This window comes from Helianthus annuus, chromosome 1, assembly GCF_002127325.2.
Source record: "Helianthus annuus cultivar XRQ/B chromosome 1, HanXRQr2.0-SUNRISE, whole genome shotgun sequence".
Taxonomy (NCBI): domain Eukaryota; kingdom Viridiplantae; phylum Streptophyta; class Magnoliopsida; order Asterales; family Asteraceae; genus Helianthus; species Helianthus annuus.
In genome coordinates, this window is record NC_035433.2 from 81,000,272 (window position 1) to 81,072,360 (window position 72,089).

Below are 72,089 nucleotides of genomic sequence, written 5' to 3' on the forward strand. Positions count from 1 at the left end.
CTTTCCCCCTTCCTTTTTCTTGTTGTAATGGATGCTTTCTCTCGTATTGTGTCCACAACTTGTGATTCGGGGAGATTAAAAGGGATTAAACTCCCTAACGGGGGACCGGTGATCTCACACCTTCTTTACGCCGACGATGCCTTAATTATTGGACAGTGGGAGGAAGAAAACATCCTTACGGTCGCCAGAATTCTGCGGGTGTTTTACGCGTGCTCGGGGTTGAAAATTTATATTCACAAGTCTAGCTTAATGGGAGTAGGAGTGGCAGAAGAGGACATCAATCGTATGGCGGCTAGAGTGGGTTGTTTCAAAGGGAGTTTCCCTCTTAAATATTTGGGTATCCCTCTAGGTGCTAATATGAATCGAGTTGCTAATTGGGATCCTATTGTGTTGATCTTTAAGAATCGTCTTGCCTCTTGGTAAGCGAACTCCCTGTCGATCGGTGGTCGGTTAGTTCTTATTAAAGCAGTCTTAGAAAGTCTTCCGATTTATTATTTTTCTATCTTTAAAGTGCCGGGTAAAGTTATTGACAAATTGGAAGCTCTTATGAGGAATTTCCTTTGGGGAGGCTCGGAAGGTGTTAGAAAAACGCATTGGGTTGCGTGGGATAAAGTTACGACGCCAAAAAAGCTTGGCGGGTTCGGTATATGTAAGCTTAAAACGGTGAACGAGGCTCTCTTGGCGAAATGGGTATGGAGATATAGGGTGGAAGTTGATAGGCTATGGAGAAGGGTAGTTTTGGCTTGTCATGGTAATAGTAGGAAGTGGAAGTTTTTTCCCTCTAAACCGGGGATGACGGGTGTATGAAAAAACATCACGAGATTGGAGTCTAAAGTGCTTTTTAAAGGCAAGCGTATTCATAACTACATTAAAGGGGTCGTGGGGAACAGACAAAGTATTCGGTTTTGGATCGACTGGTGGTATGGAGACACTCCTCTGATGGTTAAATGGCCACTTTTATTCGCCTTAGAAAAAACCAAAAGTTGTTGGGTTTCTGATCGGTTACCAGGTGACGGGGAGGGTAGATCGTTGTTGTGGGAATGGCTAAGGCCTTCGGGTTCTGCGGCTGAGTTGGTTGAGCTGGATAACTGCATGTCGGAACTATCGGCCAACAAGTTCACTATGGAGAAGGACTCTTGGCGCTGGAGTCCGGAAGGTTCAGGTACGTTCTCAACGGGTTCATTTAAAGAGCTCGGTTTAGCGGAGTATATTTTGGAGTCGTCTTGGTCGGTGGTGGGCTGTAAGTGGCTCCCGGCTAAATGTAATATTTTTATTTGGACGGCGGGTCTCGACCGTATCCCGACTAAACAAGCTCTGAACAGAAGAAACATTTTAGTTGGTTCGTTGGATTGTAGCTTTTGCGGGGAGGGTCTGGAGTCAGTTAACCATTTATTCACGGGTTGTGTTACTTCGACTCGGGTTTGGAATAGTATAAGTTTGTGGTCTAAACTCCCCACGTTTTATGCTTTTTCCTTCTCGGACCTATTGGACTATCACAAAAACTATGGCGGAAACTCGAAGGCCAAGGATTTGGTTCAAGGAATTGTCTTGGTGACTTGTTGGTGCCTTTGGAAAGCTAGGAACACGAAGATATTCTCTAACGGTAGAGGTGATTGTAGCGAGATTGTGGGGGAAGTAAAGTCTCTCAGTTTCTTTTGGTTAAAAAATAGGTCTAAGTTTTATAATTTAGTATGGAGAGATTGACGTAAGTATCCGCTGTATATGATGTAATCGGGTTTTGGGTGCGGTCCTGCGCTTTTTTTGTCAGGCCGGCCGTTTTTTAATGAAGTTTACCTTTAAAAAAAGATAATTTATGCGTTGACACGTATCCGACCCGTTTCCTGCCTCGTAACCCGACTTGACCCATCAAGATTATCCAACATTCACCCCATAATCTTGAGGTTGCATGTTAAGTTATTTTAAAAGTAATAAAGCAAAATATTTTACTTAAATTTAGATCTATTCATCAACTTTATGTTGACTCAAAAACTGTTTTTACACATCATACAGGCAACCGGGTGTGATTGAGTTGAAGCGAAGACATGTATGCCATGCCTTAGTTTAATAAATCAGATTTTATTTTATAATTTATGACTTTGGAATTTGTATAATTTTTTGAGATTTATATGATATGTGTTTTAAATTATTAATAGTTTAATAATAGGGTCAGGATGTGATAGAATTTTTTGTTCACTTTTATTTTATTTTGTTCTTTATTAGCTGTGTTGAAAAAATTGATAAGGTTGGGGCATTCGTGTGACTGACATGTTATATATAATTGTGTTAAAGAAATCTTGTTGTGTGACATGGTTGTCAAACATGTTTATGTTCGTGTCAAGTAAATGGGTTTTGTCTTGGCGTAATGATCCGGACGGTTCATTCTCGGTGATACTGAGACAACCGTAAAAAATGGAGGTATCCGTACAATTTAATTAACCATGATTAGTGCTTAATGACTGTGCTGAATTACAAATGACTGCTTCCTGATTTCTGCATCATACTTACATGTGCATCACATTTCATAATGTCACATCATTTTTTTTACATACAAACTTTATTGACATAAACGATGCACAAAGCACAGCTAGCACAGTTAGCGGATAACTCAGAAAAATGCTGACGATGTTCAGTACGTAGACAAACAGTGTTTTGAGACCCAGTATAGGCCAGAGACAAGGTACTACACTAGTATGGTGTGTAGGAAAGTGAGGATCACAAAACTGCATTCCTAAGTGATAATTTGAGTGCTGGAAAGTGTCTAAAACCCACTTAAAGTGCTGAATTCAGCATATTTAAGCAAAAATCAGCAATTTAACAAGCTAGTAACATGCAAAAGTATGACTAAATGGTCCTGAATGCTTTCCTAAGTGTCGGGAATTAAAAGTGTCACAAAAGGGTACATAAAGATCACTAAATGGTATAGTTTAGCACTTTAACGAACCGGTATCTAACCGAACAACCGGACACTACCCGAAACACCAAAATTACACTAGAAGCATTGTTTTATTATTTCTGAGTTAGTTATGATCCCCGAACATCATAACACCCCATACAAAATATCTAGTAACTAACACTTACAACTATACTTGGATTTGAACTTTAAAACTAACTAGATGGTTTGAAGCTACACCTATACCCCTCTCCACTTAGTCTACGGCCCAAGAGACCCCCATCATTGTGATTTTGTTGCAATTAAATAATAGATCTTGTCTAAACCATATGTAACACCCCGTGTTTCCGAAAGTCAAAGTCAAGATTGAAGTCAAAGGGAGAAAAGATCGCTAATTGCGATCTGTCTCTCCTTGCTCAATCCCTGCTTGACCTCTTTGACTGTAGTTAGCCTAATTTATGTTTAGGTTAGTTGTATTATGTGGAGTAATTAGTTACAATTGAATTAATCGAAGTTTATTTATCGATGCGAACCGCTTTACGACTGTGAATAATAGGAAGTAACAATGCGATAAAGTCAATTAATCAGTAATTAAACTAATCTAATCATCATCGAACTCGAGACTCGAATTACGCGAATTTTGGTTGTTATTATACGTGTGGGCGTGCCTTATGTGTTACTTGTGTGTGTTTACTTTATGTTATGTGTGGTGATCAATCGAATCGAAACTCGAAACTCAATTAAACTCAATCGAAATCGAACTATGATAATTGGTGGAGAAGAGACAGTGCAAGATATAAATGATTGTATGTTAGATATAGTGGTTAGGATTAAAAGTAATTTGAATAGAAAACTCTATCGTACTCGCATCGTCCTCGATCAAGATCGGAATATAAAAAATCGTCGCACCGAACACTCGAATCGTGCAGCTGAACAATCAGGCTACCAACCGATCGAACAGTCAGCCGATCGGACTGCTGTCCGATCGGACAAGCTGTCCGATCGAGCTGCCTGGCCGATCGGCCAGCACTTTCCTCATTTGGCATCCTATAAATACCCCTTATCACTCGTAAACTTTCTACTTTTGGAAACCTCTTTCCGACCAGCTCGTGCTCCCCTCTTTTTCTCAGATTTCTCTCGATTCTGGTAAGATTTCATCCTAAATCGTGTACTTTCTTGATCTACACGCACTCCTACACCTTTCTATCTTTCAAATCTTAACTTTGGACCGTGAAATCATCAAGATTCAAGTGTTCTAGGATGATGTCATCATGGTGTTCTTGAAGAACTTCATGTTTTGGCTTCAATCCACCAAGAATCACTTGGATCTAGCCGATTTCCACATAAACAAACAAGATCTTTCATCGATCTAAACATATACACGGTGAAAAGGATTGAAAGATGGATTTTCCAACTTTCTTTCAACTCTTTTACACTCAATGCCTTCAAAAACCGATAGAAATGGAGCTTGTGCCGAATTACAAATCACTCCGGTGGTTGCGTGACTCAAGATTCGGATTCTATCCATGAGGTTAACCGATTTCGGGTTAAACGTTAAACTCTGTTCCGAACGGTTCACCGGCCGGATTTGGGTGATTCCTGTGTGATCAGAAGAAACTAGTAAGAACGAGGGTTCTATGGTTCGACTCGTTGTCAAAACACCTCGGTATAACGACAAAACAATCAGAACAGCCAAGTGTTAGATGAACAAGCTGATCAGGTCAGGATGCTGTTCGAACGGACAGCTAGCCGATCGGACAGTCAGCCGATCGACTGGCCAGCCGATCGGCTAGCACATGGTTCCACACTTAATCAATTTATTCTTTTGAAGTAGAGTGTTGAACGAACTGCTATTCGATCGGACTACCGTCCGATTGGATTACTGTTTGGATCATGAGATACTATACTTCAACACCTAGTCGATTTTCAACATGTTCAATGCACTAGGAGTGCCACCTGATCGAACAGCCGTCCGATCAGGTGACACCCTGTTGAGAACTTGTCTTGCTAGAAGTACCTAACCGATCGGGCTGCCGGCCGATCGAACAACCGTTCGATCGACCGACCTGAAAGGTAAAGATGCTTCAATGTTTTCAAATGCTACAACGAAAACTTCAAAAGTCAAACCATCATACACAAACACATCCTTCTCTAAGGAAGAAACAATCCACTCGAACAGCCATCCGATCGGCCTATCGACCGACCGGACAGCTGTCCGAACGGACTGTTAACCGAACGGTCAGACGTCCGATCGGACTACCGTCCGATCGACCAGTTGTCCGATCCTCCAACACTTACTTTCCATTTTACGCGTTGCTTATCGTTATACTATCAAACTATTCAGGCTAACCCTACTCCCAAGCGCTCCCTTCAATCCATCAATCGCTGTGAGTATACTCGAACCCTTTTTGCTTTAGCACTTTTGGGTGTTACATACGTTACTTATTCTAAATCACAATCGAACACACTACTCAATTACTTTAAACGCTAACCGTTACCGCATGTATTACGCGACTAAATGAATGCTTGTTGTTATGTTTACACGTGGAATACTGTCTACCTACCTTAACGACGATAGTACTATAGTTTGGACTCAGCACCCGTTCACACGGGGGTTGTTAAGGACAATTACTTGCATGGATTACGGTGGTAATCATGTATTGCGAACTGCCTCGGGCAGTCAACCCGCAGTCATTGGTATCGATAGATCCATGTCGATAATTAACATGCTTCGTTTTCCTCTGTGTACGTGCTGGTTATGCGTAAACTATTTCGAACTCTATATGCTATTATCAAACTTGTATGCTCACCTTTACATTTTATGTATTGACTTTATTTTAACATATGTGACAGGTGTTTAAGATGCTTATCTGCTAGGAAGGCGAAGCTAGAATAAAAGTCTAGAGCATAGTTGTCTGTAGATCTTGCAGCTTGAGTCTCTAGGCATAGATAAACCTTATTTATATTTAAATCTGAGTTGTCGGAACAGAATATTTGCATGGATCTTATCTGTAATAATTTGTTTGCTATTTGAGGTACGGTATGGGACGTATTATATAAATTGAATAGTAATGATAATTGTCATGGAAACTTCTGGACAATCTGTTTCGCTCAGTGCCATGCCCCGATGATTCCGCCATCGGTTGGGGTGTGACAGATTGGTATCAGGGCCATAACTATAGGGAATTAGGCAAAGACTCGACCTAGTCCGGGTCGATGTCTTAGAGACCTAGACTATAGTTAGGAACCAACAGACCGAGTTTATGTGCTATATCCTGCTATTTCTCGCCTACACTACACTATCACTACACTCAGGTTTTCAATAAAAATCGGTGATTTAGCCAAGATTAGGTGTGAAAGCCGCAAACTCTCGCCTAAATTGCTTGATCAATGCTATTTTTATCAATGATTTCTTCATTCTTTTCAATAATGAACGCTTGTTCAACGGGAGAATTATACCAAATTAGGAGTGAAATCCATATTTTGATGAATAATCTCCTCTATTTTACTAAAATCAAGGGGAAGTTGTCAAGCCAGGGGTGAAACCCTAACCTTGTCGGCTTGCCCGTGATTTTACCAAAACTCTCACCAAGGCCTCGACGGACTCCAACGACCTGAACTCACAAGTATGGCTCAAGGGATGCGCGCCGAATGCCCAAGAATCGAGGAAGAGGCCGATTCCGAAAGTCGGAATGTGATGACAAGTTTTTGAGAATAGTCGAAACGTTGTGGATAGTCAATGTCTAATAGCCGCAGACAATCTATTTCTCGATTTTTACATGTTTCGATTCTGAGCCCGCAACTGCTGACTCTGATGACCCGTTTATGTGTTTATATGGGTTTGACTGTTTATGTGTTTAATTTTGATATTTACTCGATTTTTGCTCTCACTACGATCGACACACACACAACCCGCATTTCTCTCCTATCTCAATACACTAACAAGTCGCTGCAACATGGTCGACCTTACGTTACGATATACGCTCTTGCTCTTGCTATACTATTTGATATATTATACGCGATCACTATACTCGAACGACTCGCGAGCTTTGAATGATAGGTTTCTGTATTCTGACTGCCTCTGTGATTGAATGCGTATGTGCTTCTATGTTTCTGTGCCCTACGTGCTTACGTGCTTATGTGCTTCTGTGACTATGTGAATCTGTGGTTATGTGCTTATGTGGTTATGTGATACATGCTTCAACGTGTTCCTGAGCTTTAGTAAGTAGTAAACGTGTGAGGTGAGATTCGATTTTGATGTGTCTGAGACCTACGACGATGTCTGTTGCAGACCATGTCGTCATCCGGACACCGAACCCCACTTACTCGCCAAGAAAAGAGAGATAGACGTCTTGCTTCTATCATCGCCAAACAAGTAGCAAAAGCTGTGAGTGATGTCTATGAAAATGTCAGCAAATCATCTGAGGAGTCGAGAACTGAAGCTCCCAAAGATGCTGCCAAGACTGTTTTCAGCTTCAAACAGTTCAAGGCATGCGGACCAAAGGAATTCACCGGAGAAGATGGCCTAACAGCTATGTTTCAATGGTTTGATTCCATCAAAGTCACTCTGCTCCGAAGCGGCTGTCCAGAAAATCTCCGTACCCTAAACGCAAGTGGCGTCTTTCAGTCCCGAGCTCTAGACTGGTGGACGATCGAGCGAAACAAACGCGGAAATGATGCAGCTTATGAGCTGACATGGAAAGAGCTGAAAGCCATTATGATGGACGAATTCTGCCCTCCCCATGAACGCCAAAAGCTGGAGGACGAGTTTTGGAACATTAAGCAGAAGGATGGAGACAACGCTGCCCTGACTGCTCACTTTAAACAGCTTAGCATCATCTGTCCCGATCAAGTCAAGACGTCAGACATGGCCATCAAGAAGTACATTCGAGCTCTACCCGATTGTGTTGCCGATTTTGTTCACGTCGCGAAGACCTCATCAATTGAAGAGACTTACTTGCTTGCCGCCGAGATCAACGACAAGCGAGTAAAAGCTGGTTTCTGGGATAAGCCCTCCAAGTCCTTGCACCAAGCCACCACTGCACCGACCGTCGAAACTGCCTCTGCTCAACCATCCAAGTCATCACGCCGCAAGAAGAAGTACAACAACAACAGCAGCTCCAGCAACAAGAACTGTGCTGTCACTACCACTGCTGCTCCTCTGCAAGTCGTACCGGCTCAGCAGCATTCTCATAACCGACCAACACCAGTTACTCAAGCGCCGCCAGCAAAACGTGCTTACACAGGTCCCCACTCGCTCTGCCCGACATGCTCATATCATCATCCGGTGGGTCTTGCCTGTCGTTTGTGCGCTCATTGCAATTTGTACGGTCATTTCACTGCCAACTGTCGCTATGGTCCCCGTAACACCGCAGCTCCTGCCATTGCTCATCAAGCTCTACTCCCAGCCCTGCAAGGCCAACAAGCAGCTCAGGCACCCGCGATCAATGCTCGAGTCTGCTTTGGATGCGGTGATCCTAACCACTTTGCAAACATGTGCCCGAATAGGGTTGTGAAGCAAGAGCCCAGCAGCAGCAGCAGCCTCAGCAGCATCAACAAGCAGCACGCGCCAGAACCTTCAACATCAATGCTCATCAAGCCCAGGCTGACAACAACGTGGTTAATGGTACGTTCCTTGTGAATGGTATTTATGCATCGTGTTTGTTTGATACTATAGTCGATAACTGCTTTGTGTCGTTTGAATTCGAGAAGCTCCTTTGTCGTAAACGCTCTTATCTCCCCTCGTCATTCGAAGTTGAAGTCGCTACTCGAAGAACTGTCGCCGTTAATTCTGTTCTTCGTGATTGTACCCTCGAGCTCAACAATCACATCTTCCCAATCGACCTTATTCCAATGCAACTCGGAAGTTTTGACGTCATAGTAGGCATGGACTTTCTTCGTGAAAACCATGCTGAAGTTGTGTGCTTCAACAAGATGATTCGATTCTCGCTCGCGGATGGTGATCTATTATGTGTCTATGGTGAAACCGCCTCGAAAGGTCTCAAGCTCATGTCATGTGTCCAAGCTAGCAAGTATCTCCGCAACGAATACAGAGCTTTCTTGGCCAACATTGTAGTAGCGGAGAAGGAAAAGAAAAAGAAGACAGAAGTTAAAGACGTACCCATGGTCCGTGAATTTCCTCAGGTGTTCCCTGATGATCTTCCTGGACTACCGCCAAGTCATGATATCGACTTCCGTATCGACCTCATTCCTGGAGCTAATCCCGTAGCCAAAGCCCCTTATCGACTCGCGCCATCCGAAATGCGGGAACTCTCAAGCCAACTCCAGGAATTACTTGAAAAAGGCTTTATTCGCCCGAGCACCTCTCCTTGGGGCGCGCCAGTCCTCTTCGTTAAAAAGAAGGATGGGTCGTTCAGGATGTGCATCGACTATCGGGAGCTGAATAAGTTAACCATCAAGAACCGTTATCCCCTACCTCGCATCGACGATTTGTTTGACCAACTGCAAGGTGCTACGTGTTTCTCGAAGATCGATCTACGCTCAGGCTATCATCAGCTACGCATTCAAGAAGAGGATATACCCAAAACCGCTTTTCGCACTCGTTACGGCCATTACGAGTTCGTTGTTATGCCTTTTGTTTAACCAACGCACCCGCGGTCTTCATGGATCTAATGAATCGCGTGTGTAAACCGTATCTTGACCGTTTCGTCATCGTGTTCATCGACGATGTCCTAATCTATTCCAAGTCGAAGCCCAAACACACGCAACATCTACGTTTGGTTCTCGAGCTACTCCAGGGGAACCAACTTTATGCCAAGTTCTCCAAGTGTGAATTCTGGCTAGAAGAGGTTCAGTTTCTGGGTCACATCATGAATAGTCATGGTATCCATGTCGATCCTGCGAATATTGAAGCAGTTAAGAGCTGGGTTACGCCTAAGAACCCACCTGAAGTCTGTTCTTTTCTCGGATTAGCAAGCTATTATCGACGATTTATCGAAGGATTCTCCAAGATCGATGTGCCGCTTACCGCCCTTACGCATAAAGACAGATCTTTTGTTTGGGGAACTGAACAAGAGTCTGCTTTCCAAACCCTCAAGCATAAGCTTTGAAATGCTCATGTTCTCACATTGCCCGATGGGAACGACGGTTTCATTGTCTATTGTGATGCTTCCAACCTTGGTCTTGGTTGTGTTCTCATGCAACCGGACAAGGTCATAGCTTACGCGTCTCGTCAGCTCAAAATCCACGAGAAGAACTATACAACCCATGATCTCGAGCTAGGCGCGGTTGTTTTTGCATTAAAGATCTGGCGACACTACCTGTATGGTACTAAGTGTACGATCTTCACCGATCACAGGAGTTTACAACACATCTTTGATCAGAAAGAACTCAATATGCGTCAACGCCGATGGGTAGAACTCCTCAACGATTACGACTGTGAGATTCGTTATCACCCAGGCAAGGCAAATGTCGTTGCCGACGCGCTCAGCAGACGGAGTTATTTGCTCAGCATTCGTAATACCCAAGCCCAACACGATCTCGAAGCCCTTATCCGCGAAGCCCAACATGCTTGCTTTAATGAACGCACCTTGAAGAAGGAGAGAATCTATCACGAAGGAGCTCAGCTTGTCAGCAAATCGAATGGGATCTTCTATTTTCTGGACCGAATTTGGATCCATAAGCGGACCGAATTGCGAAAGATTTTAATGGACGAAGCCCACAAATCCCGGTATTCTATTCATCCCGGTGCCGATAAAATGTACCAGGATCTTCGCTACAAGTACTGGTGACCGGGCATGAAAAGGGATATCGCTCTCTACGTCGGAAGATGCCTGACTTGTGCAAGGGTCAAGGCTGAACATCAAAGACCCTCTGGCTTACTCGAACAACCGCCAATCCCTATATGGAAGTGGGAAAGTATAGCTTTGGATTTCATAACCAAACTTCCGCCCACGTCATCAGGTCACGACAGCATCTGGGTTGTCGTTGATCGTTTGACCAAATCAGCCCACTTCTTGCCAATACGGGAAGACTACAAGGTAGAATGATTAGCCCGAATCTACACCGATGAGATCATTTGTAATCATGGTACGCCTCGTGACATCATCTCTAACCGTGATGCCCGGTTTACTTCGCGATTGTGGGAAACATTTCAAGCAGCTCTTGGTACTACGCTTAACGTAAGTACCGCATTCCATCCTCAAACCGACGAACAGACTGAGAGAACGAACCGTACTCTTGAAGACATGCTCCGTGCGTGTGTCATAGACTTCGGCGGTAATTGGAACAAATATCTGCCGTTAGTCGAATTCTCGTATAATAACAGTTATCATACCAGCATCCAGATGGCACCATTCGAGGCTCTATACGGAAGGAGATGTCGATCGCCTATTGTGTGGCACGAGATCGGTCACTCGCAATTAACCAGTCCTAAGCTATTGCAAGAAACGACTGACAAAGTCCTCCAAATTCGAGACAACTTGTTGAAAGCTCGAAGTAGACAGAAAAGTTACGCCAATAGAAGACGCAAGCCCCTGGAATTTGACGTTGGCGACTACGTACTCCTAAAGGTATCACCTTGGAAGGGTGTGGTCAGATTCGGCAAGAAAGGGAAACTAGCGCCTCGTTATGTTGGACCTTTTAAGATTCTGGAAAGGATCAGAAAAGTCGCCTACAGACTCGAACTACCGGAGGAACTTAGTAACGTTCACCTGACTTTCCATGTGTCAAACCTCCGAAAGTGCCTGGCTGAGCATGATCTGATTGTACCTCTCGACGACCTTCAAATAAACGAAACGCTACACTTCGTGGAGAAACCTGTCGAAATCATGGATCGCCTAACCAAGCAACTCAGACGCTCGCGCATTCCTATTCTGAAAGTCCGATGGGAAGGCAAACGAGGCGCAGAGTTCACTTGGGAACTCGAGAGCGACATGAAGGTGAAGTACCCGCAGTTGTTTAAGTGAAAGTCTAGAGAGAGAAAGTAGCAAAAGGTGATTCACGGTGTTGTGCAGCTTTCAGCCTAATTTCGGGACGAAATTCCCTAAACAAGGGGAGGCTGTAACACCCCGTGTTTCCGAAAGTCAAAGTCTATGTCAAGATTGAAGTCAAAGGAAGAAAAGATCGCTAATTGCGATCTGTCTCTCCTTGCTCAATCCCTGCTTGACTTCTTTGACTGTAGTTAGCCTAATTTATGTTTACGTTAGTTGTATTATGTGGAGTAACTAGTTACAATTCAATTAATCAAAGTTTATTTATCGATGCGAACCGCTTTACGACTGTGAATAATAGGAAGTAACAATGCGATAAAGTCAATTAATCAGTAATCAAACTACTAATCATCATCGAACTCGAGACTCGAATTACGCGAATTTTGATTGTTATTATACGTGTGGGTGTGCCTTATGTGTTACTTGTGTGTGTTTACTTTATGTTATGTGTGGTGATCAATCGAATCGAAACTCGAAACTCAATCAAACTCAATCGAAATCGAACTATGATAATTGGTGGAGAAGAGACAGTGCAAGATATAGATGATTGTATTTTAGATATAGTGGTTGGGACTAAAAGTAATTTGAATAGAAAACTCTATCGTACCCGCATCGTCCTCGATCAAGATTGAAATATAAAAAATTGTCGCACCGAACACTCGAATCGTGAAGCTGAACGATCAGGCTACCAGTCGATCGAACAGCCAGTCCAATCGGATAGGCTGTCCGATCGAGCTGCCTGGCCGATCGGCCAGCACTTTCCTCATTTGGCATCATATAAATACCCCTTGTCACTCTCAAACTTTCTACTTTTGGAAACCTCTGTCCGACTAGCTCGTGCTCCCCTCTTTTTCTCAGATTTCTCTCGATTCCGGTAAGATTTCATCCTAAATCTTGTACTTTCTTGATCTACATGCACTCCTACACCTTTCTATCTTTCAAATCTTAACTTTTGACCGTGAAATCATCAAGATTCAAGTGTTCTAGGATGATGTCATCATGGTGTTCTTGAAGAACTTCATGTTTTGGCTTCAATCCACCAAGAATCACTTGGATCTAGCCAATTTCCACATAAACAAACAAGATCTTTCATCGATCTAAACATATACACGGTGAAAAGGATTGAAAGACAGATTTTCCAACTTTCTTTCAACTCTTTTACACTCAATGCCTTCAAAAACCGATAGAAATGGAGCTTGTGCCGACATACAAATCACTCCGGTGGCTGCGTGACTCAGGATCCGGATTCTATCCACGAGGTTAACCGATTTCAGGTTAAACGTTAAACTCTGTTCTGCACGGTTCACCGACCGGATTTGGGTGGTTCCTGTCTGATCAGAAGTATCAAGTAAGAACGAGGGTTCTATGGTTCGACTCGTTGTCAAAACACCTCGATATAACGACAAAACAATCAGAACAGCCAAGTGTTAGATGAACAGGCTGACCAGGTCAGGATGCTGACCGATTGGACTGTTGATCGGCTAGCCAGCCGATCAACTAGCACATGGTTCCACACTTAATTAATTTATTCTTTTGAAGTAGAGTGTTGAACGAACTGCTATTCTATCGGACTACCGTCCGATCGGATTACTCTTCGGATCATGAGATACTATACTTCAACACTTAGTCTATTTTCAACATGTTCAATGCACAAGGAGTGCCACCCGATCGAACAGCCGTCCGATCAGGTGACACCCTGTTGAGAACTTGTCTTGCTAGAAGTACCTAACCGATCGGGCTGCTGGCCGATCGAACAACCGTTCGATCGACCGACCTGAAAGGTAAAGATGCTTCATTGTTTTCAAACGCTACAACGAAAACTTCAAAAGTCAAACCATCATACACAAACACATCCTTCTCTAAGGAAGAAACAATCCACTCGAACAGCCATCCGATCGGCCTATCGACCGACCGGACAGCTGTCCGACAGACTGTTACCCGAACGGTCAGACGTCCGATCGGACTACCGTCCGATCGACCAGCTGTCCGACCCTCCAACACTTACTTTCCGTTTTATGCGTTTCTTATCGTTATACTATCAAACTATTCAGGCTAACCCTACTCTCAAGCGCTCCCTTCAATCCATCAATCACTGTGAGTATACTCGAACCCTTTTTGTATGAGCACTTCTGGGTATTACATACATTACTTATTCTAAATCACAATCGAATACACTACTCAATTACTTTAAACGCTAACCGTTACCTGATACGTGGTCGAAAACCGGTGTTCGTATTGGTGTAACTTGATGTTTTTACATGGGTTTTAATTCCGAATAGCCTACTTTTAATTAAAATTGTGTTTTGCAGGTTTGATGAAGTTTAAGGAGCTATTCGGGAGCTTTACGGACTATCGGGACGAAAAATGGACCACCGGAACGCGAAACGGGTCAATCGGAAGCGAGAAACACAAAAACAGAAAAATGGGTTTTCTGTGAGGCATAGCCTACGCCACCAGGGGCGTAGGCGACGCCCTCTCCTGATGCTAAACGAGATTTTTGGGGTTTTCTTGGTTGGTGATGAGTTTTAATGCTTGTTTTGACCCATTTCGGGAGTTACACTTGGAATAGAGTTTGAAATCACTTCTTGGAGCCATAACCTATCATCCCTTCCACTCTCAATCCATCTCTATCACAAACCTTCATCCGAATCAAGAATCATCATCAACCAATTCATCTTCATCTCTATTCACCAAACCCTAGTTCATTCCATCACCCTAACTACCATCAATCCTTCAATCCATTCATCACCATCATTCAAACCAAAACCCTAATCATCATCATTCACTATTTCCAACATCCAAGATGTTCAATTTCAAGTTCCATTTATCCGGTGATAGCGTTCGTCCTTCCATGAGCGGCTAAATTCTTGGAGGTTTCACCCCGGTGTAGGTTTTTGTAAGTCTAGGGTTTTAACATTGTTCTTGGTTTGATTTTGTGACAAATTGCTATTTGATTTTGAAGCTTATGACAATTGTCTTGCATTTGTATTGAATTCATAAATTGTCGAGTGAAGATTAAATTTGACTTTATGAAATGTTTATGTGCAATTATGCCTTGTCTAGGTTAGAGTTTACATGTTCTTGGTAATGAAGTGCATTTTTGTCCGTTCTTTGTAACGTTGATAGCTATTGGCACCTAAGCCTTGTAACACTAAATTCGTTAGTCACTTTTGCAATTGAATCAAATCTAAAACGTGTAGAAATCCTAGGATTGCAATTACCGAACCGGGTGTGAACCTTGTTTAATTATCTTGTTTAAAACTATCAATTACAATTTCGTGCATTTGTTTAAGTTCTCGTTAGTTAGTAATTAAAAACCAAATTGTCGGTTCATTCCGACCCATTTCCTAAACAACCAAAAATTCATAAAAATAATCTAGTAAGCTTCATAATAGTGACAAACCGTTAAAATTAATCAAGTCCATTCACAAACCACATACTCTTCGTGGTTCGACCCCTTGCTACCACTAGCTATTTGTTAAGGGTAATTAGGGCTATAAATTTTATCTTTGACCGGAGCGCGACACTCCGATCAAATTTTGGCGCCGTTGCCGGGGAGTGTGTGCGCTTTGTGTTTGGATATTGTTTGAATTTGTGTGATTAACTGTTTAAATTGTTTAGCTTTCTTTTTGCACTTTGTCTTTTTCCTTGTTACGCGAGTGTGTTACTTGTGCAGGTTACAGGTAGTGCATGCATACGCGGAACTCCGGGAGGACTTCACCGTTAGTCTACGAACCGGAAATCGAAAGAGTCGCAAGAAGAAACCTAGCAAGCCGGTTAGAAGCAACTCTTGCTTCTAATCAAACCAACCAAACACTACCACTTACACCGACCATTGAAACCGACTCAATGGCGAACCACAACTCCAATCAAAACTTCAACTCCAACCAAAACCTCAATCCAAATCAATTTCAATCCCGAGGAACCTTTTTCCCCGCCCAAAACGTCCAACCTATACCTCAAGAGTAACCGGGTGGTAACGTCAATGCTAGACCACCCACTCCACCTTTCCGAAACCAAAATCCCAATAACACCCAACGAACACCCCAACAACAAACCCTTCATCGACAAGCGTCGTTACCTATCAACCTTGATGATCGGAATGTCAATTTCGACCGTAGAGGTAATCGAGATCGCGACAATCCCGCGAATGAAGACCCATTTTTCAACATCGATGATTTGAGAAATGCAATCCCCGATGATGAACCTTATAGTGTTCCTGGTTATCAATCGCCGGAACATGTAAGCATTCATACAGAAAACTCGGATGATGGGGGTTATTATGACAATCGGGTGGACGATGATGAAGATTTGGGATACATCAATCGGGGTAATGACTACAATGCACGAGGATACGAAGATGAAGAAGTTGGTTATCAAAATGCCAATTATTTTGGGGATGAAGACTACGGGTATGGGAATAGAAGGAATGACGGTTACGAAAATAACCGCCAACCACGGAATAACAACCAAAGGAACCGAAATGACGGGTTTTACAACAACAACAACAATGGCAACCCTAATCGGATTCCTCGTTTCGTGGGAAGGGGTAATCAAAGGGGTAACCAAGGTGGAAATCGAAGAGACGATAGAAGAGATGATAGGGGTGGTGATCGAAGGGACAACCGAAGGCCGGTCGATCAAGAGGTTAACGGTCCACAACGTCGTCAACAACCTCCACGGGGAGTGAATGACCGCTTTCGACCAATAGTCACCGAAAATGACTCTCCGATAGTATGTGAACGGAGAATGTTTGATTGTAAACCGCACTACATCAATATACTTCCCCATTTCAATGGGAGGTCTAATGATGAGCCGTATACGCATTTGGGGGAATTTTCTTCGGTTTGCAACACTATCGGGGGACACAACTTTGCATTAGAGGAGGTCAAACTTCGATTATTTCAATTTTCATTGAAGGATAAGGCAAAGCAATGGTTTCTCACACTTCCCGCAAATAGTATTCGAACTTGGGGACAAATGCAACAAGCTTTCCTCGATGAATACTACTCAATGGCGAAGACCGATGACGCTCGTGATGAAATTAGGTCTTTTCGCCAATTATCGGGCGAACCGTTGCATGAAGCCTTTACAAGATTTAGAGAAATGATGCGAAGATGCCCTCATCATCAAATCGAGAAGTGGGAGTTGGTTAAGTGCTTTGTACGGGGTCTAGACGACAACACATGGAACCGACTTGAATCAACGAGAAATGGAACCCTTCTAAGCAACCATGAAGATGATGATTGGGAGTTCTTGGAGCGGATGAGTAAACGGTCGAAAGAGAAAGAATCGGCCGATCGAGCTAAGAAACATCCCATTTCCCGGTCACTTCCCGATCTTGACTCTAAAGATCGGATTTCTACCTTAGAGCGGGAAATGGCTCGAATGAAGAAGAAGGAAGTTAGTGCGGTTCAATTTGAGGTGTGTGAAGAGTGGTGATATTGGACATAGAGCGGAGCAATGTCCAACGGGGTCGAGTGACTACACCGAGGAAGTCAACCAAGTTTATGGGGACCGAAAGCAATATGACATCAACTCCAACACTTACCATCCGGGCTTGAGAAATCACCCTAATTTCCGGTATGGTAATTCTTCGAATCAAATGAACCTGAATTTTCAATCGGGTAATCAAGGTGGGTCCTCATATAACAATCGTCAAGATGGTAACCAAGGGGGTTACCAAAGAAATTACAATCAAGGGGGTAACCAAGGACATCAAAGTCGCGAAAGCAACTATCAACGGGGTTACAACCAAAGTGGAAATGGGGGTGGTGCATCAAATTCCCAAGGTGATGACTCGATAAGTTCAAAATTTGATGCCATCATGAATGCTGTGAGTAATCTTACTAACTCACAACAAGCTCTTACCAATTCACAACAAGCTCTTACTAATTCATACCAAGAGTTCAAAGCCGAAGTGAAGAAAGAGTTCGAAGTGAAGGATAAATCTCAAAAGGCATTAGAGAAGCAAGTGGGGCAACTTGCACAAGAGATGGCTCAGATTCGTGGAAGCGGAGGAGGACTTCCAAGTGACACTACAGTTAACCCGAAGCATCAAAGCTCAAGCACGGGGAATGTGAGAAATGTACACATTAGCGCGGTAAGTCTTCTTGTGAATGATGAAATTTGTAGTGTTCAAAGCATTCCACCACCACAATTCGTTGATGGTGTAGTGGAAGATGTAAGTGATGAGCCGGAAAGTGAAAATGAACAAGAAATGATTTCACAAACTAAAACTGAAAATATAACTAAAAATTCTTTTTGTAAAAATTGTTTAAATCAACTTAACCCGATTAATGCATCGAAAGTGGAGGAACGGTACCCACCGAAGGACGAGAGGTGGGAAAATTTTAAACAAGCAAAAATTAATTTACCGTTACTAGATGACATTAAAAAGGTTCCGGCTCATGTGGAATGCTTAAAGGAGTTAAGCATCGAAAAACAGCACAATAAATTACCCGAACTGGTTGATTTGATATCTCATGTTAGTGCCGTTTTATCGAGTGCCCTTCCTCAAAAAGCTCAAGATCCGGGAGATCCTCTTATTCCAATTCAAATTGGAACATTCAAAATTGAGAGAGCGCTCCTAGATCTTGGAGCTTGTGTGAGCATCTTGCCCGGGAGTTTGTATGACCAATACGATTTTGGTCCATTGAAAAAGTTTGATACTCCCGTGGTATTGGCCGATCAGACTCCCACACATCCAAGGGGGATGGTGGAGGATGTGATTGTTAAGGTGGATGATTGCTACTACCCAGTTGACTTTTTGGTAGTAGATTATGTTGGGTGTGTTGAGGACACCCAACCGATAGTCATACTTGGTAGACCGTTCCTGGCAACTGCTAATGCCATAATAAATTGTGCAACGGGAATGGTAAGCATGAAGTTTGGGGATCGGGAATTAAATTTAAATGTTTTCCCAAAATTTACTAACCCACTCGATGAGGATACGTGTCCCAAGAAGGACATGAATCCAAACAAAAAGGTATGTGTTATGGTTGGTAGGTTTGGAGAAACAAAGAAAAAGACAGTCAAGAAGAAGAAGGCAAAGAAGTCACCTCAAGAAAAGAAGAAGCAAGAGGAGGTGAGGAAGTTTGGACCGTTTGGCAACAAATAGTATGAAACACCGATGGATGATTTTGAGGAGTTCGTGGGCGGCAAGCACGCCATTCGACCACCATGAGGTGGTAAGTTAATTGTTGTTGTATAGTTCCTTTCACAATTCGTAACGTGTTTCGATATTTAGTCTAGTTTAGTGTTAGTTTAGTATTAATTTAAAAAAAATTGTTTTTGATAATTTAATAATAATAATAGTAATAATCCATTTTGATAAGTAATTGTTAATAAGATAATTGTATATACTTGGTTTTCTTATGAATAAGTTTCAAACAAAAGTGATTTTAAAAACGTAAAAAAAAACAAGAAATTGAAAAATAACAAAAACAACAATAACGTTGAAAAAAATATATATATATGTTTACTATGACATCAGCATGATGTCACCCATGACATCATCATCTTCTTCAACCAAATAGCAGACATACGACGTACATCAACGTAAACGTTATATTTGGCCGGAATAAGCGTCGGTGACGTGAATTCCGGCGTCATCTACGACGGGTTGAAGCTGGTTCACACTGAAGTGCCGTAGGCCGCAAAGAACAACGAAGGTGGCCTTGAATTTTTCCGATTAGCGTCGGCGACGCAACTCCAGCATCGTCGACGGCGGTTTTGATGTGGCGTCGAACAGAGGTAGCGTAGGCAGACACATTGGACGTTTGGAGGAGCTTGTTGACGGAGCCGGCGTCGACGACGCACATACCAGCGTCGACGACGGTCATTCAAAAGCCGGCGTCGATCAGGAACTCACGTAGGCAGGAGCACTTGGCGTCGGTTAGGACTTTGTAGCCGTGGCGGCGTCGACGACGCAAGACACGGCGTCGCCGACGGCCGTTTGAAGGTTCACGTCGAGCAAAGATTAAAAAGCAGCCGGCCATTTTTGAGGTGACCATATGATGCAAATTGATGGTGATCACTTTGGAATTACTGTTGAAGGATGCCGTTCCAACTGCTCGACGTTTTGCTTCAATCAAACCAAATATTTATGAATGATATCCGCCAGTCGAGGGGAGAGGGGCCCTGAGATGATTTCCGGGAAATGATGGAAACTCTCACCGGCTACCCCTACAACCCGTACCCACCTGTGGATCTAAATGAGCAATACCAGTGGTGATGGTGAGGTACGTTTTATGTTGTTGTATATTATTAGTTTGTCATTTTTGCTCGTTATTTCATCTTTTGTCTAGTATTTTCGTTTAGTAGGTAAATGAACTTTGTGGGTGTGTTCCCTATATAACCCTCACGAGACCTACTCGTCCTCCCGAGCTATCGGGAGGTTTAAAGGGCTTGTTGCATATGCTAAATGCAACCGTGATTCCTACGAAAGTGAGTTAGGTTTGTTGTTGTTGTAAATTATCTTTTCCACATAAATCAAAGTAAATTAAGTTATGACTTGGTAATATTTTCATAAAAGTGGTAGAACTAGGTAACTAACAAGTTTTAATGGTTGTGAGAAGCATGCTTCTACACAAGGGTTGAGATTTGCAGGTACATTATGTTCGTGAGACGACCGCTTTGTTGAAAAGATGAAGAGCACACGAGGCACTAGCCAGAAAACCAGGTGCATACGTTTCTTTTTATCTTTGATTTTGTTTTTTTTAGTTAGCAAATAAGTGGAATGTAATTTGTATTTTATTTCCGGGATGAAATTTTGGGGAAGTTAGCCGTGTCACATCCATTGTGCGTTTTAAAAACTCTAGTTCTTACACATTGAGGACAATGTTTACCTCAAGTGTGGGGATGGGGGAGTAAAAGTTTTTCGATTTTTGACCCGTTCATTTAAACACTACACATTGAGGACAATGTTTACCTCAAGTGTGGGGATGGGGGAAAAAATTTCAAAAATTTTTCAAAAATGTCTTTGTTTGAAGCGATCTAAAAAGCACAAGTAACTAAGTTATCGAGGGATGACACAACCCATTTGGTCTTTTGTCATGGTCAAGTTCAAGTTAATAGCATGACGGGTATTTAGCGGGTGGCTATTTGGGAGTAATTCGCCTAAGAAACTTGCAATTCATGTATATCATATTCCATACCCTTATACGTGAGATTTTGAGCCACTTGTATACATTATATATACACATATTTCTTTGTTTGAGTGGATCATTAGTCATGTATTGTAGAACTTGCATCTTTTGATACGTTTGAGACCATAGACTGAATACAAGCACGAGAATGATTAAGGCATTAGGTAAACCTTTTCCTTTTACACCATTTATATATCCTTACCCGAAATCTATCCCCTAGTCGCCAACTTTAAGCCTAAACCTTTCGTTTGACAACCCACTTAGCCCATAACCATAAGCCTTTTTTTTTAAACCCGTGTGATGAAAATTCGATTATAGGAGTATATGTTTGTATAGTTGTGAGTTGTTTTTATATATATATATATATATATATATATATATATATATAAAGCAAAAATGCAGAAAATGTTGCGAAAAAAAAGAGAGATTGATAAAGCATTGAGAAAAGCAAAAAAAAAAAATAAATAAATAAAAAGGAAAAAAAATAAAAAAAAAAGATGTGTAGCAGTTATTGAATAAAAGGCGAAAATTGTTGCCTATTAGATTGATGTTTATAGTTAGTTTTGTTTAGTATAGCTGTTTGTAATAAAAGAATCGAATTTTCGTCACCTTAACCACTTTAAAATATCTTATTTCATACCCTTAGCCTAGCCCCGTTACAACCCTTTAAAAACCTTTTGACTTGTGCTTAGTATTCGTGATCAGTGGTGGAGAATGATTGAGTTGCAAGCTTATGCGGGTACATGTTCTATTCGGTTTTTGAGTGATTACTTCTAAAAGTGCTAATACATCATAAAATTAGCCGACTGGTAACCGAGTGGAGTGAACATTGTGAGGGATATGCATTAAGTTTCAAGGGCGGGTTAATCTTGGATAACCACTTTTACATGATTAATCATTTGTTGCTAAATATGTCGAAAATTGTAAAAAGTTTGAACTGAACATGACATTAGACCTTAACCTTTGTCTCGGGAATGGGGGGGTGTGTTTCTCGTGCGACCCACGTGAAAGTGAAAGACAGATTTGCTTGAGGGCAAGCAAATGAAAAGTGTGGGGATGTGATACGTGGTCGAAAACCGGTGTTCGTATTGGTGTAACTTGATGTTTTTACATGGGTTTTAATTCCGAATAGCCTACTTTTAATTAAAATTGTGTTTTGCAGGTTTGATGAAGTTTAAGGAGCTATTCGGGAGCTTTAGGACTATCAGGACGAAAAATGGACCACCGGAACGCGAAACGGGTCAATCGGAAGCGAGAAACACAAAAACAGAAAAATGGGTTTTCTGTGAGGCATAGCCTACGCCACCAGGGGCGTAGGCGACGCCCTCTCCTGATGCTAAACGAGATTTTTGGGGTTTTCTTGGTTGGTGATGAGTTTTAATGCTTGTTTTGACCTATTTCGGGAGTTACACTTGGAATAGAGTTTGAAATCACTTCTTGGAGCCATAACCTATCATCCCTTCCACTCTCAATCCATCTCTATCACAAACCTTCATCCGAATCAAGAATCATCATCAACCAATTCATCTTCATCTCTATTCACCAAACCCTAGTTCATTCCATCACCCTAACTACCATCAATCCTTCAATCCATTCATCACCATCATTCAAACCAAAACCCTAATCATCATCATTCACTATTTCCAACATCCAAGATGTTCAATCTCAAGTTCCATTTATCCGGTGATAGCGTTCGTCCTTCCATGAGCGGCTAAATTCTTGGAGGTTTCACTCCGGTGTAGGTTTTTGTAAGTCTAGGGTTTTAACATTGTTCTTGGTTTGATTTTGTGACAAATTGCTATTTGATTTTGAAGCTTATGGCAATTGTCTTGCATTTGTATTGAATTCATAAATTGTCGAGTGAAGATTAAATTTGACTTTATGAAATGTTTATGTGCAATTATGCCTTGTCTAGGTTAGAGTTTACATGTTCTTGGTAATGAAGTGCATTTTTGTCCGTTCTTTGTAACGTTGATAGCTATTGGCACCTAAGCCTTGTAACACTAAATTCGTTAGTCACTTTTGCAATTGAATCAAATCTAAAACGTGTAGAAATCATAGGATTGCAATTACCGAACCGGGTGTGAACCTTGTTTAATTATCTTGTTTAAAACTATCAATTACAATTTCGTGCATTTGTTTAAGTTCTCGTTAGTTAGTAATTAAAACCAAATTGTCGGTTCATTCCGACCCATTTCCTAAACAACCAAAAATTCATAAAAATAATCTAGTAAGCTTCATAATAGTGACAAACCGTTAAAATCAATCAAGTCCATTCACAAACAACATACTCTTCGTGGTTCGACCCCTTGCTACCACTAGCTATTTGTTAAGGGTAATTAGGGCTATAAATTTTATCTTTGACCGGAGCGCGACACTCCGATCATTACCCCATCTATTACGTGACTAAATGAATGCTTGTTGTTATGTTTACACGTGGAATGCTGTCTACCTGCCTTAACGACGATAGTACTATAGTTTGGACTCAGCACCCGTTCACACGGGGGTTGTTAAGGACAATTACTTGCATGGATTATGGTGGTAATCATGTATTGCGAACTGCCTCGGGCAGTCAACCCGCAGTCAAAGGTATCGATAGATCCATGTCGATAATTAACATGCTTCATTTTCCTCTGTGTACGTGCTAGTTATGCGTAAACTATTTCGAACTCTATATGCTATTATCAAACTTGTATGCTCACCTTTACATTTTATGTATTGATTTTGTTTTAACGTATGTGACAGGTGTTTAAGATGCTTATCTGCTAGGAAGGCGAAGCTAGAATAAAAGTCTAGAGCATAGTTGTCTGTAGATCTTGCAGCTTAAGTCTCTAGGCATAGATAAACAATATTTATATTTAAATCTGAGTTTTCGGAACAGAATATTTGCCTGGATCTTATCTGTAATAATTTGTTTGCTATTTGAGGTACGGTATGGGACGTATTATATAAATTGAATAGTAATGATAATTGTTATGGAAACTTCTGGACAATCTGTTTCGCTCAATGCCATGCCCCGATGATTCCGCCAGCGGTTGGGGTGTGACACCATATGAAGCACATTACCCATTAGTTTAAGAGTTGTTGGAAGTTATAATTATAAACCACTAGATCACCATCCTCATTTCACAACTCATATTTCACTCAACACTTTCTCTCTTCCTCCCTTGGAGCTTTCGGCCGAGATCAAGGCCACACCCATCACCACCTTCACTTCATCTTCATCCATTTTCAAACATACTCAAAGGAGTTAGAAGCTAAGATAAGAAGCTTGGTGGCTTTGGAACTTCAAGGACCTTCATCATTTGCTATTACCCAACATTTGTCATCTATAACTTCTTGTGTTCATCCCTAGCCATAGAGCTAGTAGTAAGGCCCTTATAACCCTTTGTTACTTCTAATTTTGTTGGTTAAAAGATGTTATACATTGATAATCATGAAGAACACTAAAGAACCTAATCAAGAAGCATGAACATAAGCTTAACATATGATTAAATCTTGATGAAACTATGTTGCTTAGTGTATGTATGATATTTGATTGTTATTTTCTTGAGATTATGATGTTGATCATCATAAGGAGCTTGCTAGATTGTGATTAAACACATGATCTAGCAAGTAAGAGGATGATTATGTGATAAAACAAGATGATCATCCTCATGTGTAAGCATGAACTTGAAGAATAAAGTGATTTCTTGAAAAATAATAATCAAAGTGAGTTAATAATCTTATGGATCTAAGATTCATGAGTGGTTTTCCAAAAGAACCAAGTTCAAAATATGATTTTTAGAAGATCTTGGTTCTTACTTAAACATACACTATTTTTGGTGGTAAAACAAGTGTATAAACACTTGTGAAACAAGAAGATGTCATAAGGAAATGTTTTTGTAAAACATGTTTACAAGTTGTAAACACCTAAATCTTCCAAGAATGAGATTTTTAAAGAAGTAAACACACTTTAAAGGGTAACTAAACCTACTAAACACACTACCAAGTTACTACAAGTGTTTATGAAAGATCAAGTTCATGATTGTTATGTAAATAGCATTAATGTGGCACTTGGTAAGTGTAGGTTGATTGTTGGTTGTTTGTGATGATTTTGAAAAGAAAACGATATGTTTTGATAGCATGGACACCTCCATTTTTAGGGGAAACTATGGCAAAATTTTCTAAAAATATAAACACTTAGAAAAATATTTTCTAAACAAATATTTACAAGTGTGTTTTAACTATTGTTTTCAATATAACCTTTGCCATAGATTTTGTTACAAAAATACAAGTATTGGAGGTTGGTTTTTATAAATAAAAATGGATAAATATGTATTTAGAATATATATTTACATTAATGACACATTGTGTGTGAATATTTGTATACTTTGTGTATTAGTTATATTATTTTAGGATTTAAAGTAATATAACTTAACAAAATACCAAGGATTTACAATCCAAAATAATACCAAAAATCACAAGGGATAAATATATAAGTTACACACTTAATATTGGCAAACCGAGCAAGAACGTAACTTACAAAATATTCCGGAAAAATACCGTTATAAATATATTTTTGGTAAATATTATTTTGGATACAAGAAATGAAAATATGATTTTTATTATTATTACAAAGTGTATCATATTTTCGACAAGGAGAAAATATATTATGTTTGGGAAGTAAAAATATATTTTCTTGGAATTTTAGAAGATATATGATTTTTGAGAAAAATATATATTTTCTTGAAATACATTAATTTGGATATTTATTCCGGAATAATCAATTAAAAATTAAGTATGAGTATACCTAACAAATACAAGAATGCGAATATACATGTATGAGATACCCCCATCATTGGGAAGGAAATACGAAAATAAATACTTGAGAAGTATTATTACAAGAATATTGGTTAACAATTATTCCAAAATTAAATATAATTTAAAGTTAAAATAATCATTATTTTAACAAGAAATTATAACTTGGGATTATGTTAAAAGAAACGTAACTCAAAACATAAATACTAAGGCAAGGCACGGCCCGTTCGTCTAATAGACCCTAGTACATTGTAGGGAGTTGTGTTTGCTGAGGAGATTTGAGTTACAAGTACCGAAGACGCAAAGCTGTGAGTTCATGTCCCCCTTTTCTTTAAACTGTTTTGTTTATTAACTTTGGGGGTGAAATACATGTTACAAAAGGATTTCATACAAATACAATTGGTATGGTTAGCCTAGGAAAGTACCATAGATCATGTGAATGGGTAGGCGGATACTTGAGACCATTAATTCTCGTATAAGGACCGAGGGGCATGAGTGATAGATCTATTTTGGTGTAACGAGCCCACACCCATGAGGACCAGGGTGGCCCATAGGGTGACTATGTCTTCCAGCCGGAAGCCCGGTACAAATTTGCTAGGTTTGAGTCTTCCTACACCGTCACACATATCAGTGGCCTTGCAATCCATTGGTGATCTTTTCCTTGTTTGCTTTCATACTGGGATTTACATACACTGTTTACAAAGGTTTATACACACATATACGAAACACATGAACTCGCTCAACTTTTGTTGATGTTTTCAAATTACATGTATTTCATGGAACTAAGTGGATCTGGCAGGTGTTGCATATTTTCAAGCTGCGTCATGAATAAAAGATGCCATCCAAGGTCGTTAGGGTTTAGAGGATGTATCTTAATCCTGGACAAGATACATGGTTCTAAACTCAGTTTTAATTAAGGTCTTTTGTCAAGTCTTCGTGAACTCATTAAAACATGTGGTGGTTGTAACTTGAATTTGGTGTCAACGTTTCAGACAAGTATGTTGTGTTATTTTCAAACTTAATTAATGGATGAACATCTTATGGTTTTATCATATATCGTCGTTATGATTGAATGCTATGGTATTAAGAAAGCCACACCAATAATCACGCTTCCGCAAAAGTCAGGGTGTGACAGCTTGGTATCAGAGCTTTGATCGTAGCGAACTAGGATTCTTTCTCGAGTCTAGACTACGATCTTTAGGGCTCTCACGAAAATGTTTTCAAACATGTTTACATTGCATACACAAAACGTCCAGATCCAGGGAAACAAACATTTTTACAAACAAAGGGCACAAAACACATTTCAAGGTTATGTGTATGGTTCAGTCTAAGAGACTGGGGAAATTCAGTCTAAGAGACTGGGGAAGTTTAGTCTAAGAGACTGGGGAAGTTTAGTCTGAGAGACTGGGAAGTCGTTTTGAGAAACTGGGGAGGTTTTAGTCTGAGAGGCTAGGTAGTTCAGTCTGAGAGGCTGGGTGGGATAGTCTGGGAAGACTAGGATGAATACATGCTTATATTGTTACTACTTACATGCTTATTTGATGATTGTTGATATATGTGCATATGTTGTGATTGTTTGTTACAAACACCATATCCTCATTTGAGAGTGAGCTGTCAGATACTATAGACCCTATGGCCATAGTTTCGGATGATGAGCTCGTCCCGGACCCTGAGGTTTATACATCCAACACTGATTGTAGCGATGATGATGACTTTCAGCCTTTTGCTTTGCCAGATTTTGGCGATGATATACCGCTAGCTGATGGTTTTCCTGGCGAGGATCTATTTCTTGTTCCGATCCCCGCTCCTCTTCCTCTTGCTGCATTTCCTCTCGAGGATCTGCCTCTTGATGCCATGTCTGACGATGACATCGATCTTTTTATTGACGGTCCCCCTGAGGAGGCCCAGGGTGATGGAGTTCCAGTCGACGATGTCGTTGTTGTTCCTCTTATTGAGATTCCGATCATTGAGATTTCATTTGATCATTCTGGTCCTGATTGATTCGAGTCTGTGTCATCTACTACTTTGCACGCACTAGGATTGCAGCGTTATCCCACCGATTCTGACACAGCTATGTCTGTCGCACCTGTTCCTCCACAGGACTTTGAGTTTGATGATGAGTTTGATCCTGAGCATGAGATTGACTTCGTTCCTGACGATCAGCTTTTTGATGTACCCGCTGATCTTGAGCTGGCACCAGCTGACCCTGAGCCTATGCTTGCACCCGAGCCTATACCTGCACATGATCCTCTGCCTAAGCATGACCATGTACCTGTTGACATACTTGTTGTTGCACCACCCTTACCTGACCCGATCTCTGCACCTGTTGACCATGCTCATTTTGCTGCTCAGATAGATCTCCGTTACGCATTCACCCGCAATGGGTGGATAGAGGACGATGATGACTTGCCTCCTTTTGTTAGGACTGTTACTCCCCCACCTGCACCCACTCATGCACCTGTCGACATTGCCCCGTTTCACCCACATGTGTCAGATATACACCACACAGACTTGCCGATCACATTCTTACAGGATATCCCTCCACCCCGTCCAGGGGAAGGTCCATCGAGTCAGCAGCCCAGTCATATTCCTCCTGTGTCAGCAGCTTTTCCCTTTGTGCCTCAGCTTTCACATACTGCTCCTTCTGCTTCTGCACCATCGGGCGAGCCACTGATTTGGTTTCCGCCCAACACGATGCCTGTTTCTGATCCATACCATCCTTCACATTACACTGGTTACACGAGGGATGATCTGCTTTTGTCGTTATAGCTCCACCAGGAGTTGTTGTGCCTTAGAGTCATGGAGTTAGAGAGGATTCCACGTCCTCCACCTTGCACTTGTCCGTCACCATTCGCGACTCCACCCGCTCCTCTTCTGCCATACCCAGATTTTGACGTTCGTTTTCTTAGTATGGAGCAGCAGATAAGTTACCTGCTGCGTATCGTTCATGCTCTTGAGGAGGAGTTAGCGCATGTGCGCAGTCTGCTTTTCGTTCCTCCACCACCTCCTCCTCCACCAGCAGCATAGTAGTTTTTGGTTTTATGCAGGTAGCATGCTTTTGGTGAGAGTGTAGCTATTGAGCCCATATTGCACAACCTTTTTGAAGACCACTTTTTGACTTTTGACTATTGTAGTTCGATAGACGATTTGGACAAGGGTGATGTGACCCTGTAGTCCCTTTTGATGTATGGTACATTGTGGAACTTGTAAAACTGTATTTGTGGTCATTGATATATGAAAGCTCAATCGCAACATTCTCATTGCATACATTGTTGAATTACTTGTTTACGTTATGATTGGGATGTTATGTGTTTACTTGCGTTGGAAAATGTTACTACATACACGTACTACATACTTATATGCATAAGACCTGACCTATACTATCTTCTTATAGAAGATGCCTCCGCGAAGAGAAACTCGATTGCCCACTACAGAGGCTGAGTTACAAGAACGGATTTCACAAGCGATAGCATAGCACGAGGCCCTGTGCACTGAACATAGCGGGGGTACCTCTGGAAACAACCCACCTCATGGTAATGTTTAAGTCACTAAAAACACATTACGTTACATTTAGATATTCCATGTGCGTTCGCTAATCTGTGAATGATGTTGCTTGTACAGGCTGTACCTATAAGCAGTTCTTAGACTGTAAGCCTCTGAAGTTCGACGGCACCGGGGGTGCTGTAGCTTTTGTAAGATGGACGGAGAAGACTGATTCTGTGCTAAGAATGAGCAAGTGTGCACCAGAGCACCAGGTCACCTACATCTTTGGATCGTTCTTAGACGGAGCGTTATCATGGTGGAATCTCCAAGTTCAAACCTTGGGAGAAGAGGCTGCTTATGCCATGACATGGGATGAAATGAAGGAACTCATGCGAAAGAAGTACTGCTCAAGGGCCGAAATCCAAAAGTTAGAAACTGAATTCTGGAACCTCAAGATGGATGGACCAAAGATTGCTAAATATGTGCAGAGATTTCACAACTTGTCTCGCGTCGTTCCTTATATGGTTGATCCGGAATTCAAGCGCATTGAGCGTTTTATTTGGGGATTGGCACCCCAAATCATGAGTATGGTGACGACATTAAAGCCTGCCACAATCACTGAGGCTATTGATCTGAGTGTAGAACTAACTGAAGAGGCAATCAGGTTGAACAAGTTTTCGATCTCTGACCAGAAGAAAAAGGAGACTCATGTTGACTCATCAGGTGAGAACAAAAGAATGTTCTCAAATTTTAAGAAGGGTACCAGCAGTGCTAACAAGAAGGAAGAGGCAAACGCACCAGCCAAGGTCAAAATTGGTGCTGAAAACTAAGGAAAAAGGGTACATAGGCACCTTGCCCAAATGCGATGCGTGTCAGTTGCATCATAATGGACGATGCCGAGCTGGAAAATGCAAGTCTTGTGGAAAGGTTGGCCATTCGAAGGAGACGTGCTGGGTTGGTACTGGTCGTGGTGGTCAAAGAAGTTATGGTAATGGAACCAATAACCGTGGTGGAAATGGGTATGGAAACCGCCCTCAAGGAGGAAATGGCGGTAATGGTAATCGTGGTAATTTTGGGAATCAAGCTGGTAGTGGAAACCGTGGAGAAAACAACAATCAAGGTGGTAATGGAAATGGAAATGGTCGGGGACCAGGTTGCTTTAACTGTGGAGATATTGGGCACTTCAAGCGTGAATGCCCAAAAATCAACGAAGCTCAAGGAAGGGTTTTCAACATCGGAGCTAGGGAAGCTCGCTAGGATCCGAACGTAGTTACTGGTACGTTCCCTATCAATCAACGCTTTGCATCTGTACTGTTTGATACTGGTGCCGATTATAGTTTTGTATCCCTAGAATTTAAGAATATGCTTGGGTTGGTAGCTAGTAAGCTAGATATTCCGTACTCGATAGAACTAGCCAATGGAAAGCTAGTAGAAGCAAATGAAGTCATTAGAGGTTGCGTGATAGAACTGGGAGAGCACGAGTTTACGCTTGATCTTCTGCCAGTCGAGTGGGGAAGGTTTGACGTGGTAGTTGGAATGGATTGGTTGTCAAGTAACCGAGAGGAGATCGTTTATCATGAGAAGATCATTCGCATTCCGATGGAGAATGGAGAGTCAATTGTAGTGCACGGAGAAAAGCACGATATGCCTCTAAGGATCATCAGTTGTTTGCAGAAAGGATGTGTTGCTTTCTTAGCACACAATGTGGACAAAGAAGTCGCTGAGCCAAAGCTGGAAGATATTCCAATTGTGAGGGAATATCCTGAAGTCTTCCCCGAAGACTTGCCAGGATTGCCGCCCCCGCGACAAATCGAGTTTCACATTGACTTAGTTCCAGGCGCCGCGCCTGTAGCTAAGGCAGCTTATCGACTTGCACCTTCAGAAATGCAAGAGCTGTCAACGCAACTTCAGGAGCTTTTGGACAAGGGATTTATCAGACCAAGCTTCTCGCCTTGGGGAGCTCCAGTTTTGTTTGTCAAGAAGAAGGACGTTAGTTTCCGCACGTGCATCGACTACCGAGAGCTAAACAAGTTGACCATTAAGAATCGGTATCCTTTGCCAAGGATTGATGACCTCTTTGATCAACTACCAGGTTCGAGTTTTTACTCCAAGATCGATCTTCGATCAGGTTATCACCAGTTGAGAATTCAGGAAGAGAGTATCCCAAAGACTGCCTTTAGGACTCGATATGGACACTATGAGTTCCTGGTTATGCCGTTTGGTTTGACAAACACGTCGGCAATGTTTATGGATTTGATGAATAGAGTCTGCAAGCCGTATCTCGACAAATTTGTGATCGTGTTTATCGACGATATTTTGATTTATTCAAAGATGAGGGAGGAACGTGAGCAACATCTAAGAGCTATCTAAGAGCTGCTCAAGGAAGAGAAATTGTACGCGAAGTTCTCAAAGTGCGAGTTCTGGTTGCGTGAAGTTCAGTTCCTTCGTCACGTGGTTAACAAAGATGGAATTCATGTGCATCCCACAAAGATCAAGGCGATCAAGAATTGGGAGACTCCGAAGAAGCCAACCGAGATCCGTCAGTTCCTAGGTTTGGCTGGTTATTACCACAGATTTATTGAGGATTTTTCGAAAATCGCTCAACCGTTGACCTCCCTTACTCAAAAGGACAAGAACTACAAATGGGGATATAAGCAAGAAGAAGCTTTTCAGTTGTTGAAGAACAAGCTTTGCGATGCACCCATCTTATCCCTACCTGAAGGCACTGATGACTTCGTGGTATATTGCGATGCCTCGCGTCAAGGTTTAGGCTGCGTGCTGATGCAGCGACAGAAGGTTATAGCTTATGCATCGCGCCAGTTGAATGTTCATGAGAAAAATTACACTACACATGATTTGGAATTAGGCGCGGTGGTGTTTGCATTAAAGTTCTGGCGACATTACTTGTATGGCACCCGATGCACGATCTTTACTGATCACAAGAGCCTGCAGTATATATTCGATCAGAAAGAGCTTAATATGAGATAGCGCCGATAGGTGGAGCTGTTGAACGATTATGATTGTGAGATTAAGTATCACCCAGGGAAGGCGAATGTGGTAGCAGACGCCTTGAGTCGAAAAGAAAGATTAAGCCCATAAGGGTTAGGGCTTTGGAAATGATTATTCAAACGGACCTCTCATTGCGCATTCGTGCTGCGCAAAGAGAAGCTCTTAAAAAGGGTAACCTTGTGAACGAATATCTCCGCGGGATGGAGAAACAGTTATTACCCAATGAGGAAGGAACATTGTGTTTCATGGGAAGAATTTGAGTACCCCTCTTTGGTGGTCTTAGAGACGTTATTTTCAATGAAGCTCACAAGTCAAGGTACTCGATCTATCCAGGATCGGATAAGATGTACCAAGATTTAAAGGATTTTTACTGGTGGCCGAGATTGAAAGGCGATGTTGCAACGTATGCCGGTAAATGTTTGACTTGTGCGAAAGTAAAGGCCGAATATCAGAAGCCTTCAGGTCTTCTGCAACAACCGGAAATACCCATGTGGAAATGGGAGCAGATTTCAATGGATTTTATAACGAACTTACCAAAGACGCCGAGAGGTCATGACACGATTTGGGTAACCATAGACCGTCTGACGTAATCTGAACACTTTTTGCTAATCAAGGAAAAAGACAACACTAGCAAGCTTGTTGAGCTGTACCTCAGAGAGATAGTTGCACGACATGGAGTGCCTCTCTCGATTATTTCTGATAGAGACGAAAGATTTGTGTCAAGGATTTGGCAATCCTTACAAGAAGCCTTTGGTTCTCAGTTGAATCTGAGTACTGCATTTCATCCGCAGACAGATGGCCAGAGCGAACGAACGATTCAACCGTTGGAAGATATGTTGCGAGCTTGCGTAATGGATTTGGGTGGCAGTTGGGACACTCACCTACCTTTGGTAGAATTCTCATACAACAACAGTTACCATGCAAGCATTCAAGCTGCACCGTTTGAAGCTCTCTATGAACGTAAGTGTCGATCACCGTTATGCTGGGCAGATGCGGGTGATAGGCAACTTGTTGGTCCCGAATTGGTTTATGATCGACAAAAGAGCTATGCGGACCAAAGGAGGAAGCCTTTGGAGTTTCTAGTGGGAGATATGGTTTTATTAAAGGTCTCACCCTGGAAGGGTGTAGCATGCTTTGGGAAACGTGGAAAGTTGAACCCACAATACATTGGACCGTTCAAAATCCTGGAAAGGATTGGTCTGGTAGCTTACCAGTTGGATCTACCCGCAGAACTGAATGGGGTTCATGATACATTTCATATATCTAACCTGAAAAAGAGTCCAACTCAAGAAACAATTTTCATTACTTCCAATGAAATCCACATTGACGACACACTCCACTTTACTGAAGAACCTGTTGAGGTTACTGACTGGAAGGTTAACAAGAGACGTAGGAGTAGTGTCAAACTCTTCAAGGTTCGTTGGAATACGCGTCACGGCCCAGAGTTCACTTGGGAACGTGAGGATCGCATGAAAGCGAAGTACCCACATTTGTTCCCCAACTCCCATGCAGCTAGTAGCAGAACTAAAATTTCAGGACGAAATTTTCTTAACAGGGGGAGAATGTGACAACCGTAAAAAATCCAGGTATCCGTGCAATTTAGTTAACCATGATTAGTGCTTAATGACTGTGCTGAATTACAAATGACTGCTTCCTGATTTCTGCATCATACTTACATGTGCATCACATTTCATAATGTCACATCATCTTTTTTACATACAAACTTTATTGACATAAACGATGCACAAAGCACAGCTAGCACAGTTAGCGGATAACTCAGAAAAATGCTGACGATGTTCAGTACATAGACAAACAGTGTTTTGAGACCCAGTATGGGCCAGAGACAAGGTACTACACTAGTATGGTGTGTAGGAAAGTGAGGATCACAAAACTGCATTCCTAAGTGATAGTTTGAGTGCCGGAAAGTGCCTAAAACCCACTTAAAGTGTTGAATTCAGCATATTTCAGCAAAAATCAGCAATTTAACAAGCTAGTAACATGCAAAACTATGACTAAATGGTCCTGAATGCTTTCCTAAGTGTCGGGAATTAAAAGTGTCACAAAAGGGTACATAAAATCACTAAACGGTATAGTTTAGCACTTTAACGAACCGGTATCTAACCGAACAACCGGACACTACCCGAAACACCAAAATTATACTAGAAGCATTGTTTTATTATTTCTGAGTTAGTTATGATCCCCGAACATCATAACACCCCATACAAAATATCTAGTAACTAACACTTACAACTATACTTGGATTTGAACTTTAAAACTAACTAGATGGTTTGAAGCTACACCTATACCCCCCCCCACTTAGTCTACGTCCCAAGAGGCCCCCACCATTGTGATTTTGTTGCAATTAAATAATGGATCTTGTCTAAACCATATGAAGCACATTACCCATTAGTTTAAGAGTTGTTGGAAGTTATAAGTATAAACCACTAGATCACCATCCTCATTTCATAACTCACATTTCACTCAACACTTTCTGTCTTCCTCCCTTGGAGCTTTCGGCCAAGATCAAGGCCACACCCACCACCACCTTCACTTCATCTTCATATATTTTCATACATACTCAAAGGTGTTAGAAGCTAAGATAAGAAGCTTGGTGGCTTTGGAACTTCAAGGACCTTCATCATTTGCTATTACCCAACACATTTGTCATCTACAACTTCTTGTGTTCATCCCTAGCCATAGAGCTAGTAGTAAGGCCCTTATAACCCTTTGTTACTTCTAATTTTGTTGGTTAAAAGATGTCATACATTGATAATCATGAAGAACACTAAAGAACCTAATCAAGAAACATGAACATAAGCTTAACATAAGATGAAATCTTGATGAAACTATGTTGCTTAGTGTATGTATGATATTCGATTGTTATTTTCTTGAGATTATGATGTTGATCATCATAAGGAGCTTGCTAGATTGTGATTAAACACATGATCTAGCAAGTAAGAGGATGATTATATGATAAAACAAGATGATCATCCTCATGTGTAAGCATGAACTTGAAGAATAAAGTGATTTCTTTAAAAATAATAATCAAAGTGAGTTAATAATCTTATGGATCTAAGATTCATGTGTGGTTTTCCAAAAGAACCAAGTTCAAAATATGATTTTTAGAAGATATTGGTTCTTACTTAAACATACACTATTTTTTGTGTTAAAACAAGTGTATAAACACTTGTGAAACAAGAAGATGTCATAAGGAAATGTTTTTGTAAAACATGTTTACAAGTTGTAAACACCTAAATCTTCCATGAATGAGATTTTTAAAGAAGTAAACACACTTTAAAGGGTAACTAACCCTACTAAACACACTACCAAGTTACTACAAGTGTTTATGAAAGATCAAGTTCATGATTGTTATGTAAATAGCATTAATGTGGCACTTGGTAAGTGTAGGTTGATTGTTGGTTGTTTGTGATGATTTTGAAAAGAAAACGACATGCTTTGATAGCATGGACACCTCCATTTTTAGGGGAAACTATGGCAAAATTTTCTAAAAATATAAACACTTAGAAAAATATTTTCTAAACAAATATTTACAAGTGTGTTTTAACTATGGTTTTCAATATAAACTTTGATATAGATGTTGTTACAAAAATACAAGTATTGGAGGTTGGTTTTTATAAATAAAAATGGATAAATATGTATCTAGAATATATATTTACATTAATGACACATTCTGTGTGAATATTTGTATACATTGTGTATTAGTTATATTATTTTAGGATTTAAAGTAATATAACTTAACAAAATACCAAGGATTTACAATCCAAAATAATACCAAAAATCACAAGGGATAAATATGTCACACCCCTTTATGCGGCGGAAGCACGAGGTGTGATCATGAAAGGTTCTCATTGCATACGAAAGGTAAACATACTATATGCTCAAAATAACTTCAAACATTACATTACCAAAAACATAAGTCAAGTGTTTACAGCACGTGATAGCATATTGTCTTAAAAGTTACAACTTTATTTAGCGATAATAAAACATAGCGACATCCACGAGCATAAGTAAGACCGCGCGCACATCCACCTTTAGTTACCTGAAATACATGTGAGTTTTTGGAAAAACGTCAACATAATGTTGGTGTGAATTCATGCAGTTTTTGAAATGAACGTTTGTATACTTTGTATGAAAAACATGGTATGTATTCTGTTTAAATCACGTATTCATGTGTAAATCAAGTACTTCTATATGTATCAAGTGTTAATGGGTTGCAAAGCCATTGACATGTGACACGACATAGGAAGTCACCAAACCATAGGCATTTTTCTATAGTCGATTCACGACTGAGACACAAAAACACTACTTGGTTCTAGTTGTCACCAAGAGTGGGGCTGCCCTGAAACCCATTAGATCTAACCTTTTGTTCTGCGGTCTTAGTATGTACACGATTAATGGTGCTTATGGTACCCTATTCGTGACACGATTTCTCGTATCATTTCTCGTAACGCATCATACTTGGTACTCGTTTTCACCAAGTGCGTTTCTCGTATTTTTATATCTCATCACACTTGGTACTCGTTCTCACCAAGTGTGCTTTTCGTTATCATACCATTTGTAAACACAGTAATATTCGTAACATGTATTTCACCCCGAAGTTATAAAACCGAAAACAGTTAAGAGAAAAGGGGGAGCTTGAACTCATAACTTTGCGTTCCTGTGCGTCGTAAACTTCACCGGATTTGCTTAATTAACGTCGTAACCTATACGCGTTTTCTTAACGTTATGCACTAGACTTGCGTCGCACAAGTACAGTCACTCTCTTTTGTGTATATTTTCTTGTGTTAAAAATATTTTATATTTTTAACTAAGTATCTTAGTTATATTATTTTCTCAAAAATTAATATAAGTATCTCGTGTTTTGCACTTTGCACCCGAATTATGTATCTTGTATGTGTAATTTTGTGTTTATACTTCTCATGAGTATCTCCAAGTCATATTATTTTTACTCTAAAAATAATATATAGTTCACAAAATAATCATAAAATCACGTAAGCGTTTTACTATGAAATATATATTCGCAATATATATTTAACAAGTTTGTTTACCAAAAATACACCTCCGAATACTTGGTCGTTTTATAACAAAAATCATGGCGAAGTTTGCTTGGAAAACAAGTCCAAAAATACATTCATAACACTTGTTTCAAAAATATTTCTATGTGTTGTTTTCTGGAAAAATTTCGCCAGATTTTCTTCTGTAACTGGAGGTGGCCACGCTTACGAGCGTATCATTTTCTTTCAACAACTCAATCAATAAATTTTCAGTCATCAATATATAATTTTCCAATATCAAACTAGTCAAAATAAGTATGACTCGCAAACACATGAACTTGCAAGTTGTGTAAAAACGTGTAGTAATCTTTCCATCATTTTTGTAGTCCTCGTCCTCTTTAAAAATAACTTTTGTTTCTTGAAAACATTATTTTTAAAGAATATGTATTTTTACAACTTCTAGTCGGTATTTACGAAAATTATTTCTTTGTTAAAACTTTTGTCACACAAGTGTCCACACACTCGTTTGTTCACAAAAACACCTCTAGTTTATGAAATATCCGACTTAAAATAAGACTTGTATATATTTTACTTGATCCTTCGAAAAGTCCACTTGTAGATCTTTAGATCTACTAGTTTAGAACTCAATTTTATAAGAAAAACCGTTTTTTACACAAGTTCATGTTTATAAGTAGTAGAGTTCATCATCTTACCATTTTTACACTTAACCTATCACTAGTTCATGTTTCATGAACATGACCTAGCCCGGTTAGATGACGATCCGTTCTACTACTAGCATCAAACAACACAAAATAGTCATAACAAAACAAGTTTAACAGGTTTTACACCATTACATTTCTTTTATCCAACAAGTTCATCATTTTTATAAGACTTTTAATTTTGTTCTCTAGTGTTCATAATTTTTACCCGTTAAATCTCTTATTAACCACTTTAAACAAGATCAAGAGAGTGTTTAGAGACACTTACTATTAGCTCGTGGCTAGGGAAGAAACTAGACGAAAAATGGGTGGTTAATAGCGTCGTGGTGAGGTCCTTGGCAATCCGTAAGCACCAAGCTTCCTTATGTGTGATCCTCCACACTTGAATGTATATAAAATAACAAGGTTGAAACTAGAAAATGGATGGATGGATGTGAAGGCTCTCGGCCGAGATATCAAGAGAAGGAAAGAAAGAATGCAATTTCTTGTTGGTGAGTTTGAAATGAATAAAGAAAAGGTGGTCCAATGGTTTTATTTATAAACCACTTAGCTTAATTACCCAAGGGATTATATGTAGCAATGATATTGAGCATAGTTTAATATAATATTCCAAAAACTTGTGGTGTGTCTCATAAAGAAACCGAGTTCGGTCAAGGGGTGGGGGGTAACCAATTGGTTTCCAACTAACTAGATAAGTATTTAGTTAGATAAGTTAGGTGTTAAAATTAGTTATTATGCGTGTAGTAATATATAGCGGGTGTTAGGGTATTCGGGGACTCTAACTGGCTCAGAAAAAGAAAAATAGTGTCATTGACAATATTTTTAGGTTCCGGGTAAAGTCCGGTTGTTCGGTTGGATATTAATCCGTTAAAGTGCTAAATTACACTTTTTAGTGACTTTAATGTATCCTTATGTAACACTTATGATTCCCGACACTTATGGAAATATTCTGACTCATATTTTTTTTTTTGCATAATATTGGTGTGCTAAAAGCTGAATTATTGCTGAATTATACAAACTTCTGCACTTAAAGTGCGTTTCGGGTGCTTTTTAGTGCTTATTTTTGCTTCCGGAGAGTATATCTATTAAACCCTTGTATGTACTCTTGGGTTTTTAATGTATTCTTGTTGTTGGACCTACACCTAGGCTCCAATTTTATTGACTGACTGCTTTCTGCAGTTCTGTCTACACAGTGTGTCTTACCGGTGAGTTTACTTAGTATTTTTGATGCAACGCTCTCGTTTATGCATAAAGCAATATTTTGTAGTATACAACGTGCATGAATTCACTTGTTTAGCATGAAATCAGTCAATGTTGTCATTTAAGCACATAATTGAAATCATTAAATAGTAATTAAAGTGTACGGAAGTTACCGGTTTTGTGCCAGTTGTCACAGTCTCCCCCCGTTAAAAGAATTTCGTCCCGAAATTCAGGCTGAACTAGCTCTGGTAGGAGTCTTCTTGAACAGGTGGGGATACTTCTCTTTGAACTGGTCTTCACGTTCCCATGTGTACTCGGGTCCGTGTTTAGAGTTCTAACGTACTTTGACAAGTTTGACACTGCTCCTTCTTGTCTTGTTGACTTTCCAGTCTGTAACCTCAACGGGTTGTTCGGTAAATCGGAGGGTGTCGTCTATATGCACTTCATACGCATGGATGATTATGTTCTCTTGTGTTGGACTCTTCTTGAGGTTGGATACGTGGAATGTGTCATGTACTCCATTTAGTTCTTCCGGTAATTCCAACTTATATGCTACGGTACCAATTCTCTCTAAGATCTTGATTGGTCCGATGTATCGTGGATTTAGCTTTCCACGTTTTTCGAATCTGACTACGCCCTTCCAAGGTGAGAATTTTAGCAAAACTTTGTCTCCTACCTCGAATTCTAATGGTTTACATCTTCGATCAGCGTAGCTCTTCTGTCGATCTCGAGCCGCCTTAATGCGCTCTCGGATCTGCGCAATCTTGTCGGTTGTCTCTTGCACAAGTTCAGGACCAACCATACGTTTGTCACCAGCGTCTGCCCAACATAAGGGCGATCGGCACTTACGGCCATACAGAGCTTCGAACGGTGCGGCTTTTATGCTTGTATGATAACTGTTATTGTAGGAAAACTCAACTAAAGGTAGGTGAGTATCCCAGCTGCCGCCTAAGTCCATGACACATGCGCGAAGCATATCTTCTAATGTTTGTATGGTTCGTTCGCTTTGGCCGTCTGTTTGTGGATGGAATGCCGTCCTCAGATCTAGTTGAGATCCAAAGGCTTCCTGAAAGGATCGCCAGATTCTTGAGACAAAGCGTCCATCTCTGTCTGAAATAATTGAAATAGGCACTCCATAACGTGTCACAATTTCCTTCAAGTATATTTCAGCAAGCTTTCCGGTGCTATCCTTCTCTCGGATTGGTAGGAAATACGCAGACTTTGTCAATCGATCAACTATTACCCATATCATATCGTGCCCTCTCGGGGTCCTGGGTAACATTGTTTTGAAGTCCATCGAGATTTGCTCCCACTTCCACATGGGAATCTCCGGTTGTTGTAGTAGGCCAGACGGTTTCTGATATTCAGCCTTAACCTTAGCACAGGTTAGGCATTTTCCAACATGAACAGCAACATCGCTTTTGAGTCTTGGCCACCAATAGTATTCTCTTAAGTCTTGATACATCTTGTCCGATCCTGGATGGATTGAGTATCTTGATTTATGCGCTTCATCAAGGATGACTTCTCGTAGGCCACCATAGAGCGGAACCCAAATACGCTTCGTAAAGTATAAGGCTCCCTCTTCATTTGGCACCATATATTTCAATGCACCCCAGAGGTATTCAGTTTTACGGTTTTCCATTTTAAGGGCTTCTTGTTGTGCATCACGAATGCGTGCAGTGAGGTTCGTTCGAATAGTCATTTCCAGTGCTCGAACCCTTAGGGTCTTAACCCTTTCTTTTCGACTTAATGCGTCCGCTACAAAGTTTGCCTTTCCAGGGTGGTACTTAATCTCGCAGTCATAATCATTTAGCAGCTCGACCCATCGCCGCTGTCGCATGTTCAGTTCCTTCTGATCAAGTATGTGTTGCAGGCTTTTGTGATCTGTGAAGATTGTACATCGAGTACCATATAGATAGTGTCGCCAGATCTTTAAGGCGAATACTACCACAACCAGCTCCAAGTCGTGCGTGGTGTAGTTCCTTTCATGTACTTTCAATTGTCTTGAAGCGTAAGCGATGACCTTTTGGCGTTGCATGAGCACGCAACCCAAACCTTGCCGTGAAGCGTCACAGTATACCACGAAGTCTTCTGCGCCTTCGGGTAGTAACAGTATTGGTGCATCGCATAGCTTGTTTTTGAGTAGCTGAAAGGCTTCTTCTTGTTTAACACCCTAGTCGTACTTCTTGTCTTTCTGTGTAAGGGTCGTTAGTGGTTGAGCTATCTTTGAGAAATTCTCAATGAACCGACGATAATAGCCCGCTAAGCCCAAAAATTGTCGAACCTCAGTTGGTGTTTTGGGGGCTTCCCAATTCTTTATTGCATCTATCTTGGACGGGTCTACATGAATGCCCTTCTCATTCACCACGTGACCAAGAAATTGTACTTCGCGAATCCAGAATTCGCACTTTGAGAACTTTGCATACAGTTTCTCTTTCTTCAGTAGTTCTAGTATGGTTCTGAGGTGTTGCTCGTGCTCTTCTTCCGTCCGTGAGTAGATCAGGATATCATCGATAAATACAATCACGAATTTATCGAGATATGGTTTGCATACGCGGTTCATCAGATCCATAAAGACCGCTGGAGCGTTCGTCAATCCGAATGGCATCACAAGAAACTCGTAGTGCCCATAGCGTGTTCTGAATGCAGTCTTTGGTACGCTTTCTTCTTGTATCCTTAACTGATGATATCCAGATCGAAGGTCGATCTTTGAATAGTAGCTTGATCCTTATAATTGATCAAATAAGTCATCAATCCTCGGTAGTGGGTACCGATTCTTGATAGTGAGCTTGTTCAGTTCTCTGTAATCGATGCACATTCGCAGAGTTCCATCCTTTTTCTTCACGAACAATACTGGAGCTCCCCAGGGCGAGAAGCTTGGTCTTATGAATCCTTTATCCAACAACTCCTGGAGTTGTGTAGATAACTCTTGCATTTCGGATGGTGCAAGCCGGTAGGGTGCCTTGGCTACAGGAGCGGCTCCTGGGACCAAGTCTATACGGAATTTGACTTGACGTTGCGGAGGTAGTCCTGGCAGATCTTCGGGAAAAACATCAGGAAATTCCTTCACCACAGGAATGTCTTCGAGTTTCGGCTCCACAGCCTTCTTATCTATAACATGTGCCAGGAAAGCGACACATCCTTTCCTTAAGCACTTCTGCGCTTTCATGCAGCTGATGATTCGCAGAGGCGCGTTTCGTCTTTCTCCATGTACGATGAGGGTTTCGTCATCCGCCAAAGGGATGCGAATGATTTTCTCATGACAAATGACTTCAGCTTTGTTCTTGGACAACCAGTCCATTCCGATCACTACATCGAAGCTACCCAATTGGATAGGTAAGAGGTCGATGCTAAACCTTTGTTCACCAAGTTCTAGTGTGCATCCTTCAACAACTTCGCTCGACTCAACAAGTTTACCATTGGCTAATTCTATGGAGTATGGAATATCCAATCTACTAGACTCTATCCCAAGCATACGTTTAAATTCCACATACATGAAACTATAATCGGCACCAGTGTCAAATAATACGGATGCAAAGTGATTGTTAATGAGAAACGTACCGGTGACCACGTTAGGGTCCTCGCGTGCGTCCCTTGCTCCAATCACAAATGCTCGAGCCTAAGCATTGTTTCTCTTCGGGCAGTCCTTCATGAAATGATCATTGCTTCCACAACTGAAGCATCCTTGGTTTCGCCCGGCTTTGTTTCCAACCCGGTTACCATTGCCATTACCGTTCCCACCGTTGTTTCCAGTACCAGCGCGGTTTTCATTTCCGTTTCTGTTTCCCTTACCCCAACAGTCTTCAGTGCGGTGACCCAATTTTCCACACTTGTCGCACTTTGGAACGAGACAGGCTCCTTCGTGATGACGCTTGCACCGAAGGCATTTGGGCAGGGTGCCCAGGTATCCCTTAGCTGGAGCGTCGTTCATGGCTGCAAGCGATTTCGCCTCCTGAGGCGGGTTGGGGCCACGCTTCTTGTTGGAACCCTTGTTGTTACAAGTTGCTTGATTCAAGTTTGCATGTTACCTTTTCTTGTCACCGGACGACTCAGCATGCGTCTCGGTGTTTTCCGTCGGGTTCAGTGATAGCTTCTACATGCGAACACAGTCTTCAGTAAGGCTGACAGCCAGAGTTACAGCCTCAGTGATTGTTTGGGGTTTGGCTGAAGTCACCATGCCGCGAAATTCTGGGGCCAGTCCCCAAATGTAGCGTTCAACGCACTTGAATTCCGGAGTCACCATGTAGGGAATCACCCTAGACAAATCATGGAACCTTCGAGTATACCCCGTGATGTCAGCACCTACCATAGTCAAGTGCCAGAACTCCGTCTCCAACCTTTGGAGTTCGGCGCGAGAGCAGTACTTTTCTCTCATTTTCTCTTTCAGTTCATCCCAAGTCATGCCGTACGCGGCTTCATCACCCAGCGTTTGAACTTGCAAATTCCACCATGTCAGTGCTTCATCGACAAACCACCTAGTAGCAAAAGTGACTTGTTGATCTGCGGTACACTTGCTCATGCGAATTGTGGCTTCAGTCTTTTCCGTCCAACGCACAAATGCTACTGCTCCTCCAGTGCCATCGTAGTTCATTGGTTTGCAGTCGAGGAACTGCTTGAATGTGCAGCCTGTAATCGATCCAACCAATTCACTTGTGAGCAATCGAAGAAATAATGAAACAAAGACCGTTCATAGATTTCTCCATGCTTAGCAAATTGTCTTAAGGTTACCTTGAGCTGCGTTTCCTCAGACGAATCTCCATGTCCGTTACGTCTAGCATTGCTTGGTCCTCCACTGTCTTGATTACGGTTCGCCTCGTACTGGGCGGTAGCAGCAGAGATTCTTTCTTCCGGTAGAGCGTTCAGCTCTTCAGCAGTCTTTGGCAGTGGGGGAGGGGGAGGTTGATCACGAGCGTTCACCGCTCTTCTCGGTGCCATGTTCTGACAGAACATAACATAATAGGGTTAGACATTTGTTTGATATCGTCGTACGAGACAGTAGTAGTATATATATGTATACGCAGGCATATACCACATAAGTGACATCAAACAATCCGCGCAATCAATTCATACAGCAACAAGCATGTATTATTAGGTAAACACCCTTCTTCACATTGGCGGTTCTTGTCTTTTTACCCTAAGTCATTGACTCCAAAGAGTATACGTTTGACCTTTTTCTTGTACTAAGGGAATCTATACGTGACAAGACTTGCTGTGATTTCTGTGCACCGAATTCCATAATTACGTATGCATCCATAATTACGTAACTCCTTGCATAGTTCGTTTCATCCTCGTATTTCTTCCTTCAGTTAGGTCATTGTTTTCAGGCAAAGTCATGTATACTAGTGGTATTCTACATCTAGTACATGTATATGCTAATTATCACACATAATTGCAAGTAATTTCTCAGTTATAGACAAGTGCTACTCCTGTGCACCCTAAGTTTCGTAGTGTCTTTTCTAGACTCATGTAAGCAGTTTCAGGCAGTAGATGTCGCGGGAAGTTTTATGCAATGAAAACTCTTTAAAAATCATTTTCGTGAAAGGATCCTAGAGATTGTAGACTAGACTCGAGAAGGAATCCTGGTTCGCTACAATCGCAGCTTTGATACCAATCTGTCACACCCCTTTCTGCGGCGGAAGCACGAGGTGTGATCATGAAAGGTTCCCATTGCATACGAAAGGTAAACATACTATATGCTCAAAATAACTTCAAACATTACATTACCAAAAACATAAGTCAAGTGTTTACAGCACGTGATAGCATATTGTCTTAAAAGTTACAACTTTATTTAGCGAAAATAAAACATAGCGACATCCACGAGCATAAGTAAGACCGCGCGCACATCCACCTTTAGTTACCTGAAATACATGTGAGTTTTTGGAAAAACGTCAACATAATGTTGGTGTGAATTCATGCAGTTTTTGAAATGAACGTTTGTATACTTTGTATGAAAAACATGGTATGTATTCTGTTTAAATCACGTATTCATGTGTAAATCACGTATTTCTATATGTATCAAGTGTTAATGGGTTGCAAAGCCATTAACATGTGACACCACATAGGAAGTCACCAAACCATAGGCATTTTTCTATAGTCGATTCACGACTGAGACACAAAAACACTACTTGGTTCTAGTTGTCACCAAGAGTGGGGCTGTCCTGAAACCCATTAGATCTAACCTTTTGTTCTGCGGTCTTAGTATGTACACGATTAATGGTGCTTATGGTACCCTATTCGTGACACGATTTCTCGTATCATTTCTCGTAACGCATCATACTTGGTACTCGTTTTCACCAAGTGCATTTCTCGTATTTTTATATCTCATCACACTTGGTACTCGTTCTCACCAAGTGTGCTTTTTGTTATCATACCATTTGTAAACACAGTAATATTCGTAACATGTATTTCACCCCCGAAGTTATAAAACCGAAAACAGTTAAGAGAAAAGGGGGTGCATGAACTCACAACTTTGAGTTCCCGTGCGTCGTAAACTTCACCGGATTTGCTTAATTAACGTCGTAACCTATACGCGTTTTCTTAACGTTAGTCACTAGACTTGCGTCGCACAAGTACAGCCACTCTCTTTTGTGTATATTTTCTTGTGTTAAAAATATTTTATATTTTTAACTAAGTATCTTACTTATATTATTTTCTCTAAAATTAATATAAGTATCTCGTGTTTTGCACTTTGCACCCGAATTATGTATCTTGTATGTTGTATGTGTAATTTTGTGTTTATACTTCTCATGAGTATCTCCAAGTCATATTATTTTTACTCTAAAAATAATATATAGTTCACAAAATAATCATAAAATCACGTAAGTGTTTTACTATGAAATATATATTTGCAATATATATTTAACAAGTTTGTTTACCAAAAATACACCTCCGAATACTTGGTCGTTTTATAACAAAAATCATGGCGAAGTTTGCTTGGAAAACAAGTCCAAAAATACATTCATAACACTTGTTTCAAAAATATTTCTTAGTGTTGTTTTCTGGAAAAATTTCGCCAGAGTTTCTTCTGTAACTGGAGGTGGCCACGCTTACGAGCGTATCATTTTCTTTCAACAACTCAATCAATAAATTTTCAGTCATCAATATATAATTTTCCACTATCAAACTAGTCAAAATAAGTATGAGTCACAAACACATGAACTTGCAAGTTGTGTAAAAACGTGTAGTAATCTTTCCATCATTTTTGTAGTCCTCGTCCTCTTTAAAAATAACTTTTGTTTCTTGAAAACATTATTTTTAAAGAATATGTATTTTTACAACTTCTAGTCGGTATTTACGAAAATTATTTCTTTGTTAAAACTTTTGTCACACAAGTGTCCACACACTCGTTTGTTCACAAAAACACCTCTAGTTTATGAAAGATTCGACTTAAAATAAGACTTGTATATATTTTACTTGGTCCTTCGAAAAGACCACTTGTAGATCTTTAGATCTACTAGTTTAGAACTCCATTTTATAAGAAAAACCGTTTTTACACAAGTTCATGTTTATAAGTAGTAGAGTTCATCATCTTACCATTTTTACACTTAACCTATCACTAGTTCATGTTTCATGAACATGACCTAGCCCGGTTAGATGACGATCCGTTCTACTACTAGCATCAAACAACACAAAATAGTCATAACAAAACAAGTTTAACAGGTTTTACACCATTACATTTCTTTTATCTAACAAGTTCATCATTTTTATAAGACTTTTAATTTTGTTCTCTAGTGTTCATAATTTTTACCCGTTAAATCTCTTATTAACCACTTTAAACAAGATCAAGAGAGTGTTTAGAGACACTTACTACTTGCTCGAGGCTAGGGAAGAAACTAGACGAAAAATGGGTGGTTAATAGCGTCGTGGTGAGGTCCTTGGCAATCCATAAGCACCAAGCTTCCTTATGTGTGATCCTCCACACTTGAATGTATATAAAATAACAAGGTTGAAACTAGAAAATGGATGGATGGATGTGAAGGCTCTCGGCCGAGATATCAAGAGAAGGAAAGAAAGAATGCAATTTCTTGTTGGTGAGTTTGAAATGAATAAAGAAAAGGTGGTCTAATGGTTTTATTTATAAACCACTTAGCTTAATTACCCAAGGGATTATATGTAGCCATGATATTGAGCATAGTTTAATATAATATTCCAAAAACTTGTGGTGTGTCTCACAAAGAAACCGAGTTCGGTCAAGGGGTGGGGGGTAACCAATTGGTTCCCAACTAACTAGATAAGTATTTAGTTAGATAAGTTAGGTGTTAAAATTAGTTATTATGTGTGTAGTAATATATAGCGGGTGTTAGGGTATTCGGGGACCCTAACTGGCTCAGAAAAAGAAAAATAGTGTCATTGACAATATTTTTAGGTTCCGGGTAAAGTCCGGTTGTTCGGTTTGATATTAATCCGTTAAAGTGCTAAATTACACTTTTTAGTGACTTTAATGTATCCTTATGTAACACTTATGATTCCCGACACTTATGGAAATATTCTGACTGAAAAAAAAAATTATATTTTTTTTTGCATAATATTGGTGTGCTAAAAGCTGAATTATTGCTGAATTATACAAACTGCTGCACTTAAAGTGCGTTTCGGGTGCTTTTTAGTGTTTATTTTTGCTTCCGGAGAGTATATCTATTAAACCCTTGTATGTACTCTTGGGTTTTTAATGTATTCTTGTTGTTGGACCTACACCTACGCTCCAATTTTATTGACTGACTGCTTTCTGCAGTTCTGTCGATACAGTGTGTCTTACCGGTGAGTTTACTTAGTATTTTTGACGCAACGCTCTCGTTTATGCATAAAGCAATATTTTGTAGTATACGACGTGCATGAATTCACTTGTTTAGCATGAAATCAGTCAATGTTGTCATTTAAGCACATAATTGAAATCATTAAATAGTAATTAAAGTGTACGGAAGTTACCGGTTTTGTGGCAGTTGTTACAAAATATATAAGTTACACACATAATATTTGCAATCCGAACAAGAACGTAACTTACAAAATATTCCGGAAATTACCATTATAAATATATTTTTGGTAAATATTATTTTGGATACAAGAAATGAAAAATATGATTTTTATTATTATTACAAAGTGTGTCATATTTTCGACAAGGAGAAAATATATTATTTTTGGGAAATAAAAATATATTTTCTTGGAATTTTAGAAGATATATGTTTTTTGAGAAAATATATATATTTTCTTGAAATACACTAATTTGGATATTTATTCCGGAATAATCAATTAAAAATTAAGTATTAGTATACCTAACAAATACAAGAATGCGAATATACATGTATGAGATACCCCCATCATTGGGAAGGAAATACGAAAATAAATACTTGAGAAGTATTATTACAAGAATATTGGTTAACAATTATTCCAAAATTAAATATAATTTAAAGTTAAAATAATCACTATTTTAACAAGAAATTATAACTTGGGATAATATTAAAAGAAACGTAACTCAAAACATAAATACTAAGGCAAGGCACGGCCCGTTCGTCTAATAGACCCTAGTACATTGTAGGGAGTCGTGTTTGCTGAGGAGATTTGAGTTACAAGTACCGAAGACGCAAAGCTGTGAGTTCATGTCCCCCTTTTCTTTGAACTGTTTTGTTTATTAACTTCGGGGGTGAAATATATGTTACAAAAGGATTACATACAAATACAATTGGTATGGTTAGCCTAGGAAAGTACCATAGATCATGTGAATGGGTAGGCGGATACTTGAGACCATTAATCCTCGTATAAGGACCGAGGGGCATGAGTGATAGATCTATTTGGGTGTAGCGAGCCCACACCCATGAGGACCAGGGTGGCCCATAGGGTGACTATGTCTTCCAGTCGGAAGCCCGGTACAAATTTGCTAGGTTTGAGTCTTCCTACACCGTCACACATATCAGTGGCCTTGCAAACCATTGGTGATCTTTTCCTTGTTTGCTTTCGTACTGGGATTTACATACACTGTTTACAAAGGTTTATACACACATATACGAAACACATGAACTCGCTCAACTTTTGTTGATGTTTTCAAATTACATGTATTTCAGGGAACTAAGTGGATCTGGCAGGTGTTGCATATTTTCAAGCTGCGTTATGAATAAAAGATGTCATCCAAGGTCGTTAGGGTTTATAGGATGTATCTTAATCCTGGACGAGATACATGGTTCTAAACTCAGTTTTAATTAAGGTCTTTTGTCGAGTCTTCATGAACTCATTAAAACATGTGGTGGTTGTAACTTGAATTTGGTGTCAATGTTTCAGACAAGTATGTTGTGTTATTTTCAAACTTAATTAATGGATGAACATCTTATGGTTTTATCATATAGCGTTGTTATGATTGAATGCTATGGTATTAAGAAAGTCATACCAATAATCACGCTTCCGCAAAAGTTAGGGTGTGACAAAAACAGGTTCGGACTGACATTGAAAGGGCTATGGTAGAAGAGGAGACAGCCGATTTTGTCTATAGGTGGAACAAATGGGCTACCCCAAAAGCGAATTACCTTCTATGGAGGGCGATTATTGGTAAGATTGCTTCAAAAATGGGTTTGAGTCAGAGGGGTATCCCTATTAGGGGTGTTCATGAGCCGATCCGATCGAGGGTCTGCTCATGCTCGGATTGAATTACAACCGATCCGATCCGATCGGATCGATTTTGCAAAACCGAGCACAAAAGTGATGCTCATGCTCGGATTGAATTTGAATCGATCGGATCGTTTTCGCTCAGTTTTTATCAAATCCTAACTAAAATCAAGCGGATCGTTATCGCTCGATTGAATTAAAAGGTTGCGTTCAACAGAAAAAAATCTGAAGAAACACTAGATAAATGGTCGGAACCGAAATATCTAGGGGGTTTGAATCCGCATAAAAGGGTTAGCTCTCTCTCGGTTGATTCATTTGCTGCCGAATGTAACATCCCAAAAACGGGTTTGGTAATCAAACCACGTTAACATTAACGACGGGTAAAATACCGCTAGTGGTGAAAATGTACCCGGTAAATATTAGGACTTAAATAAATAAACCTAATATTAATTAAAAGGGGGAATAAATACTTTGAGAAAACAAAGTGTATAAAAAGCCCAAATCAACGGGACTTAAAATATAACGGGTTATAACTTCCCGAACACGTTAAAGTAACTAGGAATAATTAACCTAGTTAGAAGCATTTAATTAACTGACTAATGGTGAGTTATAGCCTCATTTGATCAAAATAAAACATGAGGGGCTAATGTTGCCAAGTGGGAAACTTGTTTTAATAAAACAAGAGTTAAAACACCAAAACACACACTTAAAGTGTGTGTTCTGGTCGTGACAATCACAGGAGCCAAGGGAGGGTTCCTTACTCAAACCCTAACAAGCACAAATCAACAAATTGGAAAGGGGAATCGAACCTAAATGGAAATCCAAGCACAAACTAGTGATCACCTCAGTGAAGGGATCGTAAGGTATGTCAAAATTCCCACTTTGGTTCCATCTCAAATTTGGATGAACACATGAGATTTGAGATTTGAGTTTGCATGATCGTTATTTGGGTGAAAAAGTAATGAAATCATGTCTAGGAGTAAACCCTAGTCATTAGTTTGTTGAATTAATGTTTAAACTATGAAATTCATGATCATCCACCATGTGTGTGTAGTGGGTTTTGTAGAAACAAGGTGAACACTAGAACCATGATGAGTAGATTAGTGTTATTTGAATTCTATGAGGTTAATTCTGATATTGAACTATAAATTAGATGTTTGCCTTGTAAAAGATGTTAAAAATCTTGGTAAAAATAACAAGTTATGAACTTGATTATAAATATGTAAAATCATGCACATTAGGTGTTTGTTGAAATGCCTAAATGAGAACTAAGTGTTGATAATGTGTCTAATTGAGTCTTGTGAACTTAATAGTGCAATCATATGTGTTAATTGGTGATTTGACTTTTAAATAGTCAAACCGACCATTAATAAGATCGAATGGTAATTGTGATAGAAAACATGTAAGATGGAATAGTCATAATTAATGATGACTAATATAACCGTCTTACGAATTATGATGATAGTTTGACGCTTGACAAGCTAGGTGGAGGCTTGGAAAGGAAGCGGGTCAAATGAATCAAGCACGAGAAGAAAGGCGTATGCGGGATGCGAGGTAAGTATAGCTTACACTAGTCTTAGATTGTGTAATATTCCCTTAGCGTATAAATAACGAATGGAATAACTAAACAATTAAAATACGATGTTCCGTCGTGTAGGCGTACGGAACTAGATAATCCAAGATGAGAGAAACCATAATAATGGTTAAAAAGGAAGTAAATTGATAATTCGGTCATATTATGACGAAAGTGGTAACAAAAAGGTTTATAAGTAAAAATGACCGTACCGTATTAAACGGAGCGGGTCATGTACTTGAGATGATAATAAATATCATCTCGAAAAGACAAACGGTCAATTCGGCCAAACGGGTCAAAAGGTGTAGACATCACCTTTTGACAATATTGACTAATGATCTTTTGTCGAGTATATGCTTACAGGAATAGAAATCCAATGGATACTCGCATCGCTCTTATTTAGCGATTTAACAAGCAAGGTATTTATAAATCGGGTCTACTTGTTGATCCGGGCCAGGTATGTATAGTCATGTCGTAGTTTAAAATGCTATTTTGGTCGAATATATGGAAAGAGAGTCTTTCGTAGTAAAAAGAACAGAATCGACCAAAACGCCCTTGCTGGCTAATTCGAGCAAACAACCTTTACAAGTTGTTTGGAAACGAGTTCTATGATTAGGTAAATACTTGGAATAAATATAGAAGCATTCGAAAGCGTTTTTAGGCTTGAAAATGCTTAAATACCCGGAACGGGTCAATTAAGCATCCAAGTAAGAGAATGGGTTAAAGAATATATAATAACCCGTGATTTGAGTCTAATATGTTAAACAATATGGTAGTGATGAGAAGTTAGAATCAAACAACATGTTTGTTTGATAAAATTCGCGAACGGGTCAAAATTTGGTAGAAAGGGTAAAAAGCCGAAGACTTAAAAGTCTAAATTTTTGTTAATCCGGATGTTAAATTTTGACTCCATAATGTGGAGGATCAAATTACAATCATGTAGGAAGAAACGGTAGGTCAAACGGACAAACGGATTAAAAGTTATGAACGTTGCCGTTTTAGAAAACGGCAAACTTGGAGAATTTTGCAGAGGCCACCGTAAATTACGGTAGCTACCGTAATTTACGGTGGACCCTGTACAAAAATGTATTTTTGATTAGTTTTGCTTCCCGGACTTGTTTAAATACGTTTTAAATCACGTATGACTAAAGCATTTCATGTTTTTATGAAATGTAGGTACTTTGTGGATGCCGGAAGAAGATCAAGCTCAACGAAGAACCGAACACGATATAGATACACGTTTCCGCACATTGCCACGTTGTAAATTTTAAACAACGAACTCGATTAAGTTACGTTGAATAACTTATGATTTTGTTAAAAGTTTTAATAAACCCGCAATTATATAATATGTGTGGTCTTAACTACACATCTAATTGTGGTATTTTCATATAAAACCGTAATTTAGTAACTAGGGTGTTACAAGTTGGTATCAGAGCCTTGGTTTAAGAGATTCAAGAATGGTGGGGAGAACCATGCTTGGACTTAAACCTTACGCTCTTGATAAAGATTGGTGTTCGGTTCGAGGCTTGATCGTAAATCCGGTAAGTACAAGTACGTGAATAGTTAGTATGCTAAAGTGTTGTAAACAACACATAGGGCTATCGTGTGATACGCGTTACCCCAATTAAAATGATTGAAATAGTTGACGAAAATACGCGCGTTGACGCGTATAGTAGAAAAAGCCTTGTATTATAATACGGGCGATTATTGAGATTGACGTTACTAACTTTTGTGAATGTTTTAATTGAAGGACACTCGCGTTTGAAGACGACGAGAGTCAAACGAATTGTGGATATGATGATGGAACGGTCCGAAGTATGACAAGAGGAGCATACTCACCGAGGACTAAATCGCGTAATGACCGCGAACAAGGTTAATGGCAAAGAACGCCTGTCGGGGAAAACATTACCAGGTGCACATTTTTATAATTTTAATTGCACGAATAGAATATGCAACAAATACATAGAAACTGATAGTTGCATACGTAAATAGAAAACTTGGAGAAAACTGAATAGAATACCTACTCGGGATATTGTTTCCAAGAGAAATGAATAGAGGTGTTACTTACATGGGGCGTGACGTGAAAGTTATAAAAAGGTCGTGTATGTCATGTGTTGATTGCCTACTCTGGCCAAGTAGGTAGTGAACACATGATACCATGAACTTTTCATAATGGACATGCTTACATCCGATGTAATAAGGACGGGGTAAGTGGGACAAACTAAAGGTACCCAAATGAATCAAATAAGCAAAATATGTGATCACACTGTAAACGCACAGCCAAGTGACGGAAGCGTATTACATTAAGATAATGAGCCCGAGTAGAGGGACAAAGATTTATATAAAATGACTAAATGATGCATTGGGAGGGGTGTGCTAACACTCGAACCCGGAAAATGCAAATATATAAAATGATTGAATTATGCATTGGGAGGGGGTGTGCTAACACTCGAACCCGGAAAATGCAAATATATAAAATGATTGAATTATGCATTGGGAGGGGGTGTGCTAACACTCGAACCCGGAAAATACAAATATATAAAATGATTGAATTATGCATTGGGAGGGGGTGTGCTAACACTCGAACCCGGAAAATGCAAATATATAAAATGACTAAATTATGCATTGGGAGGGGGTGTGCTAACACTCGAACCCGGAGAATGCAAACATATAAAATGACTAAGATATGCATTGGGAAGTAGTGTACTTACACTCGAACCCGAAGAATACAAATATGACTCTTAAAGGGCCGATTTTGTAAAACCCCAAATTTGAGAACGGAATAGGAATATAAAAGCGAACGAAGTCATAATACATACCGTAAGGGTTGCAATAATAACGACTTCGGTAAAACACCCGGTTGGTGAGTAAGGATTTAAACACATGCGTAGACTGAGAAACAGGAACGCGAAATAGAAAGTCAGAAGACTCGGAATATGAGTCATGACTAAAAGATGACGAAAATTTTCGTAACCATAAATTTTGATGAAAATTACGTTCGACTAGTTAAAGGTCGAACGGGTTGAACAAAGAATGAAATTTGACGTTCGCCAGTGATGAAATCTCACATGAACGAGTTAAGCGAATTAAATAAATGATGATGTTTGCTAATGTAAGTAGGCGCGGGCTGAATAAGTAAAAGTGTGAGATATTAACTAACCTATGTAAAGGGGTTATGGGCGTTAAGAACGTTAAGATAAAAAAAAAAAAAAGAACCCGGGTAATGGGTTGTATACAAGTATAAGTGTGAACCGGGAGACGGTCAGTGTAGAATAAACTGACGCGTAAATAACGTCAGAAGTCATGAAGTCGGAGGATTAGTCCGGAAATGGACGAATGAAGCCTTAGACTACGGTCAAGGTCGATAGAAGTTCAAAAGCGAAAAATAAACGATTCCAAACATAATAATAGATGCTTTGGGGCTATATATGTATATACATACATTTGAATATAGACAAGAATAGAAGATGATCTACGGGATCATCATAGCCTACGAGATTAAACACAGTGTTAAGGTTTATGGGACCTAAAAGACCCTCGAGTCATAAAGAGAAGGAAACGAGTTATTAATGTCCCACCCTAAAAAGGTGGAAAATTTAAAGAAATAGCCAATGATGCTAAGTGAAAGAACCTACGGGTCAATAGTGCAAGGCAAGGGAACTAGCTATGATTCCCCGCGTAAAATGAGAACGGAAAAGAATAAATTATGGGTCTTAACATCAATAGGTGCAAGACAATATATTCGAAAGGAGGTATTTTCGAAAATAGAAGGTTGATAAAAATTGAACATGACGTGACACGATCACAGTCAAGAAATGCAACGTGAAGTGGAATCACAGTATCACTAAACGAACGGTAAAAGTATATGGGCTATAAGGTCTAGTTAGTGAAAACGGTTAAGGACATTAAAGTAATTTTGGTTGTTTATAAGCGGTGGATTCGGTATAACTAAACCGAATAAATAAATTTGAAAACAAAAGAAATTGTTGTTAAGTGAATGATTTCACTAAGGACCTTTAAATGGGTCAAAGTAACGGATCCATAAAGAATTTGATAATATATGAAAGTGATGAATAGCGCTAAGTAACTAAACTAGCGGAAATAACGAGATTACGTTATTTCGAATTGCACTATGTCGTAAGAGGTACGTAGACAATTAATAGCCAAAAATATGTTACCATACTTTTCTGGTAATACTAACAATTGGCTAAGAGTATAAGTAATGTTTAAGGGATTTCTCGGCTCAAAATACATTGAGTTTAAACTCAATGAGTTATATCATAAAAGGTTTCGAGGACGAAACCTATTTAAGGGGGGTAGACCTGTAACATCTCAAAAACGGGTTTGGTAATCAAACCACGTTAACATTAACGACGGGTAAAATACCGCTAGTGGTGAAAATGTACCCGGTAAATATTAGGACTTAAATAAATAAACCTAATATTAATTAAAAGGGGGAATAAATACTTTGAGAAAACAAAGTGTATAAAAAGCCCAAATCAACGGGACTTAAAATATAACGGGTTATAACTTCCCGAACACGTTAAAGTAACTAGGAATAATTAACCTAGTTAGAAGCATTTAATTAACTGACTAATGGTGAGTTATAGCCTCATTTGATCAAAATAAAACATGAGGGGCTAATGTTGCCAAGTGGGAAACTTGTTTTAATAAAACAAGAGTTAAAACACCAAAACACACACTTAAAGTGTGTGTTCTGGTCGTGACAATCACAGGAGCCAAGGGAGGGTTCCTTACTCAAACCCTAACAAGCACAAATCAACAAATTGGAAAGGGGAATCGAACCTAAATGGAAATCCAAGCACAAACTAGTGATCACCTCAGTGAAGGGATCGTAAGGTATGTCAAAATTCCCACTTTGGTTCCATCTCAAATTTGGATGAACACATGAGATTTGAGATTTGAGTTTGCATGATCGTTATTTGGGTGAAAAAGTAATGAAATCATGTCTAGGAGTAAACCCTAGTCATTAGTTTGTTGAATTAATGTTTAAACTATGAAATTCATGATCATCCACCATGTGTGTGTAGTGGGTTTTGTAGAAACAAGGTGAACACTAGAACCATGATGAGTAGATTAGTGTTATTTGAATTCTATGAGGTTAATTCTGATATTGAACTATAAATTAGATGTTTGCCTTGTAAAAGATGTTAAAAATCTTGGTAAAAATAACAAGTTATGAACTTGATTATAAATATGTAAAATCATGCACATTAGGTGTTTGTTGAAATGCCTAAATGAGAACTAAGTGTTGATAATGTGTCTAATTGAGTCTTGTGAACTTAATAGTGCAATCATATGTGTTAATTGGTGATTTGACTTTTAAATAGTCAAACCGACCATTAATAAGATCGAATGGTAATTGTGATAGAAAACATGTAAGATGGAATAGTCATAATTAATGATGACTAATATAACCGTCTTACGAATTATGATGATAGTTTGACGCTTGACAAGCTAGGTGGAGGCTTGGAAAGGAAGCGGGTCAAATGAATCAAGCACGAGAAGAAAGGCGTATGCGGGATGCGAGGTAAGTATAGCTTACACTAGTCTTAGATTGTGTAATATTCCCTTAGCGTATAAATAACGAATGGAATAACTAAACAATTAAAATACGATGTTCCGTCGTGTAGGCGTACGGAACTAGATAATCCAAGATGAGAGAAACCATAATAATGGTTAAAAAGGAAGTAAATTGATAATTCGGTCATATTATGACGAAAGTGGTAACAAAAAGGTTTATAAGTAAAAATGACCGTACCGTATTAAACGGAGCGGGTCATGTACTTGAGATGATAATAAATATCATCTCGAAAAGACAAACGGTCAATTCGGCCAAACGGGTCAAAAGGTGTAGACATCACCTTTTGACAATATTGACTAATGATCTTTTGTCGAGTATATGCTTACAGGAATAGAAATCCAATGGATACTCGCATCGCTCTTATTTAGCGATTTAACAAGCAAGGTATTTATAAATCGGGTCTACTTGTTGATCCGGGCCAGGTATGTATAGTCATGTCGTAGTTTAAAATGCTATTTTGGTCGAATATATGGAAAGAGAGTCTTTCGTAGTAAAAAGAACAGAATCGACCAAAACGCCCTTGCTGGCTAATTCGAGCAAACAACCTTTACAAGTTGTTTGGAAACGAGTTCTATGATTAGGTAAATACTTGGAATAAATATAGAAGCATTCGAAAGCGTTTTTAGGCTTGAAAATGCTTAAATACCCGGAACGGGTCAATTAAGCATCCAAGTAAGAGAATGGGTTAAAGAATATATAATAACCCGTGATTTGAGTCTAATATGTTAAACAATATGGTAGTGATGAGAAGTTAGAATCAAACAACATGTTTGTTTGATAAAATTCGCGAACGGGTCAAAATTTGGTAGAAAGGGTAAAAAGCCGAAGACTTAAAAGTCTAAATTTTTGTTAATCCGGATGTTAAATTTTGACTCCATAATGTGGAGGATCAAATTACAATCATGTAGGAAGAAACGGTAGGTCAAACGGACAAACGGATTAAAAGTTATGAACGTTGCCGTTTTAGAAAACGGCAAACTTGGAGAATTTTGCAGAGGCCACCGTAAATTACGGTAGCTACCGTAATTTACGGTAGGCCATATAAATTTACGCCATGAACCTCCTGATTTACGGTGGAGGAATAAACATTCAGGGGCTACCGTAAATTACGGTAGCTACCGTAATTTACGGTGGACCCTGTACAAAAATGTATTTTTGATTAGTTTTGCTTCCCGGACTTGTTTAAATACGTTTTAAATCACGTATGACTAAAGCATTTCATGTTTTTATGAAATGTAGGTACTTTGTGGATGCCGGAAGAAGATCAAGCTCAACGAAGAACCGAACACGATATAGATACACGTTTCCGCACATTGCCACGTTGTAAATTTTAAACAACGAACTCGATTAAGTTACGTTGAATAACTTATGATTTTGTTAAAAGTTTTAATAAACCCGCAATTATATAATATGTGTGGTCTTAACTACACATCTAATTGTGGTATTTTCATATAAAACCGTAATTTAGTAACTAGGGTGTTACACCGAACTTCTTCTCCGGTGATTCTGCAAAAAAGAGCACCGTTAGCCTCACCAAGGGGAGAAGAGGGTTCTTTCCTTGACCCGACTCCGGTGTGAGAATAAGTATTGGTAATGGAGAAGAGAAAGTATTTGAGAAGTGAGTGTGATCTGAGTTTATACCTGAACAGTTCTCGTATTTATAACCGGGAGTTTGGGAGGGAAAACCTGTTATTGAAAAGATGACGGAAGATGCTAACGCCGTAGCGGTTATATTTTCTTCCGTTAAGTTCTTTGATCCCACGTTAAGTTACCTCGATCCGATGTGAATGCACACGGATCGTGGTTTGATCTATGGCTGGGGGATTGCCACATGGAAAGTGATTAAGTGGAGATCATTCTCCAATTGCATGCTTTCGTTGTGGTTTCAGGGACGCCTGTGGTAATGACACGTGTCCAGACGGTTGTAACCGTCTGGGTGGTGCACGATCATATTCTTTCTAGAGGATTACTGTTGTAATCTAGTGTGACACCTTACTGTGAGGACACAGATGTATAAATCCCAAGTCTGGGCAAATTAATATCCAAGTTTGGATATTTGGGCGGAAGTCTTGATCTTCAGGATTTTAATCCTTTGCTAATGGAAGAAGGCGCAAGGATTTTATGCTTTCCTTTGGGCGCGCGACTATAAATTGTTGATTACTTTCTCCCTTTTGTAAGACCAATGCGCGGCCGCGCAAGGTTAAAAGGTTGAAAGGCCAGTTTATGGTATGGTCTCAAATCCTTTTTATGAGGTTTTTGGGACCTTACCCCTTCAAAATCTTAACTTAATTAAAACATGTCCAACACTTTACTAACAAAAGCAATACATAACTAAAATCATGATTCTAAAAATGTTCCTAACAATATCAAGAAGCACAAAATAAAGTGCGAAATACAAATTGTGTTCAAAAGCCATAAACTTCTTCTTTAAGCTTGATCATCTCCATCACAAAATTCAACTTCAAATTAACATATCTTATATACAAAAGCATTAAACAAAACCATTAATATGAAAACGAGACATCATACTATTTAACAAACAGAACAGAAGTTTAATAAACAGAAGTTTAGCACATATAAACAGAAGTTTATTAAACAGAGTAGCATACTATTTAACAAACAGAACAGAAGTTTAATAAACAGAAGTTTAACAAACATAGACAGAATGGACCTGTGGAACTGGCAACGAGTCCAAGCTGGATTGAACAATCAGATTGGCAGCAAAGAGGGCTTGATTGTGTCACAGACTGGCAGCGACGAGGGCTTGATCTTCGAATTTAGGGTTAGATTTTGGTGTGTAGCAAGGCAACTGGCATCGGTGATATGTAGATCTTCGAAGTTCGAACAATTAGTTAATGAGTATTGTTTTAAGAATTAGGGATTTAGGGTTAGATTTTGTTATTAACTATTAAGTTGGGCTAGTATATATTTTGGGCTTTTAATTTTTTTGGGGCTAGTATATTTTTTGGGCTAGTATATTTTTTGGGCTTTTAATATTTAAAACCTATAATATATATATATATATATATATATATATATGTATATTAATTATTAATAAAAATAATTCGAGCGAAACGGAGGCAAAGTTGTGCTCGATCTTCATTTCTTTGAACCATTTTTGAAGATCTTCTGCGGCGAAGTTTGTACCATTGTCGGAAATAATGCGCAATGGTAATCCAAATCTGCAAATGATATGTTCCCATATAAATTTGCGGATTACCATTGCTGTTGTTGAGGCCAAAGCTTTAGCTTCCACCCATTTTGTGAAGTAATCCACCGCGACGATGATGAATTTTACTGCACCCGGCGCGTCAGGAAATGGGCCAACAAGATCGATGCTCCACTGTTGGAATGGCCAGGCGGAAGTAACGGGAATTAGCGGATTTTTGGGTCGGAATGTCTTTGGTGCGTGGCGTTGACATGCCTCGCATCTTCTTAATAGATCAACTGCGTCCATGTGCATTCCTGGCCAGTAGTATCCGGCGCTCATTATTTTTGCCACGACCATGCGCGGTCCCGCGTGTATCCCGCATAATCCCTCGTGGATTTCTCTGACTAGGTATTGGGCGTCTGTTTTATCAACACAGCGTAGTAATGGGCCCATGAATGATTTTCGATAAAGGACGCCATCCGCCATCTCGTAATTTATTGCTTTGTGTTGTATTTTTCGAGCTTCTGCCTTTCCTTCCGGAAGTTTTCCGTGTTGAAGGTACAAGATAATTGGAGACATCCAGGATGGATCTCCCATTTCTATGACGCTTACTTGCTTGAGATGAATGGAAGGGTTGGATAATACCTCTATACGTACCTCCTTTGCTAAGTGCTTAAAGCTGGTAGCAGCTAACTTGCTTAGCGCGTCAGCGTGCTTGTTCTCGCTTCTGTTTATGTGATTAACTTTGAATGTTTGAAATTGGCTGATTAACATCCGCGCTTGTTCAAGGTACAACGCCATAGCTTCCCCTTTCGCATCATAACAACCGTTAACTTGTTCGGCTACTAGCTTTGAGTCAACGTTGGCTTCAAGGTTTCTTGCCCCATTTTGAGTGCTAGACGGAGACCTGCTAAAAATGCTTCGTATTCTGCTTCATTGTTGGTACTTTGGAAATCTAAGCGTATGGCATATGTAAGTTCGTGATTATCCGGACTGACTAATCGGAGGCCTGCTCCTGCTCCATCATCATTGGAAGCACCATCTGTGTGTAAGGTCCAGACTCTGTCGTCGAAAACAGGTGTTGGGTTCTGGATTGCCTCACATTCTTGTATTTTATCGATGGGAACTTCAGTGGCGAAGTCTGCTAGAACTTGCCCTTTGATTGCTGGTCTTGGTCTGTAAAAAATGTTGTAGCCTCCCAGCTCAATGGCCCATTTAGCTAATCTTCCCGCCACATCAGGTTTTGACAAGATTTGGCCTAAATGATAATTCGTGAGAACTGTGATGACATGGCCCGAGAAGTACCTGCGCAAGCGTCTGGATGCGTGTATTAGTGCTAGAACCAATTTTTCTATCATTGAGTAACGAGTTTCGGGGCCAGTGAGCATTTTGCTGATATAGTAGATTGGAGTCTGGATATTTTCCCGTTCTACCATTAATACTGCGTCTACCGCTACTTCCGCGGCTGACAGATATAAGATTAACGGTTCTTTTTCTTTTGGCGCGGTCAGTGTTGGCAGCTGAATTAAACATTCTTTCATTTGCTTGAATGCTGCTTCTGCTTCAGGCGTCCATTGAAAAGGAGTTTTCTTTCCGCAGTTTCATAGCGTACTGATAAATGGATAAGATTTTGCCGCATGATTAGCCAAGAATCTGTTCAGAGCTGCTAATCGTCCGGCGAGCCTTTGCATTTCTTTGACTGTTGCAGGTGATGGCATTAGCTGGATGGCCTGCACTTTTTCTGGATTAACCTTAAAGCCGTCTCTTGTAACTATGAAACCCAAAAATTTTCCTTCTTCCATGCCGAAGGAGCATTTTGTCGGGTTAAGTTTTAAGTTCACGCTACGTAAGAAATCGAACGTGCGCTGGATATTGTTGAGCATTGTCTCCTCTTCATGGCTCATGATGACGAGGTCATCCATGTATACTTCGATAGTTTTTCCAATATCCCCGCTGAAGACTGTGTCCATTAGGCGTTGATAAGTTGCGCCTGCGTTGCGCAAGCCGAACGACATTTTCGTGTAGCAGTAGATGCCTTTATCTGTGCGGAACGCGGTTTTGTCTTCGTCTTCTTTTTTCATCTGGACCTGGTGATAACCCTTATAACAGTCGAGAAAGCATTTCCATCTGAATGATGCTAGAGAGTCGACTTTTTTGTCTATCTCTGGGAGCGCGTAGCAATCTTTGGGGCATGCTTTGTTTAGGTCCTTGAAGTCGACACACATTCTCCACCCGCCGCTATGTTTTTATACCATCACTGGGTTGGCAACCCATGTATGGTATTTCACTTCGCGCAAGATTCCCGCATTGAGTAACTCTGTCACTTGCTCGTCCATTGCTTTTGCTTTTTCTTCACTGAAGCTGCGCCTCCCCTGAGCAACAGGTTCTACTGATGGTTTGATGTTTAGACAATGTTGCGCGATGTCGCGTGGAACTCCAGTCATGTCTGCTGGGCACTAGGCAAATATATCTTTGTTGTTAGAGAACAACTCTTTCAGTTGTATGCGTGTTGCTGGTGAAATGGCTTGTCCTAGAAGAATGGTCTGCTCTGGGTATTCGTTGTTCAGAACCCATTTCTCTGGTTCGTTTGGTGCCGAAGATTTGACTACCTTTGCTGTTGGTTCATCGTCCACGGACATGACTTCTTTGCTTGAATAGAGAATTGCAACTCCGGTTACTGTCGGAAATCCACAAGCAGCATGTGGAATGGAAGTGATCATGCTGAATTCTCTTTGTGACCTTCTCCCGAGCAAAACATCATGACGTGATGTTGCTGGCATGACCATGAAATTGACTGTAACTATTCGTGAATGTTCGCCATCTGATAAAGTCACCGGGAAAGCGATTTGCCCTAATGGGAATACAGCTTCATTACAAAATCCGGTGAGGGGAAAATCGACCGGTTCTAAACGTGCTTTATCTTCTGAATCGAGCTGTTTAAAGCACTGTTCGTATATGATGTCCATCGAGCTTCCTGGATCTATGAACATATAGTCCGTTCGGTAATGACCGAAAATACCAGTGATAATCACTGGTCGTTCTTCCTGAGGGCCCCCAGGAACAACAGGGAACACGACTTGCTGTTCTCTCCAATGTTGATCATAGTTTCGTTTATTTGGTCTTCGTGACGGACCTCCTTGAACCATGTGTATTTGTTTCTGATAACTGCTATCTCTGGATTGGCTGGATTGGATGTCCCCCCAACGTGGTGTTGGTGGGTCCAATTCTGTAGTATTGATTTCTTTTCCAGATCTGATCTGGCGATTTGCATAACGATTGTGTTGGTGGATCCTTCTATTTGGAAATCGTTACCGACTTTTGGTCGAGGACTAGGTTGCCGGTGAGAAGACAAATTTTCTTCCATGTGCAAAAACAGAAAAATGGAATGAACTGAATCGACACGAGGTAGAAACTAGAAAAACTGAGAAAACGGTGGGCGCCAATGAAGAAACACTAGATAAATGGTCGGAACCGAAATATCTAGGGGGTTTGAATCCGCATAAAAGGGTTAGCTCTCTCTCGGTTGATTCAGTTGCTGCCGAACTTCTTCTCCGGTGATTCTGCAAAAAAGAGCACCGTTAGCCTCGCCAAGGGGAGAAGAGGGTTCTCTCCTTGACCCGACTCCGGTGTGAGAATAAGTATTGGTAATGGAGAAGAGAAAGTATTTGAGAAGTGAGTGTGATCTGAGTTTATACCTGAACAGTTCTCGTATTTATAACCGGGAGTTTGGGAGGGAAAACCTGTTATTGAAAAGATGACGGAAGATGCTAACGCCGTAGCGGTTATATTTTCTTCCGTTAAGTTCTTTGATCCCACGTTAAGTTACCTCAATCCGATGTGAATGCACACGGATCGTGGTTTGATCTATGGCTGGGGGATTGCCACGTGGAAAGTGATTAAGTGGAGATCATTCTCCAATTGCATGCTTTCGTTGTGGTTTCAGGGATGCCTGTGGTAATGACACGTGTCCAGATGGTTGTAACCGTCTGGGTGGTGCACGATCATATTCTTTCTAGAGGATTACTGCTGTAATCTAGTGTGACACCTTACTGTGAGGACACAGATGTATAAATCCCAAGTCTGGGCAAAATAATATCCAAGTTTGGATATTTGGGCGGAAGTCTTGATCTTCAGGATTTTAATCCTTTGCTAATGGAAGAAGGCGCAAGGATTTTATGCTTTCCTTTGGGCGCGCGACTATAAATTGTTGATTACTTTCTCCCTTTTGTAAGACCAATGCGCGGCCGCGCAAGGTTAAAAGGTTGAAAGGCCAGTTTATGGTATGGTCTCAAATCCTTTTTATGAGGTTTTTGGGACCTTACCCCTTCAAAATCTTAACTTAATTAAAACATGTCCAACACTTTACTAACAAAAGCAATACATAACTAAAATCATGATTCTAAAAATGTTCCTAACAATATCAAGAAGCACAAAATAAAGTGCGAAATGCAAATTGTGTTCAAAAGCCATAAACTTCTTCTTTAAGCTTGATCATCTCCATCACAAAATTCAACTTCAAATCAACATATAACCTATAAACAAAAGCATTAAACAAAACCATTAGTATGAAAACGAGACATCATACTATTTAACAAACAGAACATAAGTTTAATAAACAGAAGTTTAGCACATATAAACAGAAGTTTATTAAACAGAGTAGCATACTATTTAACAAACAGAACAGAAGTTTAATAAACAGAAGTTTAACAAACATAGACAGAATGGACCTGTGGAACTGGCAACGAGTCCGAGCTGGATTGAACAATCAGATTGGCAGCAAAGAGGGCTTGATTGTGTCACAGACTGGCAGCGACGAGGGCTTGATCTTCGAATTTAGGGTTAGATTTTGGTGTGTAGCAAGGCAACTGGCATCGGTGATATGCAGATCTTCGAAGTTCGAACAATTAGTTAATGAGTATTGTTTTAGGAATTAGGGATTTAAGGTTAGATTTTGTTATTAACTATTAAGTTGGGCTAGTATATATTTTGGGCTTTTAATTTTTTGGGGCTAGTATATTTTTTGGGCTTTTAATATTTAAAACCTATAATATATATATATATATATATATATATATATATATATATATATATATATATATATTAATTATTAATAAAAAAAATTCGAGCGAAACTGAGCGATCGACGAGCGAGCGGACCTTTGCTCATGCTTGGATTGAATTTGAATCGAACCGATCTGAGTGGCTCATTTACAAACTGAGCGGGAATCGAACGAACATTTCTCGAGCATTTTTCGAGCGATCGTCGAGCAGTTTGGACAGCCCTAATCCCTATTGGCGATACTTTATGTCCTCGGTGTGGGATTCACGATGAAAACCCGGACCATATTTTTGTTAGCTGTTTATGGGCGCGAAGTATTTGGTGGAACATATTGGCGTGGATGAGGATTCCCTTTATAGAAACGAATTATCTGAAAGACCTTTTTCTTCAAATTCTTGCGAGTCCGGGCGATAAGACTTGGAAAAAAGGTGTGTACACGGTGGCGATTGCGACGGTGTGGAGAATTTGGTGGGCCAGGAATCAAAAGGTGTTTGAAGATAAATTCATTCCGATGAATAAGACGGTGGAGCAGATAAAAGAGGATGCTTTCTTATGGATTTGTAATCGTACAAATCTCAAGTCGCCTAAATGGGAGAATTGGTTGGTTTTTGATATTTTAGATATGAGATAATTTTGTTCTGTAGTTGTTGTTTTCGTTTTGGTTGTATTCAGCTTCTTGCTGGCTCTTTATATATATATATATATATATATATATATATATATATATATATATATATATATATATATATATATATATATATATATATATATATATATATATATATATATATATATATATAGGGAGGGGCTCATGCGAGAACCACCCTTATTGTGAGAATCTTGAGAACCAATGTGAACACAACCTAATATAGCTAAAAAAAACCTAACCCCCACCCCCCCCCCCCAAAAAAAAAAAAAAACCTAAACCCCCCCACCCCTCCCAAAAAAACCCTAAACCCCCCCCCCAAGCTAAATGCTAAAAAAAACCTAACCCCACCCCCCCCCCCTCAAAAAAAAAAAAAAAAAAAACCTAAACCCCCCTCCCCCACCCCCCAAAAACCTAACCCCCCCCTCCCAACCCCCCACCCCCCCAAAGCTAAAATGCTAAAAACTAAACCCCCAAAAAACCTAAAAAAATCTAAAAAAATCAAAAAAAAAATCTAATTTTTTTTTTGAATTTTTTAATATTTTTCATGTTAAAATCGCTACTTTTAGAAGCCAAAAAAAAAATTTTTTTTTTGGCTTCGAAAAGTAGCGATTTTTTTATAAAAAATATTAAAAAATTCAAAAAAACAATTTTTGTGTGATTTTTAGCTATTTTTAGGCATTTTTTGTGTGTTCACATGGGTTCTCTCGGTTCTCACAATAAGAGGTGGTTCTCGCATGATATTCTCTCTCTATAGGGTGGGAATCAAGAGTGAACATTGTTAATTTTGTGAACAAAAAAGAACAGATCCTAGCCGTTGGATGAGGAAACCATGATCTTAGGTTTTAAGGATTTTTTAATTAATAAAAACCAAAAACCTGATTTAAAATAACTACTCAAGGGCAGTATCGTAATTATTTATTCTTAAAAATTATGTTCAGTTACCAGAAAAAATAACCACCCCATCATGTTCAGTTTGTAATTCAATTTTAATTCATTATGGAAAAAAAAAACCGCCGTCATATTTTCAAGAAATACACATGTGTATTTAAGTTGGGCAAACTGAATTGTACATACATGTAGGTGATGCAATATGTTGCTTTGTACAATTAAGTGTGCTGGGTAAAACGAACCGATGAGAGGTGTATTTGTTCAAACTTCATCATGAAACATTGTGATATGTTATGTACTTCTGTCGATTTTAAAATGGTGTAATTTGTGAACTTAACGATTGTAATAATACACATGTGTAAGTGAAGAAGTACACATGTGTATTACAGTTGGGCAAACTTAGATGTACATATGTGTAAGTGTAGCAATAGATTGATATGTTTTTCAAAGTATTGAGGTTGAACCGGTAGTTGATGAGGAGATTGAGATGGAGACGCCATTTGGCATGGTGCAATCGAGGCTAGTCCCAGCAAATACAACACAGTCCAGTGGATCTTCGGGAGAAAGGGAGAAGGATTCGACGAGGGTGTATAAGCCAACACCCCCTTAGCCTGGTAGATTGGTGAATTGTAAGGATGCGGAGCAACATGGTTGGTTCATGGAGATGTTGAAAAAGCTCCATGTAACATTCCATTCGTTGAGGCTTTGGCCAAAATGTTGAAGTACGCGAAATTCCTTAAGGATCTTTTTACGAATAAGAAAAACTGGAGGAGCTCTATACTGTCACGTTGAGCGAGGAGTGTTCTGATGTCTTGCAGAACAATCTCCCGAAGAAAATGACTGGTCGGTGAAATTTCCGAGGGCCAATGTGGAGAACATGTTGATGAAAGTCGACAAATTCGTTTTCCTGGTTGACGTCGTCATTCTCGACATGGACAAGGACTACGAGGTTCCATTGATCTTAGGTCGTCCATTCCTTGCCACCGCACGTGCAATCATTGACGTTTATGACGGCAAGTTGACCCTTCGTGTCGATGAGGATGAGGTCACATTCGATATTCAGCGTTCTTTGAGGCATACCTTAGGGATGACAATGGGTCGAGAGTATGGGTTAGGTATCGCTAATCCCATACCCATGCTCGATTTCAAAATCTTGTCCCATACCCGGCCCATTACCCGTTGAGTATTTGACGGGTATTTACCCGTCGTGTATCGGGTATACCCGTTAGTATTTTCATGTATATATATTTTTTACTTTCATTTATAATTTTATGTTTTAAAAATATATACAATATATCAAGTTATGATAAATAACATACATATCATCAACACCATAATAATATTTGATATATTTAAACATGTAAACATATTATAATATTAATAAGAAAAAAACAATTTTTTGTATTTCGTAGCATCAAAATATATACTTTAAATGAAAAGTTTATTTTTCCAATAAAAAAGCTTCAAGAATGAAACATCACTAAACAAGAGTTAAAGGAATATATATATAAAACCTAAAGGTTCAGGTGCATATTTCGGGTAAACGAGTTTTCGGATAATCGGGTTGGATATCAACTAATTCCATACCCGCGAAACATTTTTTTCCATACCCAAACCCGGCCCAATACTCGTCAGGTATACCCATCCCAAATGCTTCGGGTTTCGGTATATCCATGAGGCTTGGGTACTTTTGCCATCCCTAATCTTTGTGATTATTTTTCATGTGCTACAAATTGGATTTTGAGCTGATAAATTAGGGTTCAATTTCGTAACATTATTAGTTTTGACAAGAAGAATAAAGAAAATCCGTATAACTGGAATAATTTTATTTTCAATAAAACTCATATTAACTCTACTATGTGTGATTTTACACATGATGGTTGCATGTAGATAGTTTCATATATGTTATTATTAAATATTAAATTACATATATGTACTTTAAAATAACTATCTCAGAAAAGATGCAAAACTAGTAACTAAATCATATCATCTTGCAAGGCCGGCCCATTTGGCTAAGTTCAAGTAAGGGCTTAGGACTCTTAAAATTAAGGGCCTACTTTTTAGAAAAAAAAGAGAGGTGGCGCTACCCGCGCGTTGTGACGGGAGTTGATTACCAAATAATTCTTTTTGCTCGTCTGCGTTCCTGAGGTTTGAAAAAAAAAATTCATTTTCGTTCAAATCATAAACTCCGTCCAAAAATAGCAATTAACCTTGGGGTAATCTGGTCAGATAACATATAATTTTTTTACCATTTTTATCCAAAAACCCTTTTAGCATTTATCGTTTTGAATTATATAATTATAATACTAACAAAAACAATAATTAACATTAACATTATTATATAAAAAAACACCTTAATTTCCATCTCAATCGGTTCTACTCACATAAATCAATTCTAAAAAGTCACATAATTCAATTCCAAAAAATACATATATAAATTCAAATTTGACGCATCATCTTTTCTAAAAATTAGGTTAACCATATTAAGGGTATATTTGGCTTAGCTTTTTAAAAGGGCTTATGACTAAAGTCAGGATGTAATAATTTTTTGGAAAAGTTACTTTTCTTCTCACATAAACCTCATTGCCAAACAGACTTTTTAGAGCTTATAACTTTTCAAAAAGCCAATAAGTCAATAAGTTAATAAGTTGTTTCAAAAAGCTTAGCCAAACATACCCTAATTCGTTCCTTATCAAACATATGAGTCTAGGGGTGAGCACATTAACCACCATAACCGATAACCGAACCATAACCGACATAACCGAACCACTAATAACCGATAACCAATATAACCAATGGTTATGGTTATGAAACTTTGTATAGCCGCTCAATCGGTTATGGTTATGGTTATGAAGCTTTGGTTAACCGATATAACCAAAACCGAACCGAACTTGTGATGTTAACTTTACATAATGGATTTGTGTTTTACAAAACCATATAGAGGGTTTTTACTAAGATAAAAGTATGTTAGTAACAAAATAATCTTGATGTAGATGTCATTTATTTTGATAAAGAACTAAGATGTTATGGCCATAATTGTTTTTTTTTAGAATTACCTTATTTAAAAGAACCTTAAATCGGTAGTTTAACCAAAAAGTTTAGTCTCCGTTATCTTATAAAATAGGCTCAAGCTAAGTTCAAATCGTGCACAACCCTATTTATTTCAACTCTTGCTTGGTTACTTAACCGAAATTAACCAAAACCGAACCATAACCGACTTCATAACCGATTAACCGTAACCGAAGTTTGGTTATGGTTATGGTTACAAAAACTCCATAATCGAACTAGCGGTTATGGTTATGATTAATAGTAAAAACCGAACCAAACCGACCCATGCACACCCCTACATATGACTCAACTCAAATATGAATTTTAGAAATCGAGGTTAGTCCATACCTATACCGAGATTCAGAAAGGTGAGAGTTCATACGAAAGTACGTGATCGGTGATTGTTATGGTTACAATGGGGTGCAGTGGTGTGGTGACTGTCGTCGGAAAAACGTAAGGGCAGCGGCGATTGGTCTTTCCAAGGGTTTTATTAATCAGAAAGCGATCTGAGAACAGATCTGCAACTACGACGATGAGAAAAAAACAGATCTATATTTTTTTTAATCTTTTTCATGCGAAGAAACACTAATACATCTGAACATCAGTGAAATTTTGGAATTGATTTGTATATTTATACTTGTCGGGATTTTGGTAAAGGGTTGCGAGCCTTAATTTTCGTGAAGTGGTGCTTACAAAAAAACCGACGTGCCAATTCAGTTCTACGGGGAAGGGTTGAGTTTCGTGAAGCAGTGCTTCCAAAAAAATGACACATCAGTTCAGTTTCTAGGGGTATGTTGTTGATGGTGAAGGGTTGCGTTAATATTCCTGAAGCAGTGGTTAATTTTTTTTTATTTTTTTTATTTTTAAATTAATTCCATATCATTGCACACGAAAAAGGGCAATTACAAAGCAATGGCAGGTAGTCGGGCAACAAGTTGCGCCGCCACCCCCTTTTGAATAGAAAAACCAATTCTACTAAATACAAAGTTTGAAACCTTTAGCGACGAAGAATTACTATCAACGACTTTTTGAACCCGATTCAAGAGTCGCACAGCGTCAGGAGCGAGACCACCAAAGGTATCAAACGCAAACGGGACAAACACATGTTGATTCTCCCGGCAGGCTTTCTCATGTTTTGCCACATTGCTCGCCTCTGCCTTGAGCACCGCTTGCCCTACGACAAAGCCCTTGTCCTTGAGCCCGACAATGGGGAGACTCCAGTTAGATCTACACAAGCGTGTTTCCCCCTTTCCCATCCAAACACAAGGATGTCCGCCAGTCGTAAAATGGACCTCCCCTCTAAGGGGTTAGTCAGAAAATTTACTTGAGCCTCCTTTTTGGCAGAGATCCCGGCCCGCTTAAGAACATCACATAACACATCTCTCACCCAATCATGCCGATATTTAAACCCTGGTAGCTCTTTACAGTGGATCGCGTGCTCGCCGAAAGAATCCAAACACGCTTTGCGGCATACCGGACATGGCTCGTCAACTGGGAACAAAGGAATCATCAGTCGGTATCTAAGGATAGCACGGTATTCCACAGCCGACATGTGTTTCCCCAAGCCTTCAATAGGTGCGACAGACAGAAAATCCTGAGCATGTGGGGGCACGTAGACATTTAAACACAGCTCTTTGCCGAGGGGATAAAGCAAACTTCTCTTCAAACCTCTTGACAATTTCGCCATATAAGGCATTCGCCAGAATTTTCTGGGATTTAGGAGGGGCGGTGTCTTTAATGTAGAAACCGCCAATATCAAGGTCGGGAATATATTCTAAGCGATGCATCGGCGAACATATTCTGTAATGTAAATAAAAAGTTATTTCATGTTTTAATAACATGGATAGCAAATTATGGGTTGGAGGAGCGCAGGTTTATGGAAAAAAAAAAACATTAGTGATGCTATGGTAAAAGCGATTCAAGAAGGCAAAACGAAAATCATAGAAATAACTTAAGATTGAATCAAATAAATAAAATTTAAAGTATTATTTTTGTTGGGGATCGTAACCGGTGGATTTGCTTTGATTTACGAATTTTGATTGAGGGGGCTAAAAGAACATGGATTTGGGGACATTAACAAATTGGCGATTTGGTGCTTGGTGGAAGCGGTGCATAAATAACAGTTAGGATGTGGAATCTGGTTAGATTATTTGAGTTGACGTGGCCTTTAGTTAGATTAATTATTGTTGACTTTTGTATTTATGATGATAAGTTATAATGGTTTTGAAGCACTAAATTTTGAAGCGGCAAAATGAAAGTTTTTGGTTTATTCAATCAATTTGTTATTCAATCATAAGTTATTTAAACATCGCTA

At 39.6% G+C, this 72,089-nt stretch overlaps 2 protein-coding genes across 2 annotated transcripts; both read left to right on the forward strand.

The window, feature by feature from the left end:
- The first annotated feature begins 17,668 nt into the window (after positions 1 to 17,668).
- Positions 17,669 to 18,961, forward strand: LOC110917867. Its single transcript, XM_022162343.1, has one exon. It carries the CDS (start codon positions 17,669 to 17,671, stop codon positions 18,959 to 18,961), a length of 1,293 nt encoding a protein of 430 aa, XP_022018035.1.
- Positions 18,962 to 27,863: 8,902 nt separating this feature from the next.
- LOC110917779 (E3 ubiquitin-protein ligase Hakai-like) lies at positions 27,864 to 28,559 on the forward strand. The gene has a single exon (XM_022162254.1). It carries the CDS (start codon positions 27,864 to 27,866, stop codon positions 28,557 to 28,559), a length of 696 nt encoding a protein of 231 aa, XP_022017946.1.
- The last annotated feature ends 43,530 nt before the right edge of the window (positions 28,560 to 72,089 follow it).

Bases quoted from the DNA above. Each gene is read 5' to 3' on its own strand.
- LOC110917779 (XM_022162254.1), top strand. From the start codon at position 27,864: ATGTCTGTCGCACCTGTTCCTCCACAGGACTTTGAGTTTGATGATGAG.
- LOC110917867 (XM_022162343.1), top strand. From the start codon at position 17,669: ATGAATGCTGTGAGTAATCTTACTAACTCACAACAAGCTCTTACCAAT.